The sequence below is a fragment of the Hemitrygon akajei genome, chromosome 11 (genome assembly GCF_048418815.1).
Source record: "Hemitrygon akajei chromosome 11, sHemAka1.3, whole genome shotgun sequence".
Lineage (NCBI taxonomy): Eukaryota > Metazoa > Chordata > Chondrichthyes > Myliobatiformes > Dasyatidae > Hemitrygon > Hemitrygon akajei.
The window spans coordinates 135,017,151-135,076,411 of NC_133134.1; the positions used below are offsets into that span (position 1 = coordinate 135,017,151).

The 59,261-nt window shown below is 40.9% G+C and overlaps 1 protein-coding gene across 2 annotated transcripts; it reads left to right on the top strand.

The window, feature by feature from the left end:
- The first annotated feature begins 2,741 nt into the window (after window positions 1–2,741).
- LOC140736033 (CCN family member 2-like) lies at window positions 2,742–47,321 on the top strand. 2 transcript variants are annotated; one of them, XM_073061725.1, is made up of 5 exons: window positions 2,742–2,852; window positions 3,312–3,528; window positions 28,477–28,725; window positions 35,967–36,181; window positions 47,004–47,321. In XM_073061725.1, the coding sequence occupies exons 1-5, from the start codon at window positions 2,793–2,795 to the stop codon at window positions 47,055–47,057; spliced, it is 795 nt and encodes a 264-aa protein (XP_072917826.1). In that variant the 5' UTR covers window positions 2,742–2,792; the 3' UTR covers window positions 47,058–47,321. The 2 variants fall into 2 exon arrangements, with proteins under 2 accessions (XP_072917826.1, XP_072917825.1); XM_073061724.1 differs by lacking the exon at window positions 47,004–47,321 and adding an exon at window positions 38,087–41,004.
- Window positions 47,322–59,261: the final 11,940 nt, after the last annotated feature.

The window sequence follows — 59,261 nt, forward strand, 5'->3', positions numbered from 1 at the left end:
TGGGATTTTCACGCAGAGCAGTCTCTAGAGTTTCACACACAAAATGCTGGAGGAACTCAGCAGACCAGGCAGCATCTAGGAAAAGAGTACAGTCAATGTTTTGGGTTGCAGAAAAGCCCAAAACATCGTATCACAGCTGCAGAAAAGGAGGAAATCATGGAGGGATTGTCTACTGAGTCCTTGAGGATGGAAGTCAGAAACAGGAAGGGTGTAATAACTCTACTGGGTGTTTTCATAGACCTCCCCTTCCAATAGTAACAGAGAGAAGCAGATAGGTAGGCAGATTCTGGAACAGTGCAATAATAATAGAAAAGTTGTGATGGGTGATTTTAACTTTCTTAATATTGACTGGTATCACCTTAGAGCAAGGGGTTTAGATGGGATGAAGTTTTATAGCTGTGTTCAGGAAAGTTTTCTGATGCAATATGTAGATAAGCCAATTAGAGGAGAGGCCATACTTGATCTGGTATTGGGAAATAAAAGTCAGGCGTCAGATCTCTCGGTGGGACAGCATTTTGGAGGTAGTAATCACAACTCTATCTCTTTACCATAACACTGGAGAGGGATAGGAACAGACCATTTGGGAAAACATTTAATTGTGGTAGGGGGAAATATGATGCTATTAGGCAGGAACTTGGGAACATAAATGGGGAGCAGATGTTCTCAGGGAAGTGCATGCCAGGAATGTGGCAAATGTTCAGGGAACATTTGCATGATGTTCTGCATAGGTATGTTCCATTGAGGATCCACGGAGACAGTGCTTTATGGTTCCAGAATTGGCTTGCTCACAGAAGGCAAAAGATGGTTGTGGATGGTTCGTATTCTGCATGGAGGACGGTGACCAATGGTGTTCCACAGGGATTTGTTCTGGGACCGCTCCTCTTTGTGATTTTTATTAATGACCTGAATGAGGAAGTAGAAGCGTGGCTTAGTAAGTTTTCTGATGAAACAAAGGTTGGGGGTGTTGTGCATAGTCTGGAGGGTTGACAGAGGTTACAGCAGGGCATCGATAGGATGGAAAACTGGGCTGAGAAGTGGCAGATGGAGTTCAACCATGAAGTGGCTCATTTTGGTAGGTCAAATTTGAAGGCAGAATGTAATATTAATAGTAAGACTCTTGGCAATATGGAGGATCTAAGAGATCTTGGGTCCGTGTTCATAGGACACTCAAAGCTGCTGCGCAGGTTGACAGTGTTGTTAAGGAGGCGTATGGTGTGTTGGCATTCATCAACTGTGGGATTGAGTTTAAGAGCCGTGAGGTAATGTTATAGCTATATAAGACTTTAGTTAGACACCATTTGGTGTACTGTGTTCATTTCTGGTCACCTCATTACAGGAAGGATGTGGATGCTACAGAGAGAGTGCAGAGGAGATTTACAAGGATGTTGCCTGGATTGGAGAGCATACCTTATGAGAATATGTTGAGTGAACTTGGGCTTTTCTCCTTGAAGCAATGGAGGATGAGAGGTGACCTGGTAGAGATGTATAGGATGATGAGATGCATTGATTGCATAGGTAGCCAGAGGCTTTTTTCCCAGGGCTGAAATGGCTAGCATGAGGTGGCATAGTTTTAAGGTGCTTGCAAGCAGGTACAAGGGGATGTCAGAGGTAAATTTTTCAATGGAGAGTGGTGGATATCTGGAATGTACTGCCAGCGAAGGTGGTAGAGTTGGTTACAATAGAGTATTTAAAGAGATTCTTAGATAGGTACTTGGAGCTTAGAAAAATAGAGGGCTATGCAGTAGGGAGATCCTAGGCAGTCTCTATAGTAGGTTACATGGTCGGCACAACATTGTGGGCCGAAGGGCCTGTAATGTGCTGTAAATTTCTATGTTTCTATGTAATGAAAAAAATCCAGTGAGAGGCAGTTCTGAGGACAAAAACACCTTGTTGATGTGAGAGGTCAGAGAAGAATGGACAGACTGGTTAATGCTGACAGGATGGTGACAGTAACTCAAATAACTACCCATTACAACAGTGGTGTGCATAAGAGCATCTCTGAATGCACAACAGGTCAAAACTTAAAGTGGATGGTCAAAAGCAGCAGAAGACCATGAATATACACTCAGTGTATGAGATATCCCTTATAAAGTGGACACTGAGTGTATACTGTGTCTGCTGGTACATCACCATTAGCTGATATAACAGAATATGGAGTCCGATAGACCCCAAGTCCGTGGACCCCTTGGTTAATGGCAGGGGTTCATGGCATAAAAAAGGCTGGCAACGCCTGAGTGTCTTATGATTTTAAAAAGTATCTATTTTGCATTTATATGTCTTTGACTGACATCTAAACTATTCGATTCAGTTTGGCATCAAGCTGGGTTTTGTGCTCTGTTGATAGTCTACCTACCGGTCAACTATGAAATAGGAAGCAGGTCAGTCCTGATATCCCATCTCTTGCGTCCAGAACAAGTGCTTCATTATAGGAAAGGCGCACCGATCGATTTGCAAACAAATGCAATTTGTAAATGACGTTAGTAGGCAGAGGGATATATTATCTAACACCATGGACACCGGTAACCGCAGGGAAGCCGCACAAATTTCTATTTGCGCTTTTAACTGTTATTCAATAACAAGTTAGACCACATGTCAGCGAATGTCAAAATGTCAGTAGGTATCCGGAATTTGGACAAACTTGGTGGTATTCCAGGGTTGTCCTTGCCGTCCAGCCTGTGATTAACGTCACAACTTCCTATAAATACAGCTACTTCCCGGCTCGCGAGAGGCTGCAAAGTTTAAACAAGCAACTTTGCTGAAATCCCCACTTCACTGCTTCGCACAGAAATACCATGAGGAATCAGTGGGTTAATACTGCGTTAACGTTTTATATCCTTTGCAAAGCAATCAAGGTGAGAAAACTGATTCTGCACATTTGTTTTCCCTTACGTAGGTTCTGTGTTAGGAAACAAGGTAGACTATTTAAACTATTGCTCCCATGTCAACAGATTTTCAGTAAAGTGTATGGTAGTTGTATCGGCCCGGACAATATTCATTGCTTTATGAATTTTTATAGCGAGGGAGAACTACTTCAGTAGAGGAGTCATTGGTGATTCCTCTTGGTTTACTGAGCATTTAATTCGAATTGATTTAATACATAGTTATGTTATTTTTGTCATTCACTCACGTTTTGTGTGATCTGTGTGGATCTAACGTTCTGCTCTCTCATTCCTTCACAAACACGACTGGTATTACTCACATCAATCCATCTGTAATCGCGAATGTCCATTCACACGGCAAAATCTCGGGATGCCCGCGCTGCACGGTTCCACGGCTGATGAAATTGTGATGACTGTAGTCCTCTTCTGCAGGTTGGGGCTCAGCTTTGCCTTTACCCTTGTCGCTGTCCCCGGATCCCGCCCCGCTGCGACCCGGGATCTTCTCTGGTTGTGGATCGCTGCGGTTGCTGCCAAGTTTGTGCGAAGCAGATAGGAGAGCCATGCACCAGATTGGACGTGTGTGACCCTGATCAAGATCTGTTCTGTGATTACAGCATCAGCCTCTCCGGGGACAGAGGGATCTGTACCTGTAAGTTGAGGAATACTGTTTGTGTGTGTGTGTGTGTGTGGGGGGGGGGGGGGGGTCGACGCGCAAGGTGTACAAGGAAGGCATTTGGACCCATGGAGCAACATACAAACCTGTTGGAGAAAGACAGTAGAGCAGGCATCATAGGTGGAGGCAGAGGGATGGTTAACATTTCTTTTCGAGACCTAGCCGCCTTGATGCGGGATTTCGACACTAGACGTCGAGAATTCATTTCCTTCCACAGATGTTGTTTGATCCGTTGAGTTCTACCAGCGAATAATGGATTGGCAGACACTAGACGAGCTGGAATGGAAACTGCTGATCATGAAATCTTCCAATTGAACAGAATTCATGAACATCTTACAATGTTAGCTAGACATTACAGGGAATGAAACTTGATCTGTTTTAACTGCCATAGCATTCCATCCGATCAGAGAAAGACCCATAGGTTCACTCATCACCCTTCGCTGCTGCCTAGACTAACCTATTCTTTCTCTCTTTCTCTGTCCTCTATGAAAGGTTCATGAGCTGAAACGTCGTTTGTCTTTCCACAGATGCTGTCTGACCTGCTGAATGTTTCCAGCATCTTTGGTTTTATGACATTGAAATTGGAACAATGAGTAGTAGACAGGCAGAGATCACACTAAAGCAATAATGGAGACTACCAATCTGTGCTTGGTTTCCCCAAAAGGTACTGCAGGGCAAAGCTCATTTACCTGTATGTTGAACATACTTTAAAATTTTAAAATCTGAAGAATGCTGGAAACAATCAGACAGCATCTATGGAAAGAGAAATAGACTTAATATTGCAGGTCAAATGTTTAGTTCTGGCAATGGGTTTTTGAGGTGACAAGTTAACTAAAGACTAAATGCTGTGTGGTTCAGTCCATCATACTTTTCCTTGTACCTATTGTCTGGCACAAAAAAGCTGAAGATGCTGTAACTCCAAAAGAAAATCCAGAAATGCTGGAAGTGATCAGCTGACCAAGCACCATCTGTTAAGGTAAAAATCTGCGTTCAGATCAAAGATCTACAAAGTTAGAAAACAAACAAGTTTTAAATTGCAAAAAAAAAAGGCAGGGGTGGGGATGGAGGTGAGAGAGTAAAGAATATTTGTGAAAAGGTGCAAATCAAAGTTACAATTACTTGCAAAGATGACAGTTAGGTATTAACTTTCTGCCTTCAGTCCTCTGCATTGCTCCAACCATGTCCAAAGTAAGTTCAAGGAACAATAAATTGTTCATCATCCATTTGGGTATATTGCAGCCCACAGGCGTTAATGCTGAATGGAACAATTTCCTTTCCACTCTATCTTCTTTTTTTGTTTCAATTAGTTTCTTTTCTATAGAATCACAGGGTCACTTGGCATGAAAATAAGTCCTTTGGTACACTCAATCTGTTCAGACCTCCACACCATCAAACAGCCTCTATACTCATCATTATTATTGTAACGTGAACAAAAGTCACAAGTGTTACGTATCCCCGTAACTGGGTCACTTACCAGCAAAGATAGAGAGGTCCCCTGAAGTCTGATGGTACCATTTTTAAACGTTTTTATTTATAAAGGGGCACAAAAGTAAGGTTAATACAAACATTCAGATAACATACATCATCAATACTCAATCTAAAGCGCAGGTATAGTAATAATCAATAAGAAATAAGCTCTATCGTTGTCTAGGGGTAATGTATATATTGTCCAATGTATATCTAAAAGTCTCTTGCGGTCACTGCAGTTCCACCAGCTGCCGTCTTTTGGGGTGTCGCGGTGGTGCACTTTGTTGGAGAGGGAGAGATAGAGATTGAATGGAACAGTTACCTGGCGGGTTTTTCCAACCTTTATGAGTTTGATCCGTCGGAGTCTCGTTGGGGAATGGCCGCTCACTTGTGGCCTCCCCTGTAGCTAAGCCGTTCTTTCGTGGTGAGGTCGCCAATCCCAGGCAAGGAAAAGACGCACACGAACCCCCCCCACCGGCTGTCGCTATTAAACGCTGTCACAGGATTTCTAGCGTGTCTTCTGGTGCGTCTGGGGGGCCGTCTTTACAACCCCTCTTTTATCTGAACTCACGGGGTCTCAGATGTCAATCAGGTTGGGATGTTGCAATCTCTCTCCGTCTCTCCACCCACGTTGCCCTGAGGGTATACACGTAGTACAGTTCCCAATTCACAAAGGTGTCTCCACGAGACAATGACCACAGTCGCCAGCTTTGCCTCGCCGTGAAACGAGGGACACCGCACGTATCTTTCTCTTCTCTTGGGTCATTGACCCCCCCTTCACTAGGGCTCTTGCGATTCTCACAAAGGAGGGGGCTGGGGTCATAACACCTCCCCTCTTAAAAACGTTTTTACCAGCGGTTAAAATGGAGTGGTACAGAGTCTTACAGGGTTTTAGGATCTAACATAGTACAAAGGCTTTTTTTTTTAACTACAGAGCTGTACCGTCATACATTTTTCAGCGTCTAAACAGTTAACGATTACAGTGGCACTTCCGTTAATATGGTAACATCTTGTCCCTGACTAAAGGCTGGTAGCATCAGATTTCAACAGGCAGGGTTCCAAGGGGGTTGTCTTTGTTATTCACATGCTTTGTCAAAATCCCGTACAGCCGGTTTTTCTATTTAAAAATGGCGCCCCCCATTAGCCGTCACCTCTTTTCCGGTGAGTTTCTATGTGGGGGACCTGGGTAATTTGGCGAGGTACTCTCCCGCCTTTCCGTTCCATAAGGGTTATTCTCTCAATACAGTGTCCCAAACTTAAATCATCGCGTGAATTTCCACCCAATTCTTTAATGTTACACAGGCAGCTAACCCTCTTGTCAAGACCATGCAGGCTGATGGGTTTCAGTTCGAACCTTTCCCTCAGGCCGCATTTAAAATTCGGCTTTTTCACAGCGCTCTCTTGAATAACAACAGCGTGTGGGGCACCTTTACATTTCAAATCAACCTGTAATCGATGCGCAGGCACTGCGTTACCAAGCCATCATTTCTGTAGCCTGGTTGCTTCTTCTGACACCAATCTATACTTTAAATTTTCATCATTCAATTTGGGAACTACAAACTTCCTGTTCCCTTCAATAATAATGTTTATCCCCCCATGGTCGAGTTCCACTTTAAGGTTCACCACCCCTTCGTGTAAAAGCACCTGGGAACCCTCCCTTCCCCCAATTACCAGGGTTAACCCTGTCTTCACTGAACCCAGTCCATCTGACCCACAGGGACTGCATTCCTTTTCAACTGAATCAAATACCTCAGACTTTTTCTGAGCTCCATTACTAGGTTCAGTACCATGTGCATCCACATCTTGGACACACTCAAACGGGACATCTGCCTCTTCCAGGTTTTCAATACCCGTACCCTTTTCAAATTCTAAATTCCCCTGATCCTCCCAGTTCCTCTCTGGGCAACTCCATTCCGGAGTAAACTCAACCCCGCGGGCTGAAACAACCTTGTCTGCCAACCCAGCAGACCTCTCCAAGGTAATGGCATCCTTTTCATCTAGGACTGCCTTCATCTCATTATCGGGAACACCTTGATAACTCTCAACTTCTTCAAACAGGGCTGCCACCCCTGACAGATCATCCATGTCCAACTCTGGACCTTTTAACAGCTTTTTCCATTTCTCATCTTTATTTCCTACCTCTAGGACCTTTCTCTTCGCTAAGGGAAGATCTAGCTCCTCTCCTTTAACCCCTTTCACTTTACTACTCTTTGGTTTACCACCCTCAGAACACACGTGGTACAAGGTCGGTAGGACCGTCTCGGCCAAATCAATACTGGCCAAATTTAAACTGCTCGCTTTCTCAGCTGCCTTTCTCGACAGGCTACGAATGCTTGCGCCTGTGGTACAGACTGGAGATGTGAGGGGCGGGGCTGCAATCCTCACAGGCTGTTTGAGCCGTGTCATCCTTGTCCAAACCTGCCCCCCGGCTAAATCATTTCCGAGGAGGACGTCCGCGTCAGTTCTCGGGAATTCTGATGGCACCCCTATTTCGACTGGTCCAGATACCAGTTCACAATCCATAATTACCTGATGTAGGGGCACCATTTCTATTCTTGTACCTATCCCCTTCACGGCGACCATTCCCCTTCTCCGACCGAAATCTAGTATCTCACGGCAGATCAACGACAGCTCCGCCCCGGTGTCTCGCCAGATTCGGACAGGAATGGGTGGGTCTCCCCCCTTCACGGACACGGTTCCGGGTGACAGCCAAGTCTCTGACCCCTCTCGTACTCTGTCTACCCGGGGCTCTCTCGTCGATTTACTGATTACCACGGCACACCCGATAGGGACCGCTGCTTTCCCTTTTTCTGGCTCCTTTCTCGGAGCAAAGCACCTAGAGGCAATATGTCCTCCCTTCCCACAATTAAAACAGGTCAAGCCCGGAAATCTCGGGCTGCCTGGCCTTTCCCCCTCAACCTTACCACTAGCTCCCGGCGGGACCTCTGCCTCAGCCGGCGGACTTCCTCGGTTGTTCCCACGGTCTCTCGGGTAACCTTTTGGCGAGGAAAACTTTGTCCTGTGGGTTAGGGCATATTCATCTGCGAACCTAGCAAATTCTGAGATGGACTTATTCGGCCTCTCATTCAAATACATCCGGATCTCCTCCGGAACACACCCTTTTAATTCCTCAATCAAAAATAACTCCCTGATACGCCCATAATCCCTGTCCACCTGTTCCGCGGTGCACCAACGGTCCAAGAGCACACCCTTTTCATAGGCTAGCTCGGTATACGTTTGATTCCACCCTTTCCGTAAATTTCTGAACCTTTGTCTATAAGCTTCAGGTACTAGCTCGTAACTCCGGAGAATGGCCTCCTTTACTTTGGCATAATTCACCGCTTCCCCTCCCTCGACGGCCAATGCCGCATATGCTCGTTGTGCCTTCCCTTTTAACACACTTTGTAACAACGCCACCCACTGCTCTTTGGGCCACTTCTGATTTACTGCCACCTTTTCAAAAAGCAAGAAATAACTATCAACATCCGACTCTTCGAATGGAGGTACTACCCTCAACTCCTGACTAACATTAAACCTCTCCTCTCGATCTAACCCTAGATCTCTTCGTTCTTTCTTTAACTTCTCCATCTCCAAGTCATGTTCCCTCTGTTTCTGTTTCTCCTCATACTCTCTTTGCTTTTCGGCCCGTTCCTTCTCTTTCTCGGCTGCTTCTAGCTCTTTTAGCTGAATTTCATGCTGTCTTCACCTTTCAGCTTGGTCCTGCTCTTTTTCCACCTCTAACCCCTTTAGTTGGAGCTCCTGGTCCCGTTTCACCTCTAACTCCTTTATGTGGAACGCCTGCTCCCTTTGTTTGTCGGCCCTTTCTTTCTCTCTCTCAGCCCGTTCTTTCTCCTTCTCAGCTGCTTTATTTTAAATTCATGTTCCAACCTTAATTTCTCCAACTCTAGCTGGTCCATCCCACTAGCTGGTACTTTTTCAGGGATATTTTCCAACTTCTCAGCTGCAAACACCTTCTTCCCAATGTAATACTGAATTATGACCCTTCGCACTTCCTGCTTTTTCACTGATGACCTCACCTCTGTGAGGCTTAACCCCTTCGCCAGATTTACCAAGTCTAATTTTGTAGCCACCTCTAGCGCCCCCAGAGTCGGGTTTTTCATAAATTCATCCACGCCCATCTTTGCTGGTTTCCCATCTGGCTACCCGTGTACCAGATCCAAATTTTTTGACTACAAACTCAATTCACTGACCTCCCAATTTGGTATCAAATCTCGAGACGAGGCCCCAAGTTGTTACATATCCCCGTAACTGGGTCACTTACCAGCAAAGATAGAGAGGTCCCCTGAAGTCTGATGGTACCATTTTTAAACGTTTTTATTTATAAAGGGGCACAAAAGTAAGGTTAATACAAACATTCAGATAACATACGTCATCAATACTCAATCTAAAGCGCAGATATAGTAATAATCAATAAGAAATAAGCTCTATTGTTGTCTAGGGGTAATGTATATATTGTCCAATGTATATCTAAAAGTCTCTTGTGGTCACTGCCGTTCCACCAGCTGCCGTCTTTTGGGGTGTCGTGGTGGTGCACTTTGTTGGAGAGGGAGAGATAGAGATTGAATGGAACAGTTACCCGGCGGGTTTTTCCAACCTTTATGAGTTCGATCCGTCGGAGTCTCGTTGGGGAATGGCCGCTCACTTGTGGCCTCTCCTGTAGCTAAGCCGTTCTTCCGTGGTGATGTCGCCAATCCCAGGCAAGGAAAAGACGCACACGAACCCCCCCACTGGCTGTCGCTATTAAACGCTGTCATAGGATTTCTAGCGTGTCTTCTGGTGCGTCTGGGGGGCCGTCTTTACAACCCCTCTTTTATCTGAACTCACGGGGTCTCAGATGTCAATCAGGTTGGGATGATGCAATCTCTCTCCATCTCTCCACCCACATTGCCCTGAGGGTATACACGTAGTACAGTTCCCAATTCACAAAGGTGTCTCCACGAGACAATGACCACAGTCGCCAGCTTTTGCCTCGCCGTGAAACGAGGGACACTGCACGTATCTTTCTCTTCTCTTGGGTCATTGACCCCCCCTTCACTAGGGCTCTTGCGATTCTCACAAAGGAGGGGGCTGGGGTCAAAACACAAGAGAGACATTAAAGCTAATGGATACAGAAGTGTTGTTTTCAACAAAATGAGACACTCTTGGAGGAAGAGGCCTCTTCAACCCAATATTACATGACATTTTATATGCAAAGGTAACTGCAGGACAATTCTATAGTTACAATGTATCTACAATGCTTCCTTTAAATTACATATCATTTTCACACCTCCTTCTTTGCACCCACACTCCAGACACCCAAAATGAATGTTAATCAGCATTGTCTGGTTTTCAATCAACTGGTGTCCACAGCTCCAGGAAACTATGGTTCAGATAGATAGATAGATAGATACTTTATTCATCCCCATGGGGAAATTCAACTTTTTTCCAATGTCCCATACACTTGTTGTAGCAAAACTAATTACATACAATACTTAACTCAGTAAAAAAAATATGATATACATCTAAACCACTATCTCAAAAAGCATTAATAATAGCTTTTAAAAAGTTCTTAAGTCCTGGCGGTAGAATTGTAAAGCCTAATGGCATTGGGGAGTATTGACCTCTTCATCCTGTCTGAGGAGCATTGCATCGATAGTAACCTGTCGCTGAAACTGCTTCTCTGTCTCTGGATGGTGCTATGTAGAGGATGTTCAGAGTTATCCATAATTGACCGTAGCCTACTCAGCGCCCTTCGCTCAGCTACCGATGTTAAACTCTCCAGTACTTTGCCCACGACAGAGCCCGCCTTCCTTACCAGCTTATTAAGACGTGAGGCGTCCCTCTTCTTAATGCTTCCTCCCCAACACGCCACCACAAAGAAGAGGGCGCTCTCCACAACTGACCTATAGAACATCTTCAGCATCTCACTACAGACATTGAATGACGCCAACCTTCTTAGGAAGTACAGTCGACTCTGTGCCTTCCTGCACAAGGCATCTGTGTTGGCAGTCCAGTCTAGCTTCTCGTCTAACTGTACTCCCAGATACTTGTAGGTCTTAACCTGCTCCACACATTCTCCATTAATGATCACTGGCTCCATATGAGGCCTAGATCTCCTAAAGTCCACCACCATCTCCTTGGTCTTGGTGATATTGAGACGCAGGTAGTTTGAGTTGCACCATATCACAAAGTCCTGTATCAGTTTCCTATACTCCTCCTCCTGTCCATTCCTGACACACCCCACTATGGCCGTGTCATCAGCGAACTTCTGCACATGGCAGGACTCCGAGTTATATTGGAAGTTCAGTACTGCATTTTAAATTTAATCTACAAGTCTGAAGGTTGGTTGCTGAAGTTAATACTTGCTATGTACCCTAACTCCAGAATATACCTTACCCATCATCATGGTGTTCTGTGGCATATGGCATTGGTGATCATGGTCTTTCCCGATCATAAGACCATAAGATATAGGAGCAGAATTAGACCACTCTGTGGATCGAGTCTGCTCCACTATTTCATCATGACTGATCCTGGATCCCATTCAAACCCCATGTACCTGCCCTCTCAGCATATCCATCAGTGCCCCAACCAAGCAGGAATCTATCAACTTCCACTTTAAATATACCCATGGGCTTGGCCTCCACCGCAGTCTGTGGCAGAGCATTCCACAGAATCACCACTCTTTGGCTAAAAATAGTCCTCCTTGTTCTGTTCTAAAAGGTTGACCCTCAGCTTTGAGGCTGTGCCATCTAGTTCTGGATATCCCCACCAGAGAAAACATCCACTCCACATTGACCTTATCTAGTCCTTTCAACATTTGGTAGGTTCCAAGGAGATCCCCATGCATTCTTCTAAATTCCAGTGAGTACAAGCCCAAAGCTGCCAAACACTCCTCATATGTTAACCCCTTTATTCCTGGAATCATCCTTGTGAACCTCCTCTGGACTCTCAGATAAGGGGCCCAAAACTGTTGACAATACTCCAAGTGCAGCCTGACTTGTATCTTATAAAGCTTCAGTATTATCTCTTTGTTCTTATATTCTATTCCCCTTGAAATAAATGCCAACATTGCATTTGTGTTCTAAACTTAACCTGTGAACTAACCTTCCGGGAGTCTTGCACGAGGACTCCTAAGTCTCTTTGCACCTCTGATGTTTGAAATTTCTCCCCATTTAGATAATAGCCTGCACTATTGTTCCTTAAACCAAAATGCATTATCATACATTTCTCAACACTGTATTTTATTCCATCTGCCACCCTTTTGCCCATTCTTCCAATCTGTCTAAGTCCTGCTGCAATCACATTGCTTCTGCTGCACTACCCCCCCCCACCTATCTTTGTATTATCTGCAAACTTTGCCACAAAGCCATTAGTTCCACTATCTAAATAATTGACAATGTATAAAGTAGCAGTTCCAATACTGACCCCTGAGGAAGACCACTAGTCACCGGCAGCCAACCAGCAAATAACCCTTTATTGCCACTAGCTTCCTCTTGTCTGTCAGCTATTCTTCTATCCATGCCAGAACTTTTCTTGTTATGCCATAGGATTTTATCTCATTAATCAGCCTCATGTGTGGCACCTTATCAAATGCCTTCTGAAAATCCATGTAAATGACATCCACTGCCTCTCCTTTCTCCACCCTACTTGTTACTTCCTCGAAGAATACTAACAGATTTCTCAGGCAAGATTTCCATTTACAGAAACCATGCTGTCTTAGACTTATCTTATCATTTATCCCCAAGTACCCCAAAATCTTGTCTTTAATAATGGACTCCAGCACTTTCCCAACCGCTGAAGTTAGGTTAACTGGCCTATAATTTCCTCTCTTTTGTCTTCCTCCGTTCTTAAAGAGTGGCATGACATTTGAAATTTTCCAGTCCTCTGGAACCATGACTGAATCAAGTGATTCTTGAAAGATCATGACCAATGCATCCGCTATCTCTTCAGCAACATCTCTCAGGATTCTGGGGTGTAGTCCATCTGGTCCAGGTGACTTATCCAACTTAACACCTTTGAGTTTGGCTTGCACTTTTTCCTTTGTAATAGCAATGGTACTCATTCCTGCTCCTTGACACTCATGGAACTCTTGCATATAGTTAGTGTCTTCCACAGTAAAGACTGAAGTAAAGCATCAAGTTCGTCAGTGTCAAGATTTCTGAGGATCGAACTTGGTCCCAACATATCGATGTAGTCATAAAGAAGGCAAGACAGTGGCTATACTTTATTAGGAATTTGAAGAGATTTAGCATGTCAACAAATGCACTCAAAAACTTCTATTGTACTGTGGAGAGCATTCTGATTGGCTACATCACTGTCTGGTATGGAGGAGCTACTGCACAGGACTGAAAGAAGCTGCAAAAGGTACAGCTCCATCTTGGGTACAATCCTACAAACTACCCTGGACATCTTGAGGGAGAGGTATCTCAGAAAGGCAGTGTCCATTAATAAGGACCTCCAGCACCCACGGCATGCCCTTTTCTCACTGTTATCATCAGGTAAGAGATACAGAGGCCTGAAGGCACACACTCAGCAATTCAGGAACAGGTGCTTCTCCTCTGCCATCGATTCCTAAATGGACGTTGAATCTTTGGACACTACCTCACTTTTATTTGCACCATACAGTATTTCTGCTTTTGTGTTGGTGGCATCTGCCGGTCTTGAGAGACCATGGATCTGCACCTGGAGTTTCCAGGGCGCAGGCCTGGGCAGGGTTGTATGGGAGACTGGCAGTTGCCCAAGCTACAGGCCTTCCCCTCTCCACGCCACCGATGTTGTCCAAGGGAAGGGCACTAGGACCCATGTAGCTTGGCACTGGTGACGTCGCAGAGCAATGTGTTGTTAAGTGCCTTGCTCAAGGACACAAACACGTTGCCTCAGCTGAGGCTCGAACCAGTGACCTTCAGGTTACTAGTCTGATGCCTTGCCCACTAGGTCACGCGCCAACACAACTAGTCCTTTTTGTTTTTGTACTTTAAAAAAAAATCTATTCAATATACATAATTGATTTACTTGTTTATTTATTATTGTTATTTTCTCTGCTATATTATGTATTGTATTGAACTGCTGCTGCTAAGTTAACAAATTTCACATCATATGCCGGTGATAATAAACTTGATTCTGATTCTGAAGTACTTATTAAGTTCAATTGCTGTTTCTTTGTCCTCATTACTACCTCACCAGCATCATTTTCCAGTGGTCTAATATTAACTCTCACGTCCCTTTTATTCTTTATATTACTAAAAAAACTTCTAGTATCCTGCTTTATACTATTCACTAGTTTGTCCTCATATTTAATCTTTTCCCTTCTTATAGCATTTTTAGTTGACTTCTGTTGGATTTTAAAAACTTCCCGATCATCAAACTTCCCACTCACTTTTGCTACCTTATATGCCCTTTCCTTGGCTTTTATGCAATCCTTACCTTCCTTTGTTAGCTGCAGTTGCCCACCCCTGAAATTTGAGAACTCTTTCTTGTGTGGGACATATCAATCCTGTGCCTTGCGAACTATTCCCAGAAACTTCAGCAACCTCTGTTCTGCCATCATCCCCACCAGTATCCCCCTCCAATCCACCTGGGAAAGCTCCTCTCTCATGCTTCTGTAGTTCCCTTTATTACATTGAGATACTGATACATGTGATTTATGCTTCTCCCTCTCAAATTGCAGTAGGAATTCAATCATATTATGATCACTGCCTCCTAGCGGTTTCTTTACATTAAGGTGACTGATAAGATCTGGGTTACTACACAACACCCAGTCTAAGATAACCTTTCCCCTAGTAGGTTCAAGTACAAGCTGCTCTAAAAAGGCATCTTGTAGGCTTTCAACAAATTCCATCTCTTGCGATCTGACACCAACCTGATTTTTCCAATCCCCTTGCATCTTGAATCCCCCATTACAGTTGTGACATTACCCTTATCACATGCTCTTTCCAGCTCCCTTTGCAATCTCAACATCATGTCTTGGTTATTATTCGCAGGCCTATATATGATTCCCATAACTTTTTTTTTACATTTGCAGTTTCTTAACTCCACCCACCAAGATTCAACATTCAACATTCTCTGACCCTATGTCACCTCTTGACAATAGCATGATATTTCTTGGCAAATATTTCTGCAGAAGTGGTTTGCCATTGTCTTCTACTGGGCAGCGCCTTTACAAAATGGGTGACCCCAGCCATCATCATTACTCTTCAGAGATTCTCTGCCTGGTGTCAGTGACTTGTGATATCCTCCTGCTGTTCATCAGACCATCTAGAACTGCATCCACAACTTCATGTGACCCTGGTCGGGGCCAAGCAGGTGCTACACCTTGCCCAAGTCTAACCTGCAGGATAGCAGAGGGAAGGAGTGCCTTACACCTCCATTGGTAGTGACATATCTCCACCCCAGCACCCAATACTTACACTAATTGTACACTAATTTTATCCTACGCAAACTTCCATCAATTCCTTGAGGTTCTGTCACTCATCCTGGGGTAATTCACAGCAGCCAATGAACCTACCAACCTGCATATCTTTAGGATGTGAGGGGAAAGTGTAACCCCAGAGGAAACCAATGCGTTCACAGAAAGGGTGGGTGAACTCCACACAGGCAACGTTGCAGCTTGGGTCACTGGAGCTAATTCTGTTTGCACATTAGTGTATTTTCTCTTCTGTTTTAACATAACTGATAACCTCGGTACACCATACCTCAGACATCCCACTTTTCACTCCATCAGCAATGCCTCCCACCTCCCTTGTTCCCATCCTGTGACTTAAAACACATCTGTTTTCTTAATTTTAGAATTCTAATATAGTCCTTTACTAGCAAAATAAAAGCAGTGGAGGTGCTTACCTACGATCACCCCATTTGGCTGCATTTGGATTATATCCCTCTGAACCTATCCTATCCATACTATTGTCTCAAAGGTCTTTAAAATATTGTTGTTATACCTGCCTCCACTACTTCTGGCAGCTCAGTCCATCGGTGCACCGCTCTCTTTGTAAAGATGTTGCCCCTCACGCCCCAATTAAATCTCTCCCCTCTCATCATGCCCTCCACTGATAAAAAGACTGTGTGTATTTATTTAGAAGACCATTAAGATATAGGAGCAGAATTGGAACGTTCATCTCACTGAGACTGCTTCACCATTCCATCGTGGCTGCTTTATTCTCCCTCTCAAAAGACTGCAGCCCTTGGGAAATAATGTTGGAGGGGGATGGGAACCAGAACACCAGAACAGATAGTGGAGTGGTTGTGGAGAAAATTGTTGTTCAGCCTATGTACGATGTCAGGAATCAGTTGCACCTGGTAGGGTTAATGTTGTGAGCTGCGTATACTTCAATGCAAGAAGTATTATAGGAAAGGCAGGTAACCTTAGGGCATGGATCAGCACGTGGAATTATGACATTGTAGCCATTACTGAGATGTGTTTGCAGGATGAACAGGACTGGTAACTCAATTTTCCAGGGTTCTGTTATTTTATATGTGATAGAGCAGGAGTGATTAAAGGGGGGGGGAGGGGTGACATTACTGTTCAGGGAAAATGTCATGGTAGTGCTCATTCAAGACAGACTGGAGAGGTTGCTCTAGCAGTCAAGGTGAAGGAGAATCCCAAGGGCTTCTACAGATATATTAAGAGCAAAAGGATTGCAAGGGACAAAATAGGTTCTCTGGAAGATCAGAGTGGTAATCTATGCATGGAGTTGAAAGAGGTGAAGATTTTAAGTTGATTATTTTGCATCTGTATTTACTCAGGAGCGGGATGAAGTGTCTGTAGATGTGAGGCAATGCAGCAGCAAGATCATGGACCCTATACAGATTACAGATGAGGAGGCGTTTTCTGTCTCGAGGCAAATTAGGGTGGATAAATCCCAGGGGATGACAAACTGCTCCCTCAGACCCTGTGGGAGGCTAGTGCAGAAATTGCCTAGGCCCTAGCAGAGATATTCAAAACATCCTTAGCCACGGGTGAGGCATTGGAGGATTGGAGTATAGCTAATGTTGTTCCATTGTTTAAGAAAGGCTCCAAGAATAAGCCAGGCTTGTGAACCTGACACCAGCAGTAGGAAACTTATTGGAAGGTATTCTAAGGGACCGGATAGATATGTACAAACGTATTTGGATCGGCTGGGACTTATTAGAGATAGTCAACATGGCTTTGTGCATGGTAAGTTGTGTCTAACTAATCTTATAGAGCGTTTCAAGGAAGTTACCAAGAAAGTTGATGAAAGCAAAGCAGTGAATGTTATCTACATGGACTTTAGTAAGGCCTTTGACAATGTCCCGAATAAGAGGTTGGTCAAGAAGCTTCATTCACTTGGCTTTCATAATGAGGTAGTAAATTGGCTTCATGGAAGAAGCTCAAGAGTGGTTGCAGATGGTTGCTTCTCTGACTGGAGGCCTGTGACAAGTGGTGTGCCGCAGAGATTGGTGCTGGATCTATATCAACAATCTGGATGGTAATGTGGTAAAGTGGATCAGCAAATTTGTAGATGACACCAAGACTGGTGTATAGTGGATAATGAGGAAGACTATCAAAGCTTGCAGCAGGATCTGGATCAGCTTGAAAAATGGGCTAAAAGATGACAGATGGAATTCAATGCAAGCAAGTGTGAGGTATAGCACTTCACAAGATCCAACGAGGATAGGTCTTACATGGTGAGTGGTAAGGCACTGAGGAATATGGTAAACAGAGAGATTTGGGAATACAGATTCATAATTCCTTGAAAGTGGTGTCTCAGGTAGTTAGGGTCATAAAGAAATGTTTTTGCATATTGACCTTCATAGATCGATGTGTTGAGTACGGGAATTAGGATGTTATGGTGAAATTGTATAAGGCATTGGTGTGCCTAATTTTGAGTATTGTGTGGAGTATTTTGACCACCTACTTACAGGAAAGGTGTAAATAAGATTGAAAGAGTGCAGAAAAAATTACATGGATGTTGTCTGGACTTGATGACCTGAGTTTGAGGGAAAGGTTAAATAGGTTAGGACTTTATTCCCTAGAAGATTGAGCTGAGATTTGATAGAGGTATACAAAATTATGTGTGGTACAGATAGGGTAAATGCAAGCAGAGGCTGTGTGAGACTGCAGCTGGAGTTCATAGGTTCATGGGTTAAGAATGAAGGGTGACAGGTTTAAGGGGAACTTCTTCACTCAGAAGATGGTGAGAGTGAGGAATGTGTTGCCTGTGTAAGTGGTGGATGTGGGGTCAATTTCAACGTCTAAGAGAATTTTGGATGGGTATATGGATGAGAGGGGTTTGAAGAACTATGGTCCTGGAGCAGGTTGATGGGGCTGGTAGATTAATGGTTTGGCACAGACCAGATGGGCTGAAGGGTCAGTTTCTGTGCTGTAGTGTTCTATGACTCTATGAATCAACCTCAGTCTTCCACCTTCTCTCTGTAACCTTTGATCCCTTACTAATCAAACCTATCAAACTTTGCTTTAAATATGACTTGGCCTCCACAGCCATGGAAGGCAATGAATTCCAGAGTCATCACCCTCTGGCTGAAGAAATTTCTCCTCATTTCTGTTCTAAAGGGACATCCTTCTGTTCTGAGGCTCTGCTCTCTGATCCCCAGACTCACCCACTATAGAAAATATCCTTTTCACATCCACTCTCTAGGCCTTTCAATATTTGATAGGCTTAATTGAGATCCCCCTCATTTTTCTAAACTTTCAGATCCACTAAACACTGCTCAGATGTTAACCCTTTCTAGTCCTCTTGAACTGCATGGTAATACTGCATTTCCCTTCTTTATCACAGATTCAACCTGCAAGTTAACCTTTAGGAAATCCTGCACCAGTACTCCGAACTCTCTTTGCAACTCTGATATCCGAATTTTCTACTCATTTAGAAAATAGTCCACGTTTTCAGTCCTTCTACCAAAGTACATGACAATACACCTCCCCACCCATTCTATTACAAAATATAGGCGATGGGTTCTTGAGTTCGTTTCCTGTCCATGAATACTTCTTAGTCTGCTGGCTGCATCTGGCATTCTCTATGTGGTTATAAATATTCATGGTTTAGATGTAACCAGAACTACCCCCACTCTCTACCCTGTGATCCAATCCATTGTGAATAATTAAAAAGTCTCTGTTTAAATTTATGTTATATTAATCTTTATTTATTTAAAATAATATTTAATGAAGCAATTGCTATAAAATCTAGCAAAAACATGACTATTTTCAAAGAAGGCAGAACAAATGGGAACTCTTAATTTTTTTCTGTTTATATCAGTGGTTAATCTGGAATAGAGGCACTGCTGTGTTTTCATCGTAATTGCACTTACGTGTGGGCCTAGGACAGGTCCTCCCAAATAATACCACTAAGGAATTTAAAACTGTTGGACCTCTCCACCCTGTAGTCCTCTGATGCGGACTTGCTCAAAGACTCTAGGTTTCCTTCTCCTTAAGTCAATAATTAGCTCCTTGATCTTGCTGACATTGAATAAGAGGTTATTGTTATGGCAACACTCAACCAGATTTTCAGTCTCTCTCCTATAGCTGATCTGTCACCACCTTCGATTTGGCCCATGACAGTGGTTTCATCAGCAAACTTGAATATGGTATTGGAGCTGTGCTTAGCCACACAGTCATAAGTGTGAAGTGAGTAGAGTAGAGGACTAAGCACACAGCCTTGTGGTGCACCTATAATGATGGAGATTGTGGATGAGGTGTTGTTGCCAATCTGAACTGACTAGTGTCTGTAAGTGAGGAAATTGATAATCCAATTGCACAAGGAGATACTGAGGTGAACGGCTTGGAGCTTATTTATTGGTTTTGAGGGGATGACAGTATTGAATGCTGAGCTGTAGTCAATAAAGGACATCCTGATGTATGCATCTTTGCTGTTCAGATGTTGCAAGGTTGAGTGGAGAGCCAATGAAATAGCATCTGCTGTGGATCTGTTGCTCGGGTAGCCAAATTGGGGTGGATCCAAGTTCCTTCTCAAGCAGAAATTGATATGTTTCATCACCAAACTCTCAAAACACTTCATCACTCTGGATGTAAGTGCTACCGGATGATAGTCATTGAGAGAATTTATCACATTCTTCTTAGGGACCAGTAGAAGTGAAGCCTGCTTGAAGCAGGCAGGTACCTCAGACTGCCAAAGCAAGAGGTTAAAGATCTCATTAAACACTCCAGCCAGTTGATCAGCACACGTCTGCAATACTTGGCCTGGAACCCCACCTGGGACAGATGCTTTGCGAGGGGTTCAGCGTCCAGAAGGCTGCTCACATGTCGGCCTCAGAGACTGAAATCGCAGGATCGTCGGGGGCTGTGCTGGCTTTGATGGTCAAAGTGAGCATAGGAGGGTATTCATCAAGATCACAATTCTTCGTCTACCTCCACACCATTTTCTTTCACTGTCCCAATTTTCTTTTTTTTGTAATTTTTTTAATTGAAGTTCATCATCAAACATTTCCATAAGATGTATTTCAGACATTGTACATATATATCACAAATCTCCGCAAAGTATTTATCTGAGGTATACACTTATAGAAAAGAGTGGAAAGAAAAAACAAGCAAAAGGAAAGAACTATGTACAAGTAGGGAGTGATCTTTTTTTTAACAACAGGTTCATTGATCTGTGAGAATAAAATCAGGCATATGAGGTATTATGTAGTTAAACCATTTTTCCCAGTATGAATCAAATTGTTCCAGCTTATGATTAACAGATGCTGTTATCTTCTCCATTTTGTAAATGTCCATTGCAATTTCCATCCATGTATTTAAAGCTGGGCTCTCCTGTGATAACCATTTCCTAGTAAGAGTTTTTTTACCAGCCACCAACAGTATATTCATGATCTCTTTTCAACCATTCTTGAGGTATATATCCAAAATATATGGTCTTACTCTCTAAGGGTATTTCACATTTAAAGATGTCTTGTAGGGCATTGTGTATCCCCCTCCCAATAGTTTTTGATAACAGGGCAGTCCCAAAAAATATGATAATGATTTGCATTTTGATTTCCACAATTTCTCCAGCAAACAGGGAGGTTACTATCATAATGGGATTTCTGAGAGGGTGTAATAAAATATTTTATCAAGTTTTTCCATCCAAACTCCCTCCGTTACTGTGAACTGGTACACTTCCATCGATACCTCCATATTGTTGTCCATTCTTCCTCAGATATAATTATCCCTCCTTCCTTCTCCCATTTTGTTTTAATGTATGAAGTCGAATGTGTTTCAAGATTTGACAACCACTTATACATGCTTGAAATAATTCTACTACCATTATCTGAATTAAATGCTTTTCTAAAGAGCTCTATCAAGCATGTACTTGCCTTGGTTACATTTTTAAGCGTCTTATTAACATATTGTCGCATCTGTAAATACCGATAAAAATCTTGTTTTTCTATTGTTTCTCTTTAAGCATTTCAAAACTGAACAGTGTTCCTTCTTTCATTATGTTGCAAAGAACTGTTATTTCTTTAGCTGTCCAGTCCTTAAATCTAGCATCCAATTTATTTGGTGTAAAATCAGAGTCATATGCACACCATTTAAGAATTGCAATATCTCTCTCTAGATTATATTCTTTTATAGTAGTTTTCCATATTTTAAGAGTCGATTTCACCCATGGGTTATCAATAGTATTTATGTACCTTTGCAGGCTGTTATCAGCCAAAATTACTTGTATGAGGATGGGAAGTACCCGCTCATCAATGTTTTTCCATTGAGCGTCATATGATGGGTTGCACTAACATATCACAGCTCTCAACTGTGCTGCAAAATAATAATCTCTGAGAGAAGGTAGGCCCCATCCCCCCTTTTCCTTTGCTAATTGCAAAGTTTTGAGATGAACTCTAGGCCTTTTACCCTGCCAAATATACCTTGATAGCATCTTATTCCATTCATTGAATTGATTTTGATTGATCTCTATTGGTAGGGTCTGAAAGAGATATAACAGTCTGGGCAGTATATTCATTTTAATAGACTCAATCCTTGAACTGAGACTGAAAAAAGGAATCAGGTTCCATCTTGCCACATCTTCCTTAATTTTTTTATATAAAGGCTGATAATTACATTCTGATAATTTTGCCAAATCTTTTGGCATAATGATGCCCAAATATTTGAAAGACTCTGTGTACCATGCCCAATGGTATCGACTTTCAATTTCTCTTGGTGGGCTGTAGTAATATGAAAGTAATTGGGTTTTATCTATGTTGATCTTATATCCTGATAATTGACCATATTGTTCAAAGGATTGCATCAATTTAGGTAAAGAGTATGTTGGTTGCCCTAGATAGATCAAAATGTCATCCGCATAACAAGCCAATTTATGCTCTGTCCCTTTAATGGTAATTCCCCTGATATCTTCATTTTGTCTGATGTATTGAGCTAATGGTTCCAGACATAACGTGAAGAGTAGTGGTGACCATGCACAACCCTGTCTCATGCCCCTTTCTAGGGTGAGACTATTTGATAAATATCCATTAATTTTAATCCTAGCAGTAGGATTGTCATATAGTGTCTGTATAGTTTTAATAATTGTGTCTTAGAAACCAAATCTATGTAAAACTCTGTAAAGAGAATTCCAATTAACCGAATCAAATGCTTTTTCAGCATCCACGCTTATCACTATTGCTTCGATTTTATTTTTTTGTATATGATCCATAACGTGAAGTGTCCTTCGTATATTGTCTTGTGTCTGCCGTTGTCATATAAAACCTGTCTGATCGTTACGTATCAGTATGGGTAGAAACTCCTCTAATCGTTTGGCCATGATGGAGGTAAATAATCTATAATCTACATTAAGAATGGATATTGGTCTAAATGACCTGCATTCCATTTTATCCTTGCCTTCTTTCGGTATAGCTGAGATTATTGCTTCCTTCCAACTGAGTGGCATTTGTGCCTTTTTTAGAGCCCAGTTCAGTGTGGGGAGTAAAACAGGAATTAACTCATTTTTGAATTCTTTGTACCACTCTGCCGTATACCCATCTGATCTGGTGACTTGCTTAATTTAAGCCTACTAATTGCAGCTTTTAATTCAACTTCAGTTATGTCAGCAGTCATCGTTCTATTTTGTTCTTCGCTTAAAGTGGGTAACTCTAGAGAATTCAAGAAGGTGTCAATTTGGGTTATGCTTCTACCTGGAACTTTGGAATATAGAGTTTTGTAAAACACTTCAAAAGCTTCTTGAATTTCACTTAGCTTATTTTTTTATCATTTTCATTCTTGGGTCCCTAATTCTATGAATTGTATTTTCTGCTATCTTTTTTTTTAGTTTCCCTGCCAGTATTTTCATAGATTTCGATCCACTTTCTTGATCAATCAAGTTTTTCCTGATTTCTTGTGTAGCCAAACTATTTATTTCATTCCTAATTCTTTTAATTTCCCCTTATGTATCCTGTGCCAAATTCAATTTGTGATTTTTCTCTAGTTCCTTCAGCCTATTTTGTAATTCCTGTAATGTTTTATTCCTTATTTTTTCTTATATGAAGATATCGCTATAATTTTCCGTCTTAAGACCGCCTTCAGAGTATCCCATAAAATGGGAGGTGAAACCGCTCCATTATCATTAAATTCTAAGTAGAGACAAATTTCTTTTTTAATTTGTTCCTTAAAGTACGGATCATTGAGTAGACTTGAATTTAGTTTCCAAATAGTATTCTTTGGTTGTAGGTCAAAATCAACAGATAAATATATAGGTGCATGGTCACTTACAGCTATTGTCCCAATTCCACAGGTGTTTATTTTGTCTTTGTCTTTTCCAAATGTTATGAAATAGTCTATTCTTGTATATACAGAATGTGGAGCAGAATAATGAGTGTAATCCCTTCTATCGGGGAAAAGGTCCCTCCATATAGCAATTAAACCAACATCCTCAAAAAGTGTATTAACTTTCTTATGTAAAGATTTTGTTTCATAAGTTTTTCTATTGGAAGAGTCTAAGTTTGGTTGTAATTGTAAATTTAAGTCTCCCCCACATATCAGGAGACCTTCTGTTTCCGTTACTATAATATCAGTAATTTTCTGAAAGAAACTAGTATCACTTCGCGGGGGTGCGTATATTTTCAATAGAGTAACTGAATTTCCATCTATATTCCCCCTTACCAGAATATATCTGCCCTCTTTATCTCCCATTTTGAATACTTTTTCAAAATTTAGCTTACTTGAGATAAGAATAGCAACTCCTCTCCTATGTCCTGATTTATATGAGGAGAAAAACAGATTAGTGAAGCCCATTCTCTTTAGTTTTTTATGCTCATTATCACTTAAATGAGTTTCCTGTAAATATACTACATGGGCTTGTTCTTTTTTCATTTTGGATAAAATTCTCTTACGTTTGATTGGATTCAATAGCCCATTGACATTAAAAGAAATGAATTTTACCTTGTCCTTAGCCATCTGTATTTATCTGTCAATGTATCATTGAAATTAGAATAAAACTTAATCGATCTACTCCCTGAACAAATAAGAACCAAGAAATGCAAATAATAACAAAAATGGCAACGAACGTGTGATTCCAAGACTGAGGTCTCTATAGGTGACCCTGCGATGAGCTAGAGGTAATGTCTAGCTGTGGGGGATAACCCCTCCTACTTGTGAGTTGAGGGCCCCCATTGCAATATTCATAAAAGTCAGTGAACAAATCCATTATACCGAAAAGATTTCCCTGTATACTCCTCCTATATATATATATATATACACACACACACAAATATATATATATACACATACACACACATATATGCACACATATATATATATTCTCATTTTGGTGGGGAAAAAGGAGTAAGTGAGCGAATAAAGAATAACAACTAAGTAATATAACATCCACATTATAATAAGTATTTCTCGAGATAGGTATATCACCGTCTACTTTTGCTTCCGTTTAGCTTCTCAACATTTTTAAAGTTAGCCAAACCTTATGGCTCTACTGAAGGGGGTGAGGACTGTCTTTGGGAAACTCCTGGTCTCTTCCTGATATATTTCTCTCGGCCTCCTCCCGTCTCCTACCTTCTCGGTTCTTGCACTATTTCCCAAGCGGAGCGGGATAATTCCTCAGCCAGGCTTTCCCTCATTTTGGTCACGATGACGGGCAACCCTCTGGCCTTCATGTCTGTAGTCGCCTCTTCCACTGTCTGGTACAACGCGTCTCGTCGTCATAAAACACTCAAAGTTTAGCAGGGTATGGAGTTTGAAATCTAATCTTTTTTTGCTTTAGTACTCGCTTTACTTCAGAGTATTCTTTGCGTTTCTGCAGGACCATGGGGTGGGGTAATCTTGGTTAAAATATATTAATTTATCATCTAAAAACACTCTCTTCTTACCCCAGGCCCTTCATAGAATCTTCGCCTTGCACTGAAGGAATTTAATTATTATTGAGCATGGCTTTCTATCCCGGGTAGGTTTCGGGACGAGCACACGATGGGCTCTTTCGACTTCCAGCTCCATAGCCGAGGGAAGATCCAGTGCATCCTGTAGTAACTTTCTGAAAAAATCCGTCATAGACGAGCCCTCCGCTCCTTCGGGAAAGTTGTAGATTCTGATATTTTTCTGCCGTGATCTTCCCTCCAGGTCAAGCAGTTTACCTTATTGGTGATTTAATATTTTTATTGTCTTACTCAGTTACTCAGTAGCTGTTCCACATTTTGAACGCGATCTTCCACCTTCTCAATTCGAGTCTCTGCCACCGCTATTTTTTGATTGATGTTGGTGAGCTCTGATCTAATATCATGGAACTGCTGCTCTATTTCTTTCCGGAACTCCCTTATCTCTTTCAGGATTTCGATCATACTTGCCGCTTCGCCTGAACGAGGCCCAGTGTCCGCCTCGCTAGCACACGGTCGGGTAAGAGAGCTGCTCGCTGCACTCCTCTCGGTCACAGGCTCCGCAGTGTCGCTTTTTTAATTTCCATTCCTTTTCCCCATTCTTGCCCCTCTTTTCAGTTCAAATATTTTTCAAAAAATACTATATTTGATGGGTTAACGGGGCTCAATACGCGTTTTTATGGAGGAGCTAGTGACTTAAGCTGCCATTCTCGACAATGACGTCACCAGAACCTCACTGTCCCAATTTTCTCTGATTCCCATAATATCCAGAGATCTATTAATGTGCATATTTTAGATGTTTAGGAAAGTCCAAAATATATAAATATCATTAACATTAATATTGTTGTGTAACATTAATGTTATTCTTTTCCTCAGTCTGTCCATACATAAAGACAAAACTACATTTAAAAGAAAATTTACAAAACTTATGAAGATAGAAATGCAATCCACAACACCCTCTTCATGCCTCGACCTGTTATCGCTCCATTAGTCAGGATTTTGATCACAATCTCACAGTTAGCATTGTTCTGTCTCACACCCACAGCCCAGAACTTTGAAACAAAGCCAATTATTTAGACATGATAAGGTCAACAACTGAATACAGTGAATTCCAGTTAAATGGGGCAGCTGTTTAAATTGAGAAAATAGCCAGAGTTCCCTCTGTTTATTTGGGACAATATGCCACTTAATTGACTCTTGTCAAGTCAAGTGCCAAGTGAAGTTTAACTACATAGATGTATATAACATATATAACCATTAATGTATATAGAACTGAGACAACATTTCTTTGAACCAGGGTGTAAAGCACAGTAGCACACATAACACATAACTTTATGAAGGTAAGAACATCTACAGATGAAACACACATAAGTAACAAACTAAAGTGCATTAATATTAAATATTGTAAGGCACAGACCAGATTAACCAGTGACATTTCGAATATGATGCAGCCAGAAATTCAGAAACTGAATGGCTTGGGGGAAGAAACTTCTTGTTTTCATGCATCATAGTCTCCTGCCTGATGGTAGAAAGTCAAAGAGAATGCTGGATGGATGGGAGGGATCCTTAGTAATACTAAGGGCCCTTCATTTGCAGCACGCCTGATAAATATCCCCAATGGATGGTAGGGAGACCCCCAGGATCCTCTCAGCTGTTCTCACAGTCCTTTATAGTGTCTTCAAGTCCGATGCTCGACTTCTCCCATACCAGATGAAGATGTAACTTGACAGGATGCTCTCAATGGCACTCCTATAAAACGCAGTTAACATGGGGGGTGGGAGCCTTGCTTGCCTTACAGTTGCCAAACAACTTTTAACTAGTGTCAGTTGATTGCACTTGTGTGGCCTTTAGACTCTACGCTGTGCTTAGAGAGATTAGTTTTTAACTAGGGTCAGGTGCATGTGTTTGTCTTCAAAAAGCAGTGATTTTTTTCCACTGATAACTGGCAAGAAATAAGCAGTAAGATAATTCCAAACTGTTCTGCTCACTCTGATCTCAAGCATTCAGGCTTGGAGATGCCAGAAGCGGCCATGAGTGAAAATGAAACGATTTCAGTACTTCAACAATTAGGAATTATGAAGAATTTGAAGGTATCAATAATTATCTTGAATGTTACAATGAAAATGAAGATTTGGAGGATGCAATCGTCTGAAGCATTATAGGATAAATATGATTTTATTTATTTGCAGTCAATTAAAAGAAAATGGCAGATAAATTCCTGCATTGATAACTATTAGGAACCAATACATAGTTTTATAGTAGTTTAGAGGTATTGGTAGTGTTCTAATTTGTTCTGTATGTCATTTAAGTACATAAATTGTTACTCAGTTAAATGGCAGTTTGTATTTTTTTATATATGTAACTATTTCCATGAAACTTTGGCTAATCAGAGCAGCCGCTTAATTGGGCCAAATAGTACTGGTCCCAATTGTCCCAATTGACTGGAACCCACTGTACATTCTGTGACACTTCAAAGTTCAAAGTAAATTTTATGTCATCACAGACCACCTCGAGACTCTCTTTCCTGCGGGCATACTCAGCAAATCCGCAGAATAGTAACTATAACACTTAATTTTCTTTTTCACATTTGACCATCTCCTTATTGGTCTGTTTATTCTGAAATAACAATTGATTGTCAGAACAGTTTGGGCTGTGGCTACTAATTATATTTCACAGTGCCATATGCAGATGCAAACTATAGTGAAACTTTCTGCGTAGTAACTATGAACGCTGATTTCCTCATCATAAAATCAGGCCATTGCCTCATGGAAGAATATTAAGAGTTAAATTGTATTAGCTCAGATGTGAAGTAACAAATGCTAATTGGTATTAAAAGTAAATGGGACTGAATGAACATGTCAGACATTTAAATGCAAATATCTGAGAGCTGTCGTCCTGCCACACCGGTAGATGCTCAGTAATTATATCTTCCTCAAAGTTCAAAGGTTTACCACTGGAACATGTGGAGTACAAATTCTGTGTGTTTATTATTCAATGGATGCTCACTAACATGTGAGGGAAAGTTAGGTCTTTTCCATTCTCATGGGGTTGATCCAGAAATCCGTTACAATATATACTAATGAATTTATATAGCTATATAGTTTTATGCTATCTTTTAATATGATGTGGTAAAATGAAGATCAGATAGATGAATGATGAACGTTTTAAAATTGTGTCTAGCACTTGAAGATGGAACATGTGAATTCAATGGTGTGCTCTATAAGGATGGTGATGTATTCCAGCCCAGCTGTAAATATCACTGTTGGTGCTCAGATGGAGGAATTGGGTGCATTCCACGCTGTAGTGAAGATATCCGCCTACCCAGTCCAGATTGTCTTTATCCCAGACGTATTGAGGTCCCAGGAGAATGTTGTCCCCGATGGATATGTGAGAACCAAGACAGAGGTATCCTTGGTGATGCTTTGGCAGGTACGTACACTCACTTCATTTAAAGGTAATATTCTTGTTTGGTTCCTCGTGCATTGTCAGAACAGTAAAAAGTGGTGTTAGTAATTGACAGGCGTAATAAACAATACAGACATGCCTGAAATCTTTTAAGCTAATCTCTCTCTTTAATGTTTTAAAGCATACTTTAACAGTTCAATCTGTTACTTCAGCAAATGAAAGAAAATTCTTCACCTATCTCTAATATGTGCTTCAGAAATGGGATATAGGATGAATGCGTGCAGGCTTTTTCCCTTAGATTGGATGACATTTGAAGTACAAGTTATTGATTTAAGGTGATTGGAGAAATATTTAAGGGGAATCTGAAAGGAATTTCTTTACTCAGGGTGTTGTGAGTGTGGAATGAGCTGCCAGTAGGAGTGGTAGATGTGCATCCAATTGTAACATCTAAGAGAAGTTTGGAAAGGTACATGGATAAGAGTAGTATGGAAAGCTGTGGAGATAGTCTGCATGCAGGTAGATGGAACCAGGCGGAAGAATAGGATGGCATAGACTGGGTGAGCCAAAGGTCTTGTTTCTGTGCTGTTGTGCTCTATGCCTCTCTGACTGTAAATGGAAAAGGATGATAATGATCACTCCTTCCTAAATCAACATGGTTGGAAAGGATATGAAAGAGGAAATAGTAGCTTAATCCTTGATGAGGTAGCTTATTTCATTGATAATCCTTCCATACATTGCAATGTTTTTAATATTTTTAGCATTGAGAAGCATTTCAAAGAGGAATAATTTGGTAAACATTCCAATGGAGGTAAAGGAGGCATTGGGAGAGGTTCTGACAAGTGGAAAGCCTTAATGGATGAGGTAGAAGGTGAGAGGGAACACCATGGAATCTAAATAATTACAAGCATGGAGGCCATAATGCACTGAGAAGCAGAGTGCTTGGTGGGGTTGAGGTGAGGAGACTGAGAAGTTTGAAGATGCAGTGAACTGACGTAGAAGATAAAGGGAAAAGGACAAACACAAGAGACGCTGGAAATCCAGAGCAACGTATACACAATGCTGGAGGAACTCAGCAGGTCAGGGAACATCTGTGGAGAGGAATAAAGAGCCGATGTTTTTGGACCAAAACCCTTCATCAGAATTCAAGAACAGTCTTGTGCTGACAGGGAAATAAGTGATGGTACTTCTAAAGGAATCAGATTGAAAAAGCAAAACTGATTCTTTACGGAATCTTATCACTTTACCAGTGCATCACAATGTTATTAAGTCAGCATTTTGAAACAGTTGGAAGCCATTAAGTCCAGATCCAGTAAGACACTAGCCTGGTGCAGTTCAGTCAGGGTTTCCAAATTTGTCACTATACCCAGGTCAAATCTCTTGATTTTATTTAAAGATGACCACATACTCTCTGGTTAGTGGAAGACTGCTGGTGCTCCCAGCCTGAACTTCCTACATGCTGGAATGGAACACGTACTCAGTCGGTGAAAGCTCTTCAGCACATTGTCCGATACTATCAACAATTCCTGGCATCTACCAGGGAATCTTCTTCATAATGCTGCCTGCATTTTGGAATACTGTAATAAGCTGGGATCTGGTATTTTCAGCCCATGACAGAGAAATTGTGGTCAGGAGTCCATTTTATCATACTAAAGGACTGTTCAATAGTCTTACAACAGCGGGATAGAACCTGCCATTGAGCCTGGTGGTACATGCTTTCAGGCTTTTGTATCTTCTGCCCAATGGGAGGGGTTAAAAGAGAGAATGTGTCGGGTGGGCGAGGTATTTGATTATACTTGCATACAATGGCAATGAGAAATATAGACAGAATCTATGTAGGGGAGGCCAGTTTCCGAGATGTGCTGAGCTCTGCCCACACTACCTGCAGTTTCTTGCGGTCACGGGTAGAGCAGCCATACTGAGAGCCATGATGCATACAGACAAGATCATTTCTATGGTGCGTTGATAAAAATTGGTGAGGGTCAAAGGTGACATACCAAATTTCTTTAGCCCCCGAGGAAACAGAGGTGCTGGTTCTCTTTGCCGCCCACGTGTCTATGTGGTTGGACCTTATATATTAGTGATGAGCAGTCCTAGGAATTTGAAGCTTTCAACTCTCTCGACCTCAATACTTTTGATGTAACCAAGAACGTGCGCACCTTCCGTTTCCTGTAGTCTTCTGATTTGCTCACACTGAGAGAAAGGCTGTTATAACTCCATGCCTCTAGGCTCTCTATCTCCTTCCTGTACTCTGACCCATTGTTATTGACAATCAGTCATCTGCAAACTTGTAAATGGAGTGAGAGCATGGAGTCAGGAGTGCTCAGCAAGTAGAGTAGTGGCTGTTCTTACTGTCCCCAAAAATGAGTGCAGGGTTAGGGAGGTGGCATCCACTGTGAACATATTTCGGTGGTAGGAGAATTGCAGTGGATCAAGATAGTTTGGGAAGTTGGAATGCCATGACTAGCCTCCCAAAACCTCTCAATAATTCATGATGACAGATGTTACAGTCACTGGACAGTGGTCATTAAGGCATGTTACCATATTTCCTTTAGATATCAGGATGAAAATGGTCCTCTTAAAACAGGTGAGAACCTCAGTTTGAAATAAGGAGAGGTTAAAAATGCCAGCAAATACCCCCACCAGCTGATCTGCACAAGATCTAATGACACGGCCAGGGACACCGTCCAGGCCAAGTACTTTCTGCAGCTTCACTGCCTGGAAGACTGATCTCATTCTTGCAATGGTGACTGTGGGCTCAGATGTGCTGAAGGCAGTTGGGAATGGTAATGGCATTACAGTCTCTTCCTGTTCAAAATGTGCATAGAATGCATTCAGCTCATTCGAAAGAGATACACGTTTGTTGGTGATGCTGCCTGACGGTTTTATAGCCTGTTACAGCACGTAAGCCCCGTCAAAAATGACGGCTGCTCTGGGATTTGATTTTGGACTAGTATTGTTTCTTGGCATCCCTGATAGCTTTATAAAGGTCGTATCTCAATTTCTGTACAGTACTTCTACAGGAGGGGTACTTACTCCAAATCTTAGCCTCTCCTTGTTGTGTGGAAAAAAAGTCCATAGAGAAGGGGAGAAGGATAAAGGATTATAATGGGCCGTACAGTTAACAAAGATGCGGATTCTAATCAGTGTTAGGTGGTGCTCATCTGTCAGGATTGTGGGAGAAAAGAGGTATTTATAGTAAATGAGTAGATACCGGGTTTTGGATTGTGCCAAAGTTATTTTCATTAATAACTCCAACATTGCTTTGATCCAAAATGGAGATGATTTTCTCTCCCTTCCAGACTTGGGACACAGATAAACCTCCCTGCCCCATAATCCCACCTCTCCTTCCCACCTCAGATCTGGCCCTTTATCAACTTTCTTCAGTTGAAGAATGCCTTATTTTTGTTTCTTACTTTGCTCTTCTGTCTATGCTGGGAAAAGACAGCAATGAGGAGTGACTACAGAAAGAAAGGGCGGATGCAAAAAGCATGAGTGAAAGGACTTGATTTCAGAACTCTGCAGCTGTTTGTAAGGTACTGTCATCTGCTGGAGAGAAATCAACGAGTTGTATGTAAGGGCACAGAAATTGTCATCAAAATGGAGATCTGCATTTCACCTTCGCCATCATGGCTGGCCATTTAGACCTCGTCTGCTCTGCAGCTTTGTCTGTAGAGTAGAAATGTTGGCCTCATTTTCCTTCCTGGGTGTTGTTCTTTGGTCCATTTTCACGCTGCCTCAGCTTCCTTACATTGGCTCTGAAAGCCTCTCGCTTGAAATGTGCTGAGATGACAGGCAAGTGGAGTTACAGTTTGAGGGATGCAGTATGTTGGACAAGTCACAGAAGTGAAAAGTAGAGCTGACAACACCGGGTACCAGTCAATCAGTAAATGCTAGTATAAATCAATTAAGGTCAACAGACAACATGTTTTCATGTGATTGTACACCTTTCTCTAAAGACTTATTCACCCTTTAAGCATCGGAAGTCTGAACAAAAGCTTTCTTCCTAATCAACTGGCTGCCTGTCAATACTCCCATCATCTTTACAGCCCAGAAATAGAATAGAAAATAAAGCTCACCCTTCAAAATCACCTGTAAACATATCTATTGGTTTAACTCCAGATCTGACACTCATTCATATGAATTGGACTAGGCCAAGGAAGCTGTTATTGTAGTAAAAATTATAGAAGTTTTTTGGAGTTATATGTAAAAAGCTTCTAAATAAATTCACCAACTGTCAACAATAATAATTGTTGGTAAAAGTACTTAGTTTAAATGTATAATTATTTATAACTGTTATAAGGATTACAGTGATCATAATTAATAATAATGATGTTTAGGCACAGAGTGAATCTGTATTTGCTGACAAGTACCTTTATGGGCTCCGTTCACAAACACATGGATTTACACAACCATCATGCACATCCATTAGATTTCCCTTACCTCCAGGAACAGTCAAAGAAGAGAAAAGGTAACACCCAGAAAAAGGGGTCTACACTAGCTATGCTTCTTGATCCCGATGTAATCTTCATGTTTCCAACATAAGGCGATGGCTACTGTTCGCAGAATTCTTGCTGCCTGTGCTTCTGAAACCCTCCATTCTTATTATTTTCCTTACCAGATCAATCTATGATATTTCAATTTCATTGGCATAAGATCATCTGACTGACCTGTGTCAGCTTCTCATTGGGTGTTGGCCAAAGCTATAAGCAGTATTGCTGTATGGCTCGCCCTTCAGCCTTGTGCCTAAAATGACTTCTTTTGTTCTGTCCAACTTGGAATAGTTCAAGCCAGGACAACTAAGTCAGCCAAACACTGGGCCCAGATGCCCAGATGCCCAGATCACAGGCTGTTTGTTATTTTGCATAATAAACAGTCTCTTATCTGAAATGATCTCAGGTTTAACAGATCATTAACAGAAACTCCTTATGTCCATGTTAAATTTCTCTAAGGCTACGTCCACACTAGACCGGATAAATCCGTAACCAAAGCTTTTTCTCTTTATTTTGACCCTCCGTCCAAACTGAAACAGCGTTTCCCTCCCTCGAAAACAGAGCTTTTCTAAAACGCTCTTCAGAGTGTATAAACCTGAAAACACCGACTGGCTGGTGTAGTGTGTACAGGGTAACCGAAGCTTTTTAAAAATGCTGTCATGACGTGACAGAACAGATAGTGGCGGCAGCGTGGCATTTCATTGTTTTCTTGAATGCAACCGCCAACACCACAACAACAATGGCGGACGGCTTCAGGAGACCATCCCTGAGCAGAATGTTACTGCAGCTTTGCAGTATGACAGAGAATTTCAACCCCCCACACAACCTAACAATTTCAGAACAGGCGGCAACAAGACTGAAGCCAGAGAGTTAGAAATATACTCACCAAATACTTTGACCCATATCTTACTGAATAAATAAGTGTACTCATTTTGCCCTGTTTTCTGTCCTTGCTTGCATGTAGGTGGTTTACCTATTTATGCAAGTACTTCTCTGACAATAGATGTGTAACAGCCTAATGTAACATTGTATGGAAATACAAGATAACACTGATGCAGACGTGTTTTATAATTTAACAAGGTGCTTTATTAATGTATTGCTTGAGCAAACATTCAATAGATGCAATTGTCACTACTTCCAAAATACACACACAAAATGCTGGTGGAACACAGCAGGCCAGGCAGCATCTATAAGGAGAAGCACTGTCGACGTTTCGGGCCGAGACCCTTCGTCAGGACTAACTGAAACTACTACTTTCAAATCTCTTACTATCTTTCCTTTCAGTTAGTCCTGATGAAGGGTCTCGGCCGGAAACGTCGACAGCGCTTCTCCTTATAGATGCTGCCTGGCCTGCTGTGTTCCACCAGCATTTTGTGTGTGTTGTTCGAATTTCCAGCATCTGCAGATTTCCTCGTGACTACTTCCAAAATGTCAGTTTTAAGTAGTAGCTTATGTTTGGCATAGACGTGAAAACGTTAAGGCCAAAAAAGGAAAATTGTAAGTTTCACTTTTACTCAGGTAAAAATGTCAGTTTTGCTCAGTAACTCATTTTATTGCACATGTTAAATAGGCAAAATAATACAGAAAGACATGGCAAAAGTAAAGGCAAACAAATGAGGTAACAGCAAATTTCACTTTTGCCCGGTAACAAGCCTTATTGCTTTTAGTTATAGCTGTCATCCCTTTCATTGGTGAAGAGACTATGGCTGTAGGAAATGTTTCCAGTACTGTCTGTGAACTCCCTGTCGGTTGCCTCCATACAATCCAGTATTTGTTTTTTTAGTTTTAAGCCCTCCTGCGCGAGAAACAACAGCTGTCCTGATGCACCATCAATAACTCTCAGAGACTGGAAGTGGACGATAGGCTTTTATTAACAGCAAAAGGGAGCACGACATCTCGAAGACTGAGGGAGGAGCAGTGCCCCAATCACCTTTATACAGGGGTCTGTGGGAGGAGCCGCAGGAGCAGTCAGCAGAGAGGTGTGTCCAGACAGGTATACATAGTTTACAATCAACTGGCTGCCTGTCAATACTCCCATCATCTTTACAGCCCAGAAATAGAATAGAAAATAAAGCTCACCCTTCAAAATCACCTGTAAACATATCTATTGGTTTAACTCCAGATCTGACACTCATTCATATGAATTGGACTAGGCCAAGGAAGCTGTTATTGTAGTAAAAATTATAGAAGTTTTTTGGAGTTTTATGCAAAAAGTTATATGTCCATTGTTTGGCAACTTCCCTTTAAGTTTTTCTAGTCTGTAATTGGACAAACGCACACCAAGTCTTTCAGGGCGAGATTCAACACCAAACATGTCGCTTGTTTTCTGTAGATGTGTCCTGCACATGCCCGGTAGGAGGAGATTTGCTCAAATACCCGTTTTTTGATGTGGATGGAGGTATTTGCAAAAACGCCTGGTGTGGACACCTATCATTTTTATGCGAAACTGGCGTTTTCAAAATTATCCGGTCTAGTATGGACGTAGTCTAAGGTATCCTGCAAGCAAGAACTCAGCAAATAGTTCACAAAATGGCAGCTGCAACAACAGAATCATAAATGGCCACCTCCATTCCTGCATCCACATGGCAAGAACAAAGATTTTTGTTTTGTCTATTTCCACTGCCAGGCCTCATTCCTGCTCACTGATTTATAGAATATAGATTTTTCTAGCCAACATGACTTTCTTTGACTGGCTGAATATATCTTTGAATTGTTGGTTTATTCAATTGTGACTGATTTACAAACAACTAAGCTTATTGTTTACTTCATCTTCAGCATTCAGGTCACATGTATTCTACGGAAGATATCCCTCCAGTGCGTCTTTCAAATGCCTCGAACATAGCAGTGAATGGTCTGCTTGCTCGAGAAGTTGTGGGATAGGTGTCTCCACCCGAATTTCAAACAAAAATCCTCGTTGTATTTTGGAAACACAAAGCCAACTTTGTATTGTGAGGCCATGCCAAAAGGATTATGTAAAACAAGTTCACATGGTGAGTAATCGTAGGTGGTTTATTATCCAATAATCTAGTAACAAGTGAGGCTGTTGAAAAGGATGTAAGATTTTGTAACATGTAAATAAAATTGAAAGAGTAGAGAGAAAATTTTACAGGCATTTTCTCAGGTCTGGAGGACCTGAGTTATAAGGAAAGATTAAATAGGTTAGGACTTTATTTCTTTGAAGGTAGAAGACTGGGAGGAGAATTAATAGAGGTATCCAAGATTATAAGGGGTATAGATTGAAGGTGAAAAGTTTAAGTGGAACATGACGGGAAACTTCTTCATTCAGAGGGTTGTGAGAGTGTGGAATGAGCTGCCAGCACAAGTGGTACATGCAAGCTCGATTTGAACTTTTAAGCAAAGTTTGGATAGGTGCATGGATGGTAGGTGTACAGAGGGCTATGGTCCCAGTGCAGGCCAATGGGAGTAGGCAGTTTAAATTGTTTTGGCATGGACTAGATGGGCCAAAGAGCCTGTTTCTGTGCTATACTTGTCTCTGACTCTAGATTGATGGTTGAAATTCTTTTAGTTATTGCTGTAGTAGTCCATGTAGACATGCATTGGAAGATTAACTGTTGACATGAAAGGGATAACAATAGAAGGATGAAGGATTGCCATATAAATAAACAATTCAGACAAGACTGTAAATAATAATCTACTGGGAGAGGATTTCTTTGAATATTAAATAAAGTTAGCATTGGCACATTTGTGAAGACATTATTGATTATTGTGGAGCACAAATGCAATGTCTAGCAGAGTATAAATAGAGGAGCTTCCCATTTTTAATGAATGTATCATATAATAGCTTTTAGTGACCATGCACAAATGCAAAATTTAGGAAGCTGCCCTGTGAATTTCCTTGCTTTTCCAAGGGGCATTGTAGATAGTTCAATGATCTGCTATTGCAAGATAATCATGCACAATACTCAACAGGGAATTGAGGAAAGTCAGGGTGTGAGGAGATGGTCCTGAAGGTATAGGGAGTGACCATAGAGGGAGCTGGGAGATGCAGGATGGTGGTGGGGAGACAGGTTGAGTAGGGGAATGGAACAGATTGGGGGAGATCCAAGAAAATGATTGGAAAGGCTGATGGGAAGGGTTTGATGGAGCTATGAGGACAAGAGAAGGAAAAAAAGAATCTGCTATGAAGAGAAGACACCTCAGGTTTTAAGGCAGAAAGACAGATAGAGTGAGGCCCTGTAACACAGTTGCAGGCAACCCCTGGTTTTGAGTTGTTTTAGTTTTTGGGCTGTGTGCCACTTACGGGCTGATTATGCACAGCAGGTTTTCATGTAAATAACATCCATTGAACGATATATGCTGATCAGTGTCACAGCATATGCATACTGGCTTCCACCTTGTCCCAACTGCACTTTCACTTGTGTACAAAATGATGTGCAACATCAAAAAAGGAAAATGGAGAATTTCTAGGTAACATATCACAGCAAGGTTTCTTCAGGCCACGTGTTAAGGAGACGAACAGGTGCTTGTGCAGGTTACCCAGATCCAAGGTCTCTGTAGTTCCTGTCATACTGTTATGTATTTCTCAACACCACAGCTTCCAGTGCAAAAACCTACAGAAAATTTATGGAAAATGTAAATGGAATGAATGGCCAGTGCCATTGTAAAAGGATTGTTTTTGTCAACTCTCTGACTGTCACAGTGCCCCTTTATGACAAAGGTGGTGTTGACATCCTAATCATTTCTGAAGGTGAACATATATTGACTGTTACAATCAATCTCGGATAAATTCAATTACAGTAAAGGTTTTGAATCTGAGAGACAGGGAAATATCACAGTAAACTAAAAACCACAAGACGTCTATTTTCAAATTGAATAACTGCACTTAGTTGTTGTGTTCTGACAACATCATACAGAACTTGTCCCTTTTTTTTCAGGGAATGAATATTTGCCAGCCAACAACCAGGGCACACCGACCAGTCCACTTTGAATACAACAATTGCATCAGTGTTAGGAATTACAGGCCTGTCTACTGTGGGTCGTGCTCTGATAGGCGCTGCTGCACTCCATACAGAACCAGAACAGAAAGCATAGAGTTCAAGTGTAAGCATGGCAGGATTGAGAAACAGCAGATGATGTTCATTATCACCTGTGCTTGTCATTATAACTGCTCACAGGCTTAGAAATAATTGGAATCCTCTATCACATGGCAGCAATAACAGCAGCTTATTTCCAAACGACATTGTACAGTGTAAAAAAACAGTTACTACAGATTTAAGTATGACATGTGTTTCCATACAGTTCAAATGGGAACATTTGTCTTTGAACTATTCCTATTTAATGCACAGTTCAGCTATTTTAACATTAAATTTCCAATGCTAAAAAACACATCGTCCTTATAAAAAAGGTTGGTGAACAATTTAAGTTACTGCATGTCAATAATTAATTGCTTTGCAGAATTCATCTAAAGCCCTTGTTACTAGAATCTGAGGCTACATTTCGCTCTGCTGTTCGGTTACAAGTAACATGCCAGGAGCATTGTGCTTTAAAACTCTTTGGCTGTGGTATCTTTGAGACCTGCCTCTGGGAAATTCAATAGTGCACACGGTGGTTCAATATCACTGGGGAGGGAGGTAGACATTTACAGATCAGTAGGGAAACGAGGGCCAATTATTAGCTAAAGGATTTGATGGGATGAGCTGTTTAGTAGTGAAGTTGAGGATGTTTGCAGCCAAAGGGCCTTTGGTTACTAAGGGTATGTTGGAGTCTGGCGTCAATGGGTGGGGGGGTATTGGATTTTGTTTCTGCTGGCAGATGAGGGGATCATGGAGGAGAGTAAGTCCGAGATCTTGATGATGGGATTGTAATGATCACAAACTGGAGGGTGGAATAAAGGTAGCTGCTGTTAAGGATGTGGGAGGGAGTAATTCTGTTCAAGGGGAGCCAGGTACGTACAATATTTAAACAGCGCCCCCTGGGGTTGGGTTTCCATTTCTGGGCTTCACAGGCTGGGAGATGCTTAGGGAGCCCCTGCACATATGCATTTCAAAGCGAGGTGCTGGGCAGACCCAGAAGGAAAATCTTAGACTGTGTACTGTAACTCCAGCTAGTTAATGAATATTCCATTCCATTTGATTTCTCACCGGAGTTAACTTGCGTGGTTCATAATAACATAGCGCTGTATGAATCAGCAGCCAAGCATGACTTCAAAAGCAAAATACACCAAAGCAGGAAATCAGAAATCAATGAAAATCCCAGAAAATGCAGGAAGTAGCAGGCCAGGCTGCACCCATGGATTTGTGAAAGACGCAAGTATCATTTTAGGCCCGATGAAACATCACTAACCCAAAGTTCTGAGTTTTCCTCTCCACAGATGCCGCTTGTTGTGCATTTAAAAAAATTTTTCTGTGAGGTGTGGGTGTCAACAATCACAGTTAGGCACTTGGGGAAACAATGGACATCTCCCAAAATGTATTTGCCAAGCTGTAAGCTCCCTCTACTGGCAATACTAGATTGCACGAGGCACAGAGCAGCGATCAGCCCAGCTGAATGTGAATCTCCATAGTGGGATGTGCCATAATATAAAAAGGAAACAATAGCTGCAGCATTGTCAAAGGTTTGGCAATTTCTTTTGATGCAAACAATAAAGTATTTTTAAAGTTAAAAGTAATATTGCACATATTACTACTCAAAATGTATATTCTAAAGCCTTTTGCTTAAATTATGTATTATATGTAAATTTGTTTGTTAGTACACATTTCTATGCACTTTGTTTATGTAGTAATTATATTTTTTCGTTACTTGTCATTGTTTCTAATGATGTATGTTATGAGGAGTGAGAGGATAATTAACTTTGTAAACAAAATCTCTTTGCTGACATTTCTATCTGCATTTTCATCAAAAAGCAAGTACAAATTTAAAAAGAGGATATTTATGTTTTCACATGTTTTCACATAGCTTTGCAGAACTGTCCTTGATTTTCACCTCACTCTAAGGATAATAGAGGGTTACACACAAAAAGCCTTCAAGAATCTTGCTGCACAATCACCAAAAACACATCTTTGAGTCACTATGGCAGAAAATGTACTGGAATGAGTCAATGAATCTCCCACTTGATGCCCTTCCTCCCAACATCCACTGCTCGGACTCAGCTCAGCTTAATATCAACTGAGGGACCAGGCTCTCAGCTCAGAGCATCAATCAGTGAGGAATATATAAATTAGGAGCCGAAACTAGTCACATTGCCTCTTCAGTATGTGTTAGTAACATCATGGATGAGCTGATTAAAAATAGTAAAAGAAATAAAAGTCAAATAAACTGCAGATGCTGGAAATCCAAAATAAAAACATGAAATGCTGGAAACACTTGGTATATCAGGGTCCATCCATGGAAAAAGAAACAGTCAACATTTCTGATGGTTCTGATGGAGGTATCTGAATCTGAAAATGTTAAGTGTTTCTCTTTCCATAGATGTTGACTGACTTGCTGAGTGTTTCTGATTTTACTTTAGTAAAAGTAATGATCGGTTAAATCAGGAACTAATTGGTGGATGGAGTAAAATTTGTGTTTAAAAGTCCTGTAGATAGTCGCCAGATAAGACATCACTAAGCGACGGTCTATTAAAGCAACAGTCTTGCGCAAGAGAGCTGTTGAGGTCTTGATAATGTGTTATATTATATTTGGGACAGGAATGGTTTTAATTATATAGGTTAACGGGTTTGACCAGGTTTTTTTTTGTCTCTTTGATATGATTGTCTACGAGAACTGCTTTGCCTTTCTAATGTGTTGGTGCTAGAGGGGGGCGGTTAAGGTTCAGTCTCTGACATCGCTAAGTGACTCTCACAGATATTACAAAGTAAAGGGTTGTATGAGAAGGGTGGTGGGGGGGGGGGGGTGGGAAGGGGTTAACTCAGGGCTCCACCACCAATTTACAACAGATCCAGGGGAAGATGAGCAATACAGAAAAATTAGAAAATCTTACTATTGTATCATCTAATGTTAGAAGATTAAACTCTCCTTACAAGTGTTCAAAGGTTTTAGATTTCTTAAGTAGAAAGAAAATAGATATCATGCTGTTACAGGAAACATATCTTAAACCTATTGACATTCCCAGGGTTCAAAACCACTTTTATAAACCTGTTGTGGCATCAGCTGATGGTACTCATATGAAAGGAGTTATGATACTAATGAGACGTAGTATTAATGCATGAATTGAAAGGACTGGCGGTGACAACGAAGGACGTCTAGTTTTTTGCTGTACATCCATTCAGGGTAAAAAAGTTGCATTCATTAGCCTATATGCCCCAACTATATTAGAGGTTGAAGTTTTTTCCCTCAGTTACCTCACAATTACTGAAGTTAAGTGATTACCAACTATATTGCCAACTATATGTTGGTTCGGACATGAATGCTTTAGTAAACAATAACCTCGATAAATCTTCCTCAACTATGTCAAGCTCTCAAGAATCTGCTTCCAAAGCACTTAACCTTTTTCTAACAGATTTAAATTTAACTGATGTGTAGAGGGTGCATAATCCATCTGCTAAAGACTATACCTTCTTCTCCATAAGACATAAAACTTTCTCACGGATAGATTACATCCTTATATCCTCCGGTTTGCTGACTTTGGTACACTCAATAGAATCTATCTGATCACAACACAGTTATATCTACTTTTTATTATGGCAAAATTAAAAATAAGGCTACTAGGTGGAGGTTTAACTCCACCCTTCTAAAAAAGGATGAATTTCTAACACAACTGAGAACAAAACTGACAGAATTTATAAATTTAAATAAAAATAGTGTCTCGGATGTGCCAGTGGTTTGGGCCTCCGTCAAGGTTTTATAGACAATAGACAATAGATCATAGGTACAGGAGTAGGCCATTCAGCCTCTCGAGCCAGCACCGCCATTCAATGTGATCATGGCTGATCATCCACAATCAGTACCCCATTCCTGCCTTCTCCCCATATCCCTTGACTCCGCTATCTTTAAGAGCTCTATCTAACTCTTTCTTATGAATAATGCCATAAGGTTCAGTTCCCACCTATATAAAAGCCGGCTTCAAAAGATTTCCACCCTAGAAGAACAATGTAAGGTTTTGGAGAATGATCTCAAAAGGAGATACCCCATAACAAAGGAAAATGAGCTCAAAACAAAACAAGCAGAATTAGATGATTTATTAAGAAGCAGGGTAGAATATACGATCCATATAACCAAACACAAGTATTATGCAGAAGGCAGCAGACCGAGCCATCTTTTGGCACTAACGCTCAAACAACAGGAAGCTAAAAGGTCTACACCAGTGATTAGATGTGTTAAACGTGGCGTAGTATCTTCAACAGAGGAAATAAATGAGACATTCAAGAATTACTTTAAAGAACTGTATACAAGCGACTCAGTTCCTTCTGAGAATGACTTCACAGATTTTTTTTTAGTGTATTAGACCTCCCTACATTGTCATTAGAGGACACCAAAACTCTAGACTCTCCTGTTACACTGGATGAGCTACTCAAAACAGTCAAAGCTACAAATAAGGGCTGTACACCAGGTATAGACGGCATACCTGTTGAACTTTACCTAGCACTTTGGGATATTCTTGGACCAATATGGTTAGAAACATTAAATTATGCTATTGGAAATGGCACTCTACATAGAGATCTAAACACAGCCCTGATCACAGTTATACCTAAGCCTGGTAAGAACCCCTTGGAGTGTGCCAAATAGCATCCAATCTCCTTGATAAATGCCAACCTCAAGATATTTTCCAAAGTCTTAGCCAGTAGACTTGAGATAGTAGTTGGGAAAATAATTAGCCCATATCAGACAGGCTTTATTAGTGGACATCTCGCATCTGATATTCGCTGGCTCTTACACAAACTGAGTGCAACACATAAAATCCCATCTGCCTGTGGCCTGCTATTTCTAGATGCTGAAAAAGCATTTGATCACCTTGAATGGCCATATCTTTGGAGAGTTCTAAAAGAATTTAAGTTTGGTGATAAATTTATCAATATGATTCAAACACTGTATGCTAATCCTTCATCCCGGGTATGTGTGGGAGGAAGTTTCTCAGAGTTATTTGACATAGGACAGGGCACACAACAAGGGGACCCTCTGTCTCCTTTAATTTTTACTATATATTGAACCGCTTGCACATTTAATTAGAAACTCTCCTCAGATCTCCCCTATTACAACACGAGGGGTGATTGATAAGTTCGTGGCCTAAGGTAGAAGGAGTCAATTTTATAAAACCTAGCACATTTATTTTTCCTACATTTACACATTTAGTTCAACAGTTGTAGAGCATACAGATCCCTTCTTTGTAGAAGTCGGCGTTTTGGATCTCCAGAAGTGGTCCACAGCAGGGGTGACTGATAAGTTCGTGGCCTAAGGTAGAAGGAGATGAACTATTAACTTCAAACTTTCTGTATTATCACTCAATGAGTTGAACTGCACGTGCATGTAATGAGAGCGTCTTGGACCTCCAGGTGGTCCACAGCAGGGTGATTGATAAGTTCACGGCCTAAGGTAGAAGGAGATGAGTTATACAGCTCTCATTACATGCACGTGCAGTTCAACTCTGAGTGAAAATACAGAAAGTTTGAAGTTAATAACTCATCTCCTTCTACCTTAGACCACAAACTTATCAGTCACCCCATGCTGTGGACCACTTCTGGAGATCCAAAACGCCGACTTCTACAAAGAAGGGATCCGTATGCTCTACAACTGCTGAACTAAATGTGTAAATGTAAGAAAAATAAATGTGCTAGGTTTTCTAAAATTGACTCCTTCTACCTTGGGCCACAAACTTATCAATCACCCCTCGCAGGTACAACATCACATTCAATATCATTTTATGCGGACAACGCTAGTTTATATTGCAAATATTCAACAAACTCACCCCTATGTTTTAAAAACACTGGAGCAATTTGGATTTCTTTCAGGATACAAAGCTAATTTGTCAAATTCAGCACTAATGCTGATTAATACAGATACAACTTGGGTATTAAAGTTAATACTTCTCTATCGTCTGTGGCTAAAACAAATTACTCTTTAATTTTGAAAAAAATAAAAGATATTAATAGATGAAGACACCTGCCAGCATCAGTCCCAACCCATATATATGTCACTAAAATGAACATCTTACCCCACATTAATTTTATCCGCTCAATGATCTCACTTGCACCGCCAGCAGGATATCGGCAAAAACTATGACACCTTACTACAACGCTATGTTTGGAACGATAAACGACCCAATATAAAGTGGTCAGCTCTAGAATTCAAAAAGTCAGATGGGGGATTGGCGTGTCCAAATTTTAAATTGTATCATTGGGCATTTGTATTAAAAAGCCTTAGCTATTGGATGGAGGAGGATAAAGTTACATCACGGAAAAATATAGAACAAGAGCTAGTAGCACCGGTAAGGTTGAAGGACTTTCTCCTTATAGGTATGTCTACCAAAAAATGTGATTTGTATTATGGTCCAATTTTAACTCATATGCTACAAGTGTTTAGAGCAGCAGAAAAATTCCTATAATTTAAAAGCGTATGTTGCAAATCTTCTCCATTATGGAACAATAATCATCTTCTATCTGGGGGGAACCATTCACTAACTGAACTTGGGAGGATAAAGGTATTATTACTCTTCAAGATATTAAAGGGCAAGTACTATCCTTAGCTTTCAAGAACTGGTATCTTGATATAATGTTGATAAACACTCTTTTTTCTTCTACTTTAGAGTAAGATCAACTTGTAAAGCCTACAGATTTCCCTGGGGGTCAGATTTAAAGGACCATCCCATTTTAAGTTGGATACAGAGTGTTCCAAGACAGATAGTGTCATATATCTATGATAAATTAAACTCCCAGAATTATATGCCCACATCAGGAATGAAAGCCTGGGAAAGGGACATATCTGAATTGGGACAAGACTTAGACTGGGATGTGATTTGGGATAATGCTGCTGGTACTTCAAAAAACCCAAATCATCGGTATATACACCTGAAATTTTTTCACAGAGCATATCTAACACCGAGAATTAGACATCAAATGGGACTGGTTCCTGACCCATTTTGCTCATTTTGCCCCCACGGAACCGTTGGCTCTTTTATACATGTTGTATGGGAATGTCCAGGGGATTTTGGTTTGTGGAGGAAGGTTATCAGTACTCTTACAGAACTAATGGGGGTACAATTACCAATAGACCCCACTGTACATCTTCTAACTGATGACTCCCACTGTTCCCTTATGGAAAAAACACGCAAAGTCTGGCTGGTGGGCCTGACTGCAGCTAAGAAGATTGTAGTCCAGCGTTGGAAACCTCCTCATGATATTTCAAGTACTCACTGGCTTCAGAGCTTTTTGGACATTTCTTACCTGGAATTATCATCAGCAAGAGTAAATGATGCACAACCAAACACAATCTTAATGTGGACAAATTTGATATCTAACTTAAAAGATCTTCTGTTAAAATAGGAATGCTCTGTCTGTGTATGCACTACTATTCTGTTGGTTGGTGGAGGGGAGAGGGATGGGGGGAGAGAGGGGTGGAGGGGGGAAGGGTGGAGAGGGGGTTGTGGATGAGGACGGGGTGGAGGGGGGTGGCGATGAGGGTTGGGGGTGGCTGGGTTAAACAGTCAAAATGTAATCGGCAACTGCTTGTATTGAATGTAATTTGTTGGTGTTGCATTAAAAATTACTGATAAAAGAATCCTGTAGATAGTAGAGAAAGCATTGTCATGGGTCAGGGTTTTCAAACTTTATGTAGGGTATGGGAAGATTTAACTAATATAGATGGTTGACCAGTGAATTTTAAAATTAACATGGTATGAAATTAAGTGATAATGGTAAGGTTAGAGCATTAAAATATGAAGAAGGTTCTGAGAACTTACAATGGTAACATTAGCACAATAGTCAAGGATAGTGAATTAATTTACAATCTGTGGATTGAAACTCATGTAAGAGAAATAAGAGACATTATTATAATGGTTAAATCCTGAGGCCTGGGCTAATGAGTCAGAGTGTGAGTTTGAACTCCACCAGGAGAGCTAAGAAACTTAAACATTGCATAATCAATCATTGTACAATTCATTGAGGAAGGAAAAATGCCAAATTATCTGGCCTGGCCATCTGTTATTCCAGTAATGTAGTTGTTTCTTAACCATTAGCAAACCACACACAAAGTTGATTAAGGATGTGCAATTAATGTTGTGGAAAAGTTCTCTACATATTATTCAGGCAGGATAACTGCACTTAACTCCCAAAAGGGGAGTTAATAAGAAAGGTAATGGAATAGGACCATGGAATAAGAGATTGCTCACACAACTACAAAAAAAAACTGATACCTTCTTGTTGAAGATTGTATAAACTTGGAGTAGGAAATATTTTACATGTTGCTGTGTGCCTCTGAGAAAATTTGTCTCTTGACTTCTGGAAGGATTTTCTATCCCCCTTTCTTCCCATTATAAATTATATAAATGTGTGTAACATGCAAAGTTTATCTGCTGTGAGGCGTTCAGTCTGTCTTGATAAACAAGGGTTCTAATGGAAGGAAACTGAGCTGAAATGCTCATACGTGGAGCAACCAGGGCTTGTTTCCATACATTCAGCACTCAAACCACAACCTTGTCCTCACTGAGATCACTGGTTTGCTTAGATCTCAACCATAACTATACACATGTTCAATAGACATTAGGGTCAAAGTGACTGTCAACTCCTTAGGCTCATGATCCTTCTAGGCTGCTCCTATTGGTCTCTGCCATACTTCAGAATTGTTGCATTAGGGACATTGCTCAAACTTCCTACTCAAGAATTAAAAAGTGGTGACTTCATCTACTTTTCCTTCTGCCCACAGGAGCAACCAGAGTTCTCAGGGTTTTCCCAAGTGCAGGGAAGACCCAGAAGCTGAACTCCATGTTATGGAGAGCTCACTGGCAGTTTCCATTTGCCACCTGGCTGGAGTTCTGCAGGGCCTCTACAGATTTCCTGCACTATGAAACTTGTGTACCTTTTTTTGAAGGCAGTGACCTTTACCAAACTTATCCAGTCCCTCAGGGTTCTCCGGAAAAGAGAATCTTCCACCGTTGCAGACTCTATTTACGCAGTGACAAATCTACCCTGCAGCTTCATTCCTTAAAATTGATTGCAATGAATTGCTAAGGGCCAACAGTTGTGAGGGAGCTGCAAGCTAAAACCTAATGTTGACATTAAACGTAATGAGACTGTTCTGTGAGCCTGCCAACTCAAATTCTTGCTTTTTAAGCAAATTTCATAAACACTATTAGTGTGACTCATAATATTTTAATGATAGGCAGCGATTTTTCAGCCCTTATTTCTTGATACAACTGGTCGAGGTACAACAAGAAATGTCTTGCCTCCATATGCAGTCAGTGATCATTTTACTTTATATTAAACTTTTCAAAATAAATCAAAGGATGTGGCTGAAAAAGAGACCAACCTTGATGATATCGTAAGACATCAAAGCTAGGTACCTGCAAAGGTGGCCGAGGTACCTACCCCCAACTGTCCTCATATGAACTATATGGCTGGAGAAGGCATTTATTAATGGCATTATTTTAAAAGCAGGATAGCATACAAAACTTTCAGGAAACTGTTGAACTGTGAAATAACTTTAGTACAAAATGAAAAGGTTGAAACTTGAAGGTAAGTGAGCCAATAATATGAAAGAGGGTTCCAAAAGAATTTTCAGATGAATAAAGAGTTGAAAAGAGGTGAGAGTAGAAATTGGACTGCTGGAAAATTACGCTGGAAAGATAGTAATGGGGGGAAAGAAATGGAAAGTGAACTTAGTAAGTATTTTGCATCATTCTTCACTATGGAATACACCAGCACCATGCCAGAAATTCTAGTGTCAGGGCGAAGAAGATAAGATAGACACTTTATTGTTCCCAAAGGAAACTGCCATGTCACAGTAGCAATGCAAGTGCACAGGTATACAAACTTACAAATATTAGAAGCGAAGTAAGAAAGAATAAAACACAAATACCTCAAACAGTCTAACAGGAGGGGTTAATAGAGCCTAATGGCTGAGGGTAAGAATGACCTCATATAGCACTCTTTGGAGCAGTGCAGTTGTCTTAGTCTGTTACTAAAAGTGCTCCTCTATTCAGCCGAGGCGGCGTGCAGAGGGTCAGAAAAATTGTCCAGAATTGCCATAATTTTCTGTAGAGTCTTCTGTTCTACCACAGCCTCCACTGTGTCCAGTTTGACTCCTATAACAGAGCATACTCCAAAGGATATCAATCTCCTCAGGAAGTAGAGGTGACTCTGGCGCTTCTTGTACACAGCCTCTGTGATGGTGCTCCACTCAAGTCTGTCATCCAGGTGCACCCCCAGGTACTTGTAGGTCCTCACCACATCCATGTCCTCACCGTCAATAATAACAGGGAACAGTGCAGGCTTAGTCTTCGTAAAGTCCATCACCATCTTCTTTGTCTTACTAATGTTCAGCTACAGATGATTCAGCTTGCACCTCCACCAGGGCCCTGTATTCATCTTTTTGTCCTATTGCTGAGTCATCAGAAAATTTCTGCAGATGGCATGACTCAGTGTTGAATCTAAAATCCCAGATAAACAGGGTAAGCAGTTAAGGAGCCAATACAGTCCCCTGTGGGGTCTTAGTGCTTCTTATAGCCATGTTTGACATGCAGTGAGTGTAGCTGCTGTTACTAGGGAGAAGGTGCTTGGGAAGATGAAAGGTCTGAAGGTAGATAAGTACCTGGTCCAGATGGACTACATCCCAGGGTTTTGAAAGAGGTAGCTGAAGAGATTGTGGAGGCACTAGTAGTATCTTTCAAGAATCACTAGATTTTGGAATGGTTCCAAATTTCGGCAAAATTGCAAATGTCACTCCATTCTTTAACAAGGGAGAGAGGGAAAAGAAAGCAAATTATAAGCCAATTAGCCTGACTTTAGTGGTTGGGAAAATGTTGGAGTTCTTTATTAAGGATGAGGAGTCCAGGTACTTGGAAGCACATGGAGAAATCTTGCCTGATAAATCTTTTAGAATCTTTTGAGGAAATAACATGCAAGATAGACAAAGGAGAATATATGGATATTGGACACTTGGATTTTCAGAAGGCCTTTGATAAGGTGCCACACATGAGTCTGCTGAACAAGATAAGAGCTCATGGTATTACAGGAAAAACACTAGCATGGATAGAAGATTGGCTCACTGGTAGGGGCATAGAGTAGGAATAAATGGCATATTTTCTGATTGGCTGCTGTTAACTTGTGGTGTTCTGCATGAGCAGGTGTTGAGTTGTTTTACAGGTGTAGGTGTTGGGCCAGGTTCTTTTCACCTTATGAGTTAAAGATTTTGATGATGGAATTGATAGCTTTGTGCCCAAGTTTGTGGATGATACAAAGATAGCTGGAGGAACAAGTAGTGTTATGGAAGAAAGGAGTCTGCAGAAGAACTTAAACAGATTAGGAAAATAGGAAAAGAAGTGGCAGATGGAATAAATTGTAGTGAAGTCATGTACTTTGGTAGAAGGAATAAAGGCAAAGATTATTTTCTGATGGGAAGAAAACTTGGTGGAGCAATCGGTCTTGGGAATCCCATGCAGGATTCCCTAAAGGTTAACTTTCAGGTTAAGTCAGTGGTAAGAAAGGCAAATGCAATGTCAGCGTTCACTTTGAAAGGACTAGAATATAAGAGCTAGGATGTAATGCTGAGGCTTTATATGCATTGATCAAACTGCTCTTGGAGTATCGTGAGCAGTTTTGAGACCCTTTTCTGAGAAAAAATGTCCTGGCGTTGGATGGACTCTAGATGATGTTCATGTAAATTATTCGAGGAATGAAAGGGTTAACATATGAGAAGTGTTTGATGGCTCTGATATGTACTTGCTGAAGTTTAGAAGAATGAGGGGGATCTTACTGAAACCTATTGAATTTTGAAAGACCTAGATAGAGTGGATTTGAAGAGAATGTTGCCGGTAGTGGGGGTGTCTAGGACCAAAGGATACAGCCTCAGAATAGAGGGATGTCCCTTTTTAACAGAGATGAGGTGGAATGTCTTTAACTAAAGGGTGGTGAATCTTTGGAATTCCTTGCTACAGACGGTTGTAGAGGCCAACTCACCGAGTATATTTAAAGCAGATGTTGGTAGTTTCTTTATTAGTACAGGCATCAAAGATTACAGGGAGAATGGAGTTGAGAGGGGACATAAATCAGCCTTGGTGGAATGGCAGAACAGACTCAATGGGTCAAATGGTCTAATTCTGCTCCTAATTCTTTTGGTCTTATGGTATAATTTTCAGAACTCATACTGACAAATCATCATTATAAATAAATACAAATAAAGTTTGCCCACTCATTTATTCACATAATGTCATGGATTCTATAACTTATATGATAAATAATACATTACTATAATATAATAAGAATAATGGTAAGACTTTCATTACTCATTGCTTCTGCAGAGTAAATCAGCAACTCATTATCTGTGTGTGTGTAAGATGTAGAAATCATGGAGTTGCTGTTAAATTTCTACAACTTCAGGCTGGAATTTGCCCTGCAACCTTACTCTTAGAGTGGTTTGGTACAAATGTTGGTTAAGGAGATATGCATCTGCTTGTCCTTTATACACTGCTCTCAGATTCCTTGAAGAGGTTGATTCTTCACTCCCTATCTTCTGAAAGTTCCAGATGAAAAAAAATCATAGATCTTCTGCGGTCAAGTATAAATCGAATGAGAGACATTACTTAGAAAACTTTATGAGGCTGCCCTTTAAAGTTATGTATTTGCTTGAAGTATGTGTTCATGAACGATGTTGATAATTTATCTCAAAGAGTTTGAAAACAGAAAGAAGTAATGCGTTTATTGCATGAAGCTTTAAAGATCCCATCTCAACATTACATTTGCTTTTGGCCCCAATTTCAGTTAACATTTCTGTAAGGTAAGTATGTTAGGAGTTATGGATAAAGAGCAATTAAATGACTTTAGGTATCATGACCAATAATCTAATTGAATGACAAAATAACCCATTTCTATTCCTCTCCACCCATGCACATGTTATTATATTAGTCTGAATCACTTGCATTGGGAAGGATATTGGTTTGGATTTTAAATTATTCTTCTAAAAATCTTATCAAGCCAAAGCAAAGTATAATTCTAGTTTGGATTCAAAATGTTCCTTTCTTCAAGGTTTGCTCTCACAGCCAGTACCACACCAGGTCACTCATAATCGGTGCAGGAACCCTTAAGAGAATTTGATTTCTTTTTCCACTTCTAGCTCCTTATAATTTCCTCTGATTTATATACAATTACTTAGCAATTTATTCCTGATACTGAGTATGTGTCTGAAGTGCTATGTAGCCAACCTAGGATACAGAGCATTGTTCTTCAACAAAGCCTAAAATGCCACCTCTGAAATCCTTAGGAGCTAGTCCATTCTAATGTTCCATCATTCTCCACTATTTGCCAGCTTACATTAAATTCCTACATAAATTCCAGCATTAGTTTCAGCAATAATGCTTAGCAGGATAACTTTAATTGATACATGTCACTCATGATTCCATTTAATTGATAAGTTTGGTATTGGCTAGATATAGCTGGTTCTTCAGTTGCAAAGATCAGGAGGGATGAAGAGCCCTCAGGAGTGAAAGCACAAACATTGGCGACTGTAGAGGCCAATTCTAGATCTGCAGACTCTGGAGCAGTAGGGTCACAGCCGGGACGCAGGCGCTTGTGTAGTAGAATCCTTCCTGTGTCTCCTCTTCTCTTCAGCAGTTGCTATCCAACTGACAAGTTTGCTTTCACTAGATATAGCAATTATAAAAAATCCTAAGAAGCTTAAGTTGAAATGTTCCTTAAAATACTGAAGAATAGAATTCTTTCATTAGAGTCATAGAGCCATAGAAAAGAAACAGGTATTTTGGCCCATCTAGTCTGTGCGGAACCATTTAGTTTGCCTGCTCCCATCGACCTGCACCGGGACCATAGCTCTCCATACCTCTACCATCCATATAGCATTGTAAACTTCTCCTAAATGTTGAAATCGAGCTTGCATGCACCACTTGTGCAGGAAGCTCGTTCCACACTTTTGTGTCCTTCTGAATAAAGAGGTTTCCCCTCATGTTCCCCACAAGCTTTTCACTTTTCGCCATTAACCCATGACCTCTGGTTGTGGTCCCACCCGACTTCAGTACAAAAAGCCTGCTTGCATCTACTCTATCTATACCCCTCATAATATTTTACCTCTAACAAATCTCAACTCAATCTTTTGTATTCCAAGGAATAAAATCATAACTTATTCGATCTTTCCTTATCACTCAGGTCCTCCAGATTTGGCAACATCCTTGTAAATTTTCTCTATACTCTTTCAACCTTACTTACATCATTCCTGTAAGTATGTGCCCAACACTGCACACAATACTCCAAGTTAGGCCTCACCAATGTCTTATACAACTTCAACATAACGTCCCATCTACTTTGATTTATGAAGGCCGGTGTGCCAAAAACTTTATTTATGACCCTATTTACCTGTGACACCACCTTCAATGAATCATAGAAATGTATTTCCAGATCCCTTTGTTCTAATACACTCCTCAGGCTGTGAACGCCTACCCTGGTTGATCCTACAGAAATTCAATACCTCATACCTGTCTGCATTAAATTCCATCTGCCATTTTTCCAGCTGGTTGAAATGCTGCTGCAGGCCATGATAGCCTTCCTCGCTGTCCACTACATATCTAATCATGGTATTATCCACAAACTTGCTGATCCAGTTAACCAAGTTATCATCCAGACCCAGCCGCAATCCCCGCAGCACTCCACTAGTCACAGGCCTCCAGTCAAAGAGCCAACCGTCTACTATCGCTCTCTGGCCTCCCACAAAGCCAGTGGCTAATCCAGTTTACAAGCTCATCTTGAATGCCGAGCAACTGACCCTTCTTGACCAACCTCCCATATGGGGATCTTGTCAAATGTCTTACTAAAGTCCATATAGACAATTCTAATTTTCTTTTCTGACCCAATGTTACTTTTCAAACATGCTTGGAACTTTTGAACTTCCGTCCTCAAATACTCATCATCCTCTAATTTATACAGAGATGGGTACCTTTATGTGACCCTTGAAGGCTGACATTGAAAAATAGATATCTGCTGCACGGAATGAAATGATATCATGTATGTCTTTCCTGTTAGATAGGCACATGGATGAAAGAAAAATGGAGGGAAGCATTAGATTGATCTCGGTGTAGATTAAAAAGTTGACACAACACCATGAGCAGAAGGACCTCTACTGTGGTGTCTTGTTCTATGTTCTAATCTTGGGTTAATCATATGAAGCAAATGACATGCCAATATTCAAAAGATAGGAAGCATAGTAACTCTTAAAAACAGGTATTTTCTCCACTATGCTAAAAATCAGATATAAAAACATAAGAAGTAGAAGTAGGCCACTTGACTTATCAAGGCTCCTCTGCCATTCAAAGTTTTGGAGGTTCATTTATTATCAATGTATACAACTCTGAGATTCTTCTTCTCCATTTAGCCATGAAACCAAGAAAAAAAAGAATGTCAACACGATTATCAAACTCCAACACTCCCCCTTACAGGAATGCAACAAGAACATCGGCCCCCAAATACCTCTCACCCCACACAAAAAAACGAACACAGACACGACAAGAACATTGACCCCCAAACCCCCTCTCCCTGCACAAAATGCAAAAAAAAAGAACATTGGCCTCCAAATATCCACCTCCCTGCACAAGAAACTAACAAAGAAATGCAACAAGAACATCGACACCCAGATTCCCCTCCCCCACACAAAACGGCATAAGAACACCGACCTCCCAATCCCTCCACCCCCCCCCCCCCCCCCGCCACCACTGCACAAAAAAAACAGAGAAAGTACGGGAGAAAACACAGAATATAAAAAAACTACAACACTAAAAGAAAAGTCCACAGTCCCTCGTCCAAATCCATGTCCATATACAAAACGCAGAAAACCTCGGTGACATCCTCCGGGCATAGCGACAGGGCACACAGGTTCCCCTTTCTGGCAGTGGAGCAATCCCAACAGCGATCAGGAGGCAGCAGCTGGCATTCCCCTTCCACATTTGCCTCAATATTGAATCTCCCTCGTCATCAAGGCATTGGCTAATCTTCAGTCTCAGTGGCATTTTCCTGCAGCCTTGATACCACTGAGTTTCTTATTGCCCAGAAATCTATCAGCTTCTGTTCTGAATATTTAATACCCTGTTTATCTCCTGAATTAAATAACATTTTCATACTTTTCAAAGTGAATATAGCCATTAATAAACATATGTTGAAAAGTAGTCCATAAGACTAATCCAGTGGTAAGGTTTATATAATGATAGGTCAACAAATCAAAACAAAAACATTTTAAATTTACTGATAGCTCTTTGGCCACATTTGTATGAATGGAGTCCAAGTTCCATGTCACGTAGGCCAGTTTCCTTAAAGGACCTTTAACCAGAAGAGAAAAGAACTCCGCTCCCATGTTTAATACAAGATTGACTGGAATATATTATCAGTAAAAATGTCGAACACAGCACATTAGCACACTATCTACAGAAGACAAGGATTTGAATCATTAGATTAAGGTGTGTGCTGAAAAGAATAGCAACATAAAATGCAGTAGGAATCAGGAGTCAACGTGCAATTCACCTGTAATGAAGATAATGTTATCATACAAATCCTTAGAACAAAGGTCAAATGCATTTTTAAAATCAATTTCTTATCTACAGAAGTTCCTATTGAATTAATAGATATGAGTACTATTATTCAAATAATTTTTATTTAACAATACCTTTTTACATAAATCTTATTTCCATATAAAGCACAATTTTGCTAGAGTTGTAATAAATTTTGGCATTAGTCAAATCTAGTATTACATGTTTGGTTAACTAGCATTATATCTTGTAGTTAACAGCACAAATCTGCTAGTAAAGACAATCTAATGACATTTTGGGCAGTGATACAAGATGTCAGCCTGAACTCGGATTAAAACATGAACATTTAGTACCATCTTTAACAAGAATGATTTTTATAAGGTTTTCTATTTTGAGCAACTTTACTGTATTTAAGTTTGGAAGCATGATTATTAGAATTTTATGACTAATAATTCTATTCATGTTATGACTAATATTTTGTAGTGATGTAGTAATATTTTGTAGACAGCATCTATGGAAAAAAGTACAGTTATTATTTCAGGCTGAAACTCTTCGGCAGAACTGGAGAAAGAAAGCTGAGGAGTTGATCTAAAAGGTGAGGGGAGGGGAGAGAGAACCACCTGGTGATAGGTGAAAACAGGAGGGGGATGGATGAAGTAAAGAGCTGGGAAGTTGATTGGTAAGATGAGCTGAAAGAGGGAAAAGGGGATAGGAAATAGAGGGGTTGGGGTGGGTTGGGGGGCATTACCGAAAGTTTGAGAAATTGATGTTCATGCCATCAGGTTGGAGGCTATCCAAATGGAATATAAGGTGTTGTTCCTCCAACCTGAATGTGGCCTCACCTCAACAGTGGAGGAGGCCATAGTTGGACATATCAAAGTGAGAATAGGAAGTGGAATTAAAATGGGTGGCCAAAGGGAGATCCCGCTTGTTCTGGCAGAAGGAGTGTAGATACTCAGCAAAGCAGTCTCCCAATCTACGTTGGGTCTCACCAATGTACAGGAGGCCACACCAGGAGCACCAAACACAGTAAATGACCCTAACAGATTGACAGATGAAGTGTCGCCTCACCTGGAAGGACTGTTTAGGGCCCTGAATGGTAGTGAGGGAGGTGGTGTAGGGGCAGCTGTAGCACTTGTTCTGCTTTCAAGAGTAAGTGCCAGGAGGGAGATCAGTGGGGAGGGACGAATGGACAAGGGAGTCACGTAGGGAGCAATCCTTGTGGAAAACAGTAAGTTTTTACAAGTAACAGGGTGAGAAGCGACATAGTCCAGGTAGCTGTGAGGGTCCGTGGGTTTATAATAGACATCCGTGGATAAGCTGTCTCTGGAGATAGAGACGGTGAGATTGAGAAAGGGAATGGAGATGTCGGAAATAGACCAGGTGAATTGAGGGCAGGTCAATTCGTTGGAGGCAAAATGGATGAAATCAACAAATTCAACATGGGTGTAGGAAGAAGCACCAAAGCAGTTGTCGATGCAGTGTAGTAAAAGTGTGGGACGGTCATCAGTGCAGGTGGTTCCACATTGTCAACAAGCAGGTGCTGAGACTCATGCGATTGCCCATGGCTACCCCTTTTGTTTGAAGGAAGTGGGAGGAGCCAAAGGTAAATTATTGAGAGTGAGAACAAGTTCCACTAGTCAGAGGAGAGTGGTGGTGGAGGGGGACTGGTTAGGTCTGTGTCCAGAAGAAAACAGAGAGCTTTGAGGCCTTCCTGGTGGTGGGTGGTGGTGTATAGGGACTGGATATCCATAGTAAAAATGAGATGATGGGAGCCACGGGACTTGAAATCCTTGAAAAGATCAAGAGACCATAAACATTTAAGTTTCCTACCAGTCTATGTCTGTAATTATGTATATTTCCTTATGGTGTAGGGTATTGTTTCAGGCATCAAAGAGTTAATAATTGATCACATTGCACTCATTTTCTAGAACAATGCTTGAATGCGGGGTTCCCAACCTGGGGTCCAAGGATCCCTTGGTTATTGACAGGACTCCATGGCATAATAAAACCCCTGTTCTAGTGAGAGTTTGAGTATAAATATCTCCCAGCTCACAAGACAGCCCTTTTGCTTAACTCAAATGATATAAGGGAATACATCATGGAATCTGAATATTTCTAAGGTGATGATATCCTGAGATGATTTAAATTAATTTACTCATTATCCTCTTCCTTTAATGAATAAATGATACCAACAGGAAAAAAAATCACTGGAAAGGAAAAGTCAGAAAAGTGAAAAAAAGCTGGAAATCTGAAACAAAGATGGTAAATGCTAGAAACACTCTGAAGGCCAGGTAACACCGTTTACATTAATAACACATAAATGTACATTATTTGGAAAGAATGGCTTAATTACAAATATAGCCAGCATCTTCCAAAATAAAGAAGACAGAATAAATCCTGAAAAGCTCAAATTCAACCCCTTCAGCAGCTAATTTCCCTTTGTTTGGTTTCTGAATGGATCTTATGATGCAAATATCGGCACTTAGGATGTTCAGTCATTAATTGTAATCCATTGCTTTCAAGTTGGTACATTAGCTGGAGTGGATTTCCCAAATCTTCCATGGAATGTGGAGTTGAACTTAATGCCAGTGAGGAGCTGTGTTCCAAATTCCAACTCAGAAATCCTATGTCTCTCACCCGCCATAAAGTAAAATCTTTGGACTTATATATTGGAAGCATACACTCAGTAGTCACTTTGCTCATTAAGGCAACTATCTAATCAGCCAACCATGTGGGAGCAACTCAGTGCATAAAAGCACATAGACGTGGACAAGAGGTTCAGTTATTGATTCAGACCAAATATCAGAATGGGGAAAAATTGTGACCTAAGTGACGTCGACTGTGGAATGAATGATTGTTGGTGTCAGAAGGTGTGTTTAGAATATCTCAGAAACTGCTGATCTCCTGACATTTTCAAGAAAAAAGAAGTTTCTAGAGTTTACAGAAAATGGTGCGATAAACAAAAAAAAAACATTAAATGAGTGGCAGTTCTTTCGGTGAAAATGCCCTGTTAATGAGAGAGGTACAGGGCTGGAGAGGAAGGAATCTAGTAAGAGAGGAGAGTAGATCATGGAAAAATGGTAGAAAGAGGGTCACCCAGGGGGAGTAATAGGAAGGCGAGAAGAGGTAAGAGGCCAGAGTGGGGAATAGAAAAAGGGGGAAGGAGGAGGGAAACCATTTTTATCAGGAGAAATTGATGTTCATGCTATCAGGTTGAAGCCTACCCAAACGGAATATGAAGAATTTAAGAAAGTGTACACTCTTTAATTGTACTGAATATTTAAAATCATTCACGTTGAAAAAATTGGATTGATGTTGATATAGGTCAGGCTACTCACATGTGTGTTGGATGCCTTTTGAACACAAAACCAACCCCCGCTTTTGCTGACAGGATAAATTTGATTGCACCAGAGGAGATGCAAATGAGTGCAAGGACAATGTTATGGAAATCTTTACCCATCCCATGAGGAATGGATGGATAAACTAAGGCTTTTCTTCACAGGGAGAGGTCAGGGGATATGGAATGGAGGCACAATCATGTTGTATCAAAATATGAGGGGACTAGCTAGAGTAAAAGAAAAAAAATAGATGGCATCATTTATTTGTTAGAAGGATTAGAAGGGAAAAGAGAGGGTGGCTGTGTCAGGAAATTACTTCCTGAAAGCGTGGTTGTGTAATTTAAGTGCTGTGGCTTCAGGGCTATACACCAGAGATGTAAAGTGAGATTAGGTCAGACCACTTTTATATAACTGGCTCAACAATGACATTATGGTCTTGGCTGCCTTTTGCAAACAGACTCACCATTCTTATTATAAGACAGTATGTCAATATTTATTTAATCCGATTAAACCCATAATGCCTTTAAAAGTTTGCTATAGTCTTTGGTGAAATACCAAATCTCCTCAAATTTATAATTTCGGCCATATTTATTTAATCCAATTAACCTAATTCCCATCTGTAGAGGTTTGCTAGAATATTTGGTGAAATACCAAATCTCTTCAAACTCCTAATCAAGCAGGGCCACTGGCTTGCCTACTTCATGATTGCAATAATGATTTGAGCCCAGAATAGATCTTCAGAGATGTTGACACCCAGGAACTCAGAGCTGCTCATTCTTTCCACTGCCGACCAAATGATGAACACTGGTGTGTGTTTCCTCAACTTCCTCTTCCTGAAGTCCACAATCAATTCCTTGGTCTTACCTTGGACGTTGAGGACAAGGTTGTTGTTGTGACATCACTCAATCAACTGATCTAACTCACCTCTATACGCTTCTTATCACCATCTGACATTCTGTCAACATTAGTTGTTCACTGGCGAATCTATGGAAGGCATTTTAGCTGTGCCTGGTCACACAGTTGTGAGTTTAGAGAGAGTAGAACAGTGGGCTAAGCACACATCCTTGAAGTGTGTCTTTGCTGATTGTCAGTGGGGAGGAAATGTTA

Excerpts from the sequence above, each read along its gene's own strand:
- LOC140736033 (XM_073061724.1), top strand. The coding sequence starts at position 2,793 with ATGAGGAATCAGTGGGTTAATACTGCGTTAACGTTTTATATCCTTTGC. Across the intron at positions 3,529-28,476 it reads GGACAGAGGGATCTGTACCT|CACTTGAAGATGGAACATGT; the intron begins GTAAGTTGAGGA and ends AATTGTGTCTAG. Across the intron at positions 36,182-38,086 it reads ATGTAAAACAAGTTCACATG|GGAATGAATATTTGCCAGCC; the intron begins GTGAGTAATCGT and ends CTTTTTTTTCAG.